This window comes from Juglans microcarpa x Juglans regia, chromosome 8D, assembly GCF_004785595.1.
Source record: "Juglans microcarpa x Juglans regia isolate MS1-56 chromosome 8D, Jm3101_v1.0, whole genome shotgun sequence".
Taxonomy (NCBI): domain Eukaryota; kingdom Viridiplantae; phylum Streptophyta; class Magnoliopsida; order Fagales; family Juglandaceae; genus Juglans; species Juglans microcarpa x Juglans regia.
In genome coordinates this window covers 9742452-9804716 of record NC_054608.1, presented here as the reverse complement: position 1 = coordinate 9804716, position 62265 = coordinate 9742452, and the positions used below count along the sequence as shown (strand labels likewise).

General features: G+C 33.6%; 6 protein-coding genes across 6 annotated transcripts; 1 reads left to right on the top strand and 5 right to left on the bottom strand.

The window, feature by feature from the left end:
* Window positions 1-5082: 5082 nt before the first annotated feature.
* On the bottom strand, window positions 5083-6280 carry LOC121243650 (myb-related protein 305-like). Its single transcript, XM_041141774.1, has one exon. It carries the CDS (start codon window positions 6218-6220, stop codon window positions 5228-5230), a length of 993 nt encoding a protein of 330 aa, XP_040997708.1. The 5' UTR covers window positions 6221-6280; the 3' UTR covers window positions 5083-5227.
* A 13562-nt stretch (window positions 6281-19842) lies between these two features.
* Window positions 19843-21333, bottom strand: LOC121243526 (protein MIZU-KUSSEI 1-like). Its single transcript, XM_041141654.1, has one exon. It carries the CDS (start codon window positions 20753-20755, stop codon window positions 20063-20065), a length of 693 nt encoding a protein of 230 aa, XP_040997588.1. The 5' UTR covers window positions 20756-21333; the 3' UTR covers window positions 19843-20062.
* A 10822-nt stretch (window positions 21334-32155) lies between these two features.
* Window positions 32156-44725, top strand: LOC121242823. Its single transcript, XM_041140778.1, has 19 exons — window positions 32156-32497; window positions 32641-32828; window positions 33124-33228; window positions 33321-33392; window positions 33617-33764; window positions 35919-36001; window positions 36806-36861; window positions 37609-37745; window positions 37858-37948; window positions 38045-38110; window positions 38288-38510; window positions 42606-42707; window positions 42882-42967; window positions 43053-43175; window positions 43727-43796; window positions 43883-43974; window positions 44076-44180; window positions 44259-44387; window positions 44470-44725. The coding sequence occupies exons 1-18, from the start codon at window positions 32187-32189 to the stop codon at window positions 44370-44372; spliced, it is 2172 nt and encodes a 723-aa protein (XP_040996712.1). The 5' UTR covers window positions 32156-32186; the 3' UTR covers window positions 44373-44387; window positions 44470-44725.
* A 2499-nt stretch (window positions 44726-47224) lies between these two features.
* Window positions 47225-48681, bottom strand: LOC121243633. The gene has a single exon (XM_041141754.1). It carries the CDS (start codon window positions 48518-48520, stop codon window positions 47465-47467), a length of 1056 nt encoding a protein of 351 aa, XP_040997688.1. The 5' UTR covers window positions 48521-48681; the 3' UTR covers window positions 47225-47464.
* Window positions 48682-59385: 10704 nt separating this feature from the next.
* LOC121242192 lies at window positions 59386-60560 on the bottom strand (the record flags this gene model as incomplete). The annotated part of the gene is made up of 3 exons (XM_041140086.1): window positions 59386-59855; window positions 60229-60345; window positions 60441-60560. Coding segments are annotated over 3 exons (435 nt in total), but the record flags the coding sequence as incomplete, so codon positions are not given.
* LOC121243022 lies at window positions 60555-61846 on the bottom strand. Its single transcript, XM_041141075.1, has 5 exons — window positions 61821-61846; window positions 61580-61738; window positions 61147-61496; window positions 60948-61047; window positions 60555-60772 (listed from the first exon to the last, which is right to left on the bottom strand). Exons 2-5 carry the CDS (start codon window positions 61682-61684, stop codon window positions 60614-60616), a joined length of 714 nt encoding a protein of 237 aa, XP_040997009.1. The 5' UTR covers window positions 61685-61738; window positions 61821-61846; the 3' UTR covers window positions 60555-60613.
* Window positions 61847-62265: the final 419 nt, after the last annotated feature.

Below are 62265 nucleotides of genomic sequence, written 5' to 3'. Positions count from 1 at the left end.
TCAAACTTTTAAAAAAATACAAAAAATAATACAATTTTTTCGAATTTCAAAACAAAGATAATATTAAAATTTTATATCATCTTTTAACTTTATAATATTTTTATTCAGTTTTTTTTCTCTCATTTCCTAACACCCAATAAAATATCGTAACTCAAACTATTTTTATTATTATTCACAAATTATTTTATTACTATTTCAAAAAAATGTATTAAAATTTTTTTTTTATTATTTCTAAAAAATTTAAATAATTTTTTAGCCTTACATATTAATTTTAAAATATTGATTTTATCCAGAAAAATCATATCCCTCTTCTAAATAGTTTTCAAAAAACTGCTTCCTATAATTTTAAAATAACTTTTGACACCTCAAAATCTTTCGAATCCCCAAAAACACTCTCCTATGTTCAAAAAAATATTTCAAAAATTTTTTAGTCTACAAAAACTAAAAATAATCCTATAATTAAGAACAAGTTTGAAAAACCTCACATCTCCCTTTGAAAAATCTAATTAAGAAATATATAGAGGTTTTTTTATAAAACTCATAATTTAGCCTGAATCAGCTTTAATTTAATAAACTCTTGATCTTTCTAACTCAAAACTTTGACCCAAAAAAAATTCTAAAATTAAGAAAAAAAAATGTAATTTCCTAACTAGACCCATATTCAACCAACGGGTGAATTTCTATTTCCTTCAACTACTACAAGAAAAATAAGTATTTGTGACAGATTATTTATGACAATAACGACTATTTGAGACAAAAATAAACTCATTTTAGTAGGAAATAATTATTTTTGCTGAAATAACTGATCACAAATAAACATTTTTCATTGATGATTTTGAATGAAAATATTAAGTTTTTGTTGAAGATAGCAAATCATAATTTGTAATTTATTATCTATGCATGTTAAAACCATAATTCGCTTTAAGCATTTCATAAGGTTGATGAACATGTCGATATTTTTTTCACATCTTTAATTATAATTTATGCGTTTCTTGTAATATCATAATATTATTATATTATGATATAAGTCTTGAGTTTGAATCTCGCAGAGAAGATTATGTTCAATATTATTACAAGGCCACTACCATTGGTAAGGCACCACTCCAACTATGGTTGAACTATGGTTGGGTCAAAATGATGAAATAAGCCTAACCCACTTGAAACAATGCACGAGAAAGAATGCTCTCACACATGGTTATACTCATCATGATCACCTCAAGACTCATATCTATCTTGAGTTCTAAAAACTTTTATGTTCGAATAAATAAAGGGTTTCCAAATTCTTACCTTCGACCACAATCTAACAATTGGGAACTAGAAAATTTAATTTGGGATTAAAAATATATTTACAAATTTGGAGGGGGGAATTTAATATTTATCTAATTAAAAAATGTAGTCATCACCCTTTTAAGTTTTAATCATCATCTTCGTAACATTAATTGTTTAACAAGTGAAATATAATAAAGAATTTTCCAATCATTTAATATCACATCATGAAATGACGAGAGAATAAAAGATTAAAGAATGATGAATAACATTACTCACGGATGTGTTTGGTTGGTGAAATCAACTCAACTCATCTCAATTCTATTATTAATGGGACCCATTACTTTTTGATTTTTTTATAAAAAAGTTAAATTCATATCAACCTACTTCATATATTTAAAGACATATCTCAACCTACTTACATTTAAACACATCTCAATGGGACTCACAAAATACTATTATTCACAAATCAACTCAAATCATCTGAGATCACCTTAGCATCCAAAAGCAGCCTTAAGCAGCCCTTATTGGAGTCGGCCCGACTTGTATGCATGGAATAATATGAATGAGTGGTTTTAGTTTAAATTTCTCTAGATTATTGACATTTTGTAATTCAATAAGTAGAATTCTTGTGTGGTGAGACACCATTATGTGAAATGCCATAATCACACCTTGAAAAAGGAATGTTGGACTCTCTTTTTTTCTACCCAAGTGGAATCCCATTTAATTCATGGTGTTTTTTTTTCCTTTTTTTTTTTTCCTTTTATTTGCTCTTTATTTATTTGTTTTTCGATACAAGGGATCATAATAAATTAGTTTAGTAGTTTTCATTGTCTATAACCGTAATTAATGTAGCATGAATTACCAATTAATGGTAGTGTATATATGGAATTACCAAAATATGTTTGGTAAATATATAATATCTCAACCTCGAACAAAGGAAAGATGTACATTTGTATTTTATAGTTAGGGGTGTAACCGGTCCGGTTCGGTCCGGTTTTGGATAAAATTTAGGACCAAACCGGTATGTATCGGTTTTGTATTTTTTAAAACCGATTACGCACCAGTTATCCTCCTAAACAGGTACTTCCGGTTTTACCAGTTTCCGGTCCGGTCCGGTCCGATTTTCTGATTTTTTTAAAATGTAAGTTTCACAATTTGTTATTAAAAATTTGTTTATAAAAAAAAATTGATTTAAAAACAATTGTTTTATACTTTTATTAATATATTAGACTATATAATAGTATTAATATTAGACTATTGGTATAGTTATAAGTTATATATTAGTATTAGTTATAAACTTTTAGTGATTTAATATTAACATTTTATGTAATAATTTATAAATTATAACAAGAAATTACTTCATATATGAATATATATAATTATATATATTATATATAAAAATTTCACATAAAAATTTATAATTATACATTATATATAAAACTTATATATATTAATATTTAATATATAAAAAATATTTTGTATAAAACTTATATATAAAAATATTATTTTTTATTTTTTTAATCAACCGGTCCGGTCCGGTCCAAAAAATCCTAGAACCGGAACCGGCCGGTTTTTAGATTTTAAAAACCGGTTCTGGACCGGACCGGTTCAAAACCGGTAAAACGGGTCCGGTCCGGACCGGTTTTCCGATTTTTCGGTTTGAATTTACACCCCTATTTATAGTGATAGACTAAAACAAGCTTAGATAACAAATCCGAGTGTGATAGAGATTAAATTTTTTGCAGCAAATTGTACAATAGCCGTGGATGGGATGATGGTGATATTGGTGAATAAGACCTCGCATTAATATGAATCGTGAATTTAAGGTTTTGATAATGATTTCATAAGGTCTTAATTCTAACATTGATTAGTATTTTTAGAATATAAGCCCATAAGTGATTTTAACTTTTCTTGAATTTTAACAAATAGTATCAAAGTCAAAACTCAGATAAAATTATGGGACTTGAGTCATACTTTTATATGATTGAATGACCAATTGATACGTCAAGAAATTAAAGGAGATTGTAATAGTACCCCCAAGTTATTTTTAAGAATGAGGCGAATGCGACCCCACATTATTTAGAAGGGAAAAACTCAAGCCTTTATAATGATTTTAAGGCGCTCCCATTGTAATTAGAGGGGCACAAATTAAGTTAACCGAGATGGCTAAAAGACAGTTAATATCAAAATCATATCACACTATATATAATGAGACTTCGTGAGGTAATTAGAAGGATTTTAATACCACCATATATAAGGACTCACAGGGTGCCATCCTAGGCCTGGGCCACGGGAGCCCAACAAGTCACTCATGGCCTAAACACTCCCTGACCCAATAGGATTCAGGTCAGTCGTTAAGGGGAACGATCATCCACTTATTCCAGAACCATTAGGATATTCACTTATTCAAAACAAGTGGATGGTTCAAAGGAACTGATATTCAGATTTCAAATAGTGGGTAAGGTAGTTAATTTAGGTGAACTCAAGCTGTCTATTTAAAGGATCCAAATACGATAATGAAACTTTCTAGAAAAGTGATTCATAGGTTATTCATATTATTACTAATTTAGGCATCGAAGACACCCTCTTCAACCCCCCAAGCCCTCTTACTCTTTGGTTGTAAGAGATCGAGAGTACGTAGTAGTAAAACACGTCCTCAACAGTAATCTTGACTAGTCTTTTTAAAATAAATGAGCCTTTTGTATTCATTCTCTTGTTACAAATTGAGTTTATCTTTTGGAATGATTCTACGTACATCATCATCATCTAAAGAGGAGTTTGGATCAAACGTTGTCTGAAGAGATCTTTTTAACCATATAAATGCTTATGCAATATGTAAATATAAGATGAACATTTGGTATTTTTAAGTTTAATGGGTTATATATTAGTCACATCTAATATATATATATATATATATATAATCCTAGACGTGTGTCACAAACAGGATCTGCATGCACATTTCTTGTAAGAATTCCAGTCATATGAGCCTAATTAATAGCAGGTGGTTTATCCAGATGCAAATTCATCAAGCTCTGTTTCAATACCAACATTTCAATCTCTATATAAATGACCCGAAACAGGCTGGGAGGTGTCATTTTGGTCATGATCAAATTCAAAGCTCAAAGCCAGTATAATTATCGCATCAAGACATAATAATAATAAGAGTGGCTCTTCAGCCACCGCTCCCAACTCCTGTTACCGCTAATCTTAGGATTGCTTTTTTTTTTTTCATATATATATATTTTAATATTTTTAAATATTTTAAAAAAAATAAAAAAATCATAATATTATTAAAAAATGTATATTTAATCATTAAGTAAAAAACAAATTAAAACAAATTGAGAGCGGGAGTTACCAGCAGGATATCTATCATTTTCCTAATAATAATAATTTTGTTAAATGCTGAGTTTTTTTTATCTCAACATAAGATTTAGATAGTGAGTTACGATTATATGAGTTGAGATGAAAATTAAAAATTAAATAAAATATTATTTTTTTAATATTATTTTTGTTTTAAAATTTGAAAAAAATTAAAAAATTAATTATATTTTATTTAAAAATTCAAAAAAATTATAATGATGAGATGAGTATAAATGTTTTGAGAATCCAAACAAGTCCTAGCTTAGTCATTAAGAGTGCGTTTGGATGTTGAAGTGAGTTGAGTTGAGTTGATAAAATATTATTAGAATATTATTTATTATTATTATTATTGTTTTGAAATTTGAAAAAGTTGAATTATTTATTATATTTTATATTGAAATTTGAAAAAATTGTAATGATAAGTTGAAATGAGTTGTATTTACAAACGAAGCCTAAAATGCTTTGTTTTTAGAGCTTTTTTCCTTCTGGAAAATTTTAAAATTATATTATCAACTTAAACAGCAAAAATAAATCCAACCAACCACCCACAAGCTAGTATAAGTCGACCCGATACCCGATCTGCTAAGACATCTGTGGTTCAGTGAAAACCCGAGTTTTCGGACATGGTAGAGCTCACGTAATCTCTTACTTCCCTCGCAATCACATCCCTCATAAAATCCCAAAACCCCGCCGGCATACTCTCCGTCCGTCGTTCCGTCGCCGAAAATTCACCTCTACCACTGCCAATCCCCGGCGGCGCTAGAGTCAACGCGGTCAACGGGTCGTCGTCCTCCTCCAATCCCATGCACTGCACGGATCCGGAGGCACACCCGTCGTGACCGCCGCCGCCGCCATTACTGTCCATGTCTTGCCCACCCCTGACCCGCCTCTTCAGCGTGGAGTTCCAGTGGTTCTTCACGGCATTATCGGTCCGACCCGGGAGTAAGCGGGCAATGGTGGCCCACCTGTTCCCGTACCGGGCATGCGCGGCCAAGATGGTCTCGTCCTCGGCCGCAGAGAATGGCCGGTGCTCCACGCTGGGGCTCAGCTGATTGCACCACCTGAGCCGGCACGACTTCCCCGACCGACCCTTAATGTAACGGCTAATGAGGGACCAGTTTCTGGGGCCATAACGCTCGACAAGGCGAGTCAAAACCCGGTCCTCTTCGGCGCTCCAAGGACCTTTGATCCTATCTGGTTTATTACAATCTCTGTGTCTCTTACTGGATAAAGAAGAATCTGAAGAGGAAGAGTCGGAGGAAGTGGAAGAATTAGAAGAACACCTATTAATTCTTTCCATGAAAGAAACTCGGAGAAAACAAAACACCACAACCAGAAACACAAACAGCAGGAGGAGGAGGAGAGATTTAGCTAATGAGAGTGAAGTTCTTAGAAGAAGCTGAGGGGCGTGGACAGAATGAAGAGAGCGAAGTGTTTGGGATTTTATATACAGGCACTGACGCGAAGACAGAGCGTTTGAGTGAGAGAGAGAGAGGTGCATGCACTTGATGGGCGCCAATGGAGGTCTTCTTAGAGGTGGGATACTTCTAGGAAACTGGCTTTTGTAAAGTGGGTAGGGGATTCTAACCATCTACGCATCCCCTCCTCCCTCATCATCATTTCAATTTTTCATTATTTTTATTACCTTTATTTTTAAGGATTATTCTTTCTTTCGGCGAGCAAGTTTTGTCGCGGTCTGATTCTGCCTTGTCTGGACTACTATCTCATTTGACGGTTTTACCCCTCCATTGATATTATCAGTACATGAACGCAAATCTTCGGTACGGATCCATTTGGTCTTTTACCAAGTTGAATGGCTACCATGCTTTTTTTCTCTTCTAACATGATAATCACATTTCTAAAATGAAAAATATTTTAGTGATTATACAAAAATAATTTTTTAAATTAATATAATTTAATGTGATTTTTCAGATTATAAAATTATTTTTATTATAAAATAAATCTAACAAATCAGATAAAATTACGTCAATTTATATAATTTTTTTGTTTTTGTGAATATAATAGTACACTACTGAGGGTTAAAAATGGAAAAGCGGGGAAACAGAAAGAAAAGTTTAATGAATAAAAACAATTATCGTACCGTCACATATGGGGAGTGCTTATCAGGAGCGTTTAAAACATGACAGGAAAGCCAGAGCTGTTAACACGAACACATAACCAACGTTATATATATATATATATATATATATATATATTATTATATTTTAATAATTATTATTATTATTTAAACAAAAAACGGCATGTGGGACCGCATGCTTTTTGACTACTTTGCCAACCTCATTAGCTGTAAGTCCTAATCCAGAGCCGCTCGCTCGCTCCAATCAACGGCCAAAATCAACCGTCGCAAAGACCACAACCAAAGGGAACACAGAGAGGCAGCCACTTCTTTTAAAATAACTAGTTTGAAGATGACTTCAACGTCTTCCACGTCGGATGGGCCCACTAACAGCCTGTAAGAATCTCACGTGATTTGAGTTTGAATCCCTTTGACTTTTTTGGTGTTTTCTAAAGAATGCTCACTCGGTACTCTCCCACACCCCTCCCCCCGGAGCGTGACACTGTTTCCATCAACTCTTCCCAACCAAGTTGTCAAAATCGTACAACTCTCATTTATTTTAATTAAAAAAAATAGAAAAATATATTTTTTAATAATAACTTTTAAAAATATATATATATGCAAGATTTTCATATTATAAAATTGTATTTAGTATTACTAACCTGAAAATTATATTAATAATTATTCAAATTTGAAAAAACAAATATTTCCAAAACTATAATATATATATGGATGAAATATTTAAAAAATGTAATATTGGTCAAATATTTATTATTTAAATAAATTAAAAACAAGTGATCTTGTATATATTAGGGCCGGATCTTAACATTATAACTTTTTTAAAACTTAAAGATATAGTATGCGAATTTGATTTTAGGTAAATAAAGAAATATGTGAGAAAATAGATAAGAGAGAATTGTAAGAATAATGGAGAGTATAAAAAGAAGTTCTAAACAATAGGGTTGCCTACTCCTTTTTTTACCTCAATATTATTTCTTTAATGAAATAAAATTCACATGCTGTTTTTTTCCTACAATTATAGCTCCATCCTACCATTTCCATACTAACTTGTGTTGGATTTCTGGAGTGTTGTTTATTCTTGTAGTAGGTCAATTTGATGATTCGATCCAATAAAAATTTGATATATTTTTTGGTGAATTTTCAATGAGACCCAAGACAAAGCAAACACGACCAAAATTTTTTTATCTTGTTTGTGACTCAAAAGTAACTAGAAAGAAAATTCCACGTGATAGGTTGCTCAAGCAGGCTCACTTGGCAAATTGATCAAGTGAACTTCAAACAGAGAGTTCGTTCAATACTTCGCTCGAGTGAATAACTCAGTGAAATTAAGATTTATGCTGTATAACTTTATATATATATTTATTGTGAACTATATGACAGTTCTGAATAGTATTTATTTTTGTTCTGAATAGTATTCTTCAAGATAATAAAATTATTTGCAACTCTGTAAATATAGGCACATTATCGAATTACGTAAATATGTTTGTCGTGTGATTGATTTCCTATTTTGCTTTTACTTTTCTTGCATAATTTTCACAACAACTTGAACTTGGTTTTAAAGGCATATAAATCTTCTTTAATTAAGTTATGTGGAATTTTTCAAAAAGCAATAATAATTTCTCAAACAAAATGTTAAAAAGAAATAACTTCATTAATGAGAATATCCTTCATTTAACAAAGAAGTTCGTTGTTAAGCAACATTCGATCTTTTATACTCTCATCTAGTAAGCATTTCAAACAGAATAATTAGCCACCTAAAAATTTATCTATAAGTCTTATTTTTTATATATCCAGCACACTGATGATGTGGAAAGTAGTGCTAAAAAATTATTGTTGTTTTATTTTTTTTTTAAATTATAATAAGTCTCGTTGTAAATTTTTAAATCAATATTAAAAATTTTGGACAAAAATTAATTAATAATTTAAATCAATATTAAATTGAAAATTTTGATTTTAAAAATGCTAAGAGACAAATTAAAGGATGGAGGAATTATTCCAACCAAAAAAAAAAAAAAAAAGGGAAGGATGTATTGGAGCGTGAGACTACGCGCTGTATACAAGAGAGGGGATTGAGTTTGGACAATCTGAACGGGGAGAGGTGTCATGATTGCATCGTAGCCAGCCACGTCGCATATGAATGGAAAATTGGAGGAGGAGGTAAGTTTAGGGAGAGGCAGTTGGGCAGTTGATATTACAGCTGGCACCAAATTGTAAGTCACCGACTTGCTCGCAAGGGTTTTCAAAACCCAGTGGACTTGGACTGGACTGCAAGGGAAAAAAAAGGACGAAGCCTTCCTCAGTTGTTCGGACACAAATAATTCTCCGCAAGCGGTTGCACTGTGGGACCTTGTAATTTATAATTGATATTGAAAGGTCTTTTTTTTTTTTTTTGTCAGTTGATTTGTTTTCCTTTTTCTTTTCTTTTAAAAACTTTTCTTCCTTTTTCAATTTTATCATTTCAATTTATTTTAATCAAAAATAATATTTCAAGTGAAAATCTCTAATGTCTCATTTAGATAGTGAGATAAAATTTGATAAAATAGTTTTAGTTGAATAAAATATTATTAGAATATTATTAGTATTTTGAGATTTAAAAAAAATTGAATTGTTTATTATATTTTATCTAAATTTGAAAAACATATAATGATGAGATGAGATGAAATCATTTCTATATCCAAACAGGACTTAAGTGATTGGCTTCTCAGTATGGTATCTCCAATAATTTGGATGTTAGATTTATACAACTATATACTTATAAAAACCGTCCAATTGAGATTATTAACTAAGATTATTAAGAGAGTTTTGCTAGTTAACATCCCACATATTACACACTATACTTATTTTTAAATTTTTATTTTATTTTATTTTATTCTTTCTAAATTAATTGAGTTATTCTATTTATCATTCATATACCACATATTTAGTTTAAAAAAAATAAAAAATTATGCGTAATGCGTAATGTAAGAATAATGAGTAAAATTTTTCTTATTATTATCCTCTAGATTATTAGATATCTTCCATGCTTAGATTCTTTAAATATCGTAATAAACATTAAGAAAATAAATATTTAAATGTTATGAAAAAGTACCCTTTATTGGAAATCTTTCAACTTTGCATCTTAAATTATCAAAATCAGTGTATAGGGACACGAAACTGGCACATCATACTTTCGTTCAATTCAAGCCAGTAAGCAATAGGAGGGCGACACTTGCCAAATTTTCGTAGTCCAAAAGCATAGCATATAGTTTTGATTGTCACGATCGATCGTTTAATGGTGTGAAGTGTAGTTATCTATAAATTTTATAATAAAATAAATAATCATCATCTAATTTTAATAACTTTTAACACCAAATATATTAATCCACACCATTAAAATGTAATGAGAATTAATCTCGTTTGTTTTTATAATTCCTCTCAACTTATTTTATTTTATCTAATCATTACAACTTTATCAAATTCTCGCATAAAATATAATAAGTAATTTAATTTTTTTAAATTTAAAAATAAAAATAATATTAAAAAAATATATTATAATAATATTTTATTTAACTCTTAATTTTAATCTAAATTCATCCCATCTCATCTCATTTATTCTGATCGGTCAAAACAAACGAAAGACTTTATAGCAGCCCTTCGAAATTTGCTTAAAACACAAGAAGTTCCCTTCCAACCCATTTGCCGGTCGGTTTGGTCCACAGACTGACAGAAGCCCTCGTGCCCAATTCCAATATCAATGACAAAACCAAAACCGCGTGGGAAAGGGTGGTTTGTCCTTGTCGTTCTGCTCACACTCGGTAGTATTGCTAAACGATTTTTTTTTTTAAATCTCGTACTTATTTAATTTTTTAAAGAGATTATATAATATTTATGTATTTTTTAATTATAAATATTATTTTTTATTTTTATTTTATTGATTCTATTGTTTGTTTTGTTCCTTCTTCGCCTTTCATTTGTAATCAACTGTTGCTTCTCTTTTACTCAATAGTCTAAAACAGCTTGATTATGAAAGAGATTGATCCAATCTATATGATCTTGTTTTGTAACAGAACAAAAACAAAATAATAAACTAGGGCATCTTGACCAAATTTATTTTATAATAAAAAGAAGTCTTAGAATCTAACTTATCATATCAAAACATGTTAATTTGTGAGGTTATTTTTAATACTGGATTTATTTTTTATGGCCTTATTTTTAGATTTCTTTTTATCTATTTATGTATTTCTCCTTCAAATATTAATATACTTATTTTGAATATTGAATAAATTCAATTATCTTCAAGAAAGATATTAAAATAATGAATAACAATACCATTAGTTATCCCAAAAATGTCTCCAAATTTCAAGCCCTATAGAAATTCTCTTTTAAGAGATTTCATTTTTTACCAACTTTTCAAATTGCATCTTAAACTATTAAAAACAAAAAACTAATTGATACCTCGAGCTATTTTTTTAATTTACAATTAACACCTGTCAAGAAAGAAATTCCATTTTGATGGTTGTTTTTTTTTTTTTTTTTTTTTTTTTATGTTGAGAGAAAATTTCGTATTTGAACAAAATATAACTTACATTCAATAATTACCAGAAATGTTTGATCTATTCAGAAATTTTATAAAAGTGAACTTATAAATTGATAGATTTGATATGAAACGTCAGATTATAAAATTGTATTTATTATAAAATCAATTTAATATTTTACATCACATCACATCACATCACATTAATTTAAAAATTTATTTTTATAGAATCTTTATATAAATCTAACACTTTCATAAAAGAAAATTCATTTTTTTTAAAAAAAAAAAAGACAAAAAAAAACAGAAAGAAAAGCAAGATGGTAAAAGCTTTATTGGTACACAAGAAAGAAAGAGACGCAAAAAGGAAAAGAAAAGCTACCCCACCTCCACCTTGTGTAGCCCATAGACCGGAATTAATCAAGGATTACAATTTACAGCATCACTAACACTGTTTTGTTGTTTTTGTCGAGGACCCGAGGCAAATTTATGCACATTGTTTTAACCCACCCTTCTTCATTTTATTAAAAAATTAATTTTCTTTTTATATAAATTTTTTATTTATTATTTTTTTTAAAATGATTACACGGCACACTCACAACTATTATTTCTCTTCTTTTTATTAAGAATAAGGCTTGGTTTAGTTACAAGATGTGTTTTATCTTATTTCATTTTATCATTATAATTTTTTCAAATTTCCATACAAAATATAATAAACAATTTAATTGTTTCAAATTTTAAAATAATAATAATAATATTAAAAAAATAATATTCTAATAATATTTTATTCAACTTTTAACTTTCATCTAAACTCATCTTATCTTAACTTACTATTTAAACGGTACCTAAATAGAATAGCTGTAGTCCGATTTCAATAGATTTTTACTGATTCAGATCATCGAACTCTAAAATTTAAAATAGAAAAAAAATAAACACATAATATGAGTCTTACAACATTTATAATTATCAAGAAAATTTCTATAACGTACTCAATAAATATTATAGAATTAATTTCATGTATGTACTTCTTTTTATTTTAGACCTTGAAGCCTAAAAAGATTTAGAGCGGGGTTATTATGCCACTTCACTATTATTATTGGACTGGACGTATCGTCCAGTATTATTATTTTTTTATATTTTTATAATATATTTAAATATTTTTAAAAAATAAAAAAATATATCAATATATTTAAAATTATTTTTTTAATTATTAAATAAAAAAATTATCTAACGATCAAACAAAACGGTAAGAATGAGGCATATAGTAATATTTCTCAAAGATCTACTGCATCCATTTGCTGTTACGGAGATGGGAAAAGAAGAATCAGAATTAATAACCTGATAGGAAAAGCTTGTCAGGATGCTACCCTCTTTTCCATGAATGTGTGTGCACCTGCATGAACCAGGGATAGCCTCACTTCTCCCTATCTGCCAAAGTCCAATTCCGCATGAAATGCGTGCAAATTGAAATTGCTCTGCAAAAGGACAAGGAGAGAGAGAGAGTCCGGAATGCTATTATGTCCAATAGTAGAAGTCTAGAAGAAGCCCAACCACAAGATGAATAGTTTTGGACTTCTCCTGGGATTAATATATAGAAGGATCTTGCTTGTTTGGATATGTGCCCAAGAGACTCTAGCCCCTTCTCAAAACAAAAGCGATTTAGGAAGAATTTTGTTATGTATAAATAAGTTTTACGTATCAATCTGTATATTAATATTGTTATTTTCATATTCTAAATTCAAATTAATATTATTTTCAATAAAATTTACTTTCTGACCAATCATATTGAATGAGTGCGCGTATTAGTGCGCATAATTTCTTACGATTAGATTTTTCCATTTAGGAATGTTTGGAAAATGAAATGAGGTGAAATTTTTATAAATGAGATTTATAAATAGTAATAAAATATTTTGAATTAAGTATTTTCGGAGTTTTGAAAAATGAGAGAAAAAATTGAATAAAAAATATTATAAAACTAAAATATTGTTAGAATATAATATTTTAATATTATTTTTGTTTTAAGATTTGAATTATTTATTATTTAAAAATTTAAAAAAGTTGTAATGATTAGATTTTGAATAAGATGATATGAAAAGAGATGAAACATGTTTTCAAACATCTCCAAATCATAAAGAGATCTCTCTAGCTTATTAATTTGGATAATTTTGCATGTAGGCCTGGTTTGGATACACAAAATCATCTTATCTTATCGTTATAACTTTTTCAAACTTCCACACAAAATATAATACAAAATTCAACTTTTTCAAATCTTAAAATAAAAATTATATTAAAAAATTATATTCTAACAATATTTTATTCAACTCTCAATAAAACATCTCATCTCATATGAAATAAATTGCATGCCCATCCGAACCAAGTTCATCTCAATAGTACTATCCTAAAAAATCCAAATTTTCCCTCATCCAACCTCATTAGAAATAAACTTATCAAATCTCAGAGCTCGTGCCAATCTACTAGCACCCTCAAGATTTTGAAAATGTCCTAAAATAGCAACAACTTTTAGCTTCAACTTCCCAATCAACTGCTTTAATCTACCTTTAGAGGTCCCAACCCCCTAATATTCCATACAAAAATCGAAATCATTGAGAGGGGTTTGAAAATCGGGCATGAACCTTAGAAAAACTTCTCACTTTAACAAACATCTTTTTCTTATACTTATTCTTACATTCATTGGCTTCAGACTCCGTAAGATATTCTTTATCCTGCGGGAAGACCTTAGGTTGTAAGTCTGGTTCCAGTTTCGAAAAAATAGTCTCTAGAATGAATGGCTCCGCAACTGGAGCATCAGCAAGTTCCTCTTACCCGAACTCCTTAATCTGCACCACAAATAGTTCCACCCCCTCACTGGCCATAACCACATGGACAACAATTGGGTCCACATTTTGTTTGTCATAACAAGCCATTGAAGTTTTCCCCAGTACAACATCCGTAAAAGTCACGGCACACATTGGGAAGGTTGGTTCCGATTCAGTTTCCATATCGACCTCTATTTATGAAAATAACTGAGTATCACCAACAGGATCAAATGGCATCACCGATGGCTCCATACCAAACACCGAATTGTCTTCTTTCTCATGGATTACCAAAATACCACCCACGGGATCAGACGGAGGATCATCTGCAGAGTCAGATGGGTGCGGCACAAATTCTGCCATAGGCTCCATAACAATCAACGTATTGTCTTCTTTCCCAGGGATTACCAGAATGCCACCCACGGTATCAGAAGGAGGATCATCTGTAGGGTTAGACGGGTGCGTCATAGCTTCTGCAACAGGTTCTGCAACCTCTTCAGTCAGTTTTTGCCCTTTCTTCCATACCAAATATTCCCATTCTTCTTAGTTTTTTTCTGCTCTACACGTCTGCGAGTTATGACCTTGCGTTCTAAACTTGCAACAATAGGCAAGGAGCGTTTCATAGACAATCACTTGCTTCCTATTAGAAGGCAAACCTAGTGCCCCAATCCAGAAGTGAGTCAGCGGTATCTTCACAGCATCAACTTCTACACACAATCTTGCATCGTCTGTTCTCGTAGCGCAACGAGTTGGATTATCACGACGTATGAACGTTCCAATAGGAGCCATAAGAATATTCAAAAAAGCTTCATGATAATAATTTAGAGGAAGACCCAGAAGAGAAATCCATACTGGTACCCTAGAGGGCTCTTCATCCTCATTAAATTTCAATGTCCAGCGAAAAGCATGTTAAAAAATTCCATTGATTTCAAAAACATCCCATGACAAAGCTTTAGTAAAATTGACTTCATTAGCCATATGCACAAAAACATTACGAGGATGCCGCATGGAAGAAACCACCGGCATGGCTGAGAGACCCCAGCAGCTGTGAATGAAGGTACGAACGACGTCCAATGAAGGACACTGCTTCAAGAATTTGAGAACAACTGAGTAACGGAATGGTTCTGCAGGACGTGCGATTTCTTCCTTAGAGAACTGAAAATAAACCATCTCACCATCAACCATCTTCGGAGGCCGGGCCGCCAGCAGCATCTCGAGAATGGGCTGCGGGACAATAGCCACCAGGCCGGCAAAGGAAGGCTGACCTGTGCCACTGTCAGTTGCTGCCATGCAGCCTGACGTGAAGGCCAACTCGTGCGGCCAAATAGAACACCCTAATCACCCGTAGAGAGAAAAAATGGTAAAAACGGAAAATTAGGGAACCAAATAACTAAAATTGTGCTAACATGTTTACAAGAAAAATTCTTAATGAGAACCCAAAAGCAAGAAATATTGAGCAATCTCCCTTTCTCCTACTAACACTGACATGTTTTTGTTTAACTATGCAGGAAATTGAAAACTACATGTCTCAGTCTAGCTATATCACCAACACTTTTCCTACCAAAAATTACATATATATTTTAACTCAAAACAAAAAATTTCTAGAATTCTATGACACAACCCATCTAGGGGTCAAGCAATATCTGCCCCATTACACTATACAGGAAGAGTGGCATGCCTACTTTGGCCTAACGTGGGAAGTTTTTGTAAAGAGAAGATCAACTTATGACCCATTGGCAGTACTTGCTCCTGGCCAAAGAATATTTCATAAGGCAATAAAAATTCATGACAGTGGCCTTACAATAGGCAAGACAATAAGTTTTATAAACCCCAATTATTTCTTCCAACAAAGTCAATCCCAAAAGACAAGATTCAAACGCAACACAAATAATCATCAAGCAGTAGGTTGAACTAATTTATCTTGTTTTTACCTTCGCAAATAGTTTTCTCTTGCATATAGAATAAATGGCTACATTGTTAAAAAAAAAAAAAAATCATTTAAAAAAATAATCACCCAACAAGAAAAAAGGGCAAAACAACTCTCACACGTGAAAAATATCAAGAAGATATCAACAAGGAAGAAACCAGTAAGCTTGCTTAATCATCATTGATGTATCAGTCACTTGCAAGCTTGCTTCAAATATATGGCTCATCACCAATGGTTTTTACAATAAAGTTCTCTTTATTTGGGTTATAAATTAAAGTTAGGGCATAAAGGCATATACATGATTATGCATTGTATCAATATTAAAACGGAAAATACAAAACTATTAAATATCTTACATTATATTACCATCGTACACAATGCAATTACAAACCATACATTATATTACTATCTTAAACAATGCTAGATCTCAAACCAGAATTTACAAAAAGAAAAAAAGAAAGCATGCATATTAGAGACATAATTCAAAATATAGACTTAGAAACATGAGAAAGCAAATTCAAAAGCCTTTTAAAGTTGAACCTATGTGAACAAATAAAAATTACAACAAGAAATAAAGAAAATTAGAAGCTGAACCTAAATAGGCTGGCATTTGCAATGATTGCTAACTTTAAGTTTCAAAAAACACAACATTGACAATAATAATAACATATGAGCTTTTTAATATAAGGACCCTACATTCACATTTTTTTTTTTTTTTTTATATAAGTATAGAGTACCCTACATTCACAATGATAATCTGATAATTTTCAACACTATTTTTCAAAACACTAACATGCACCAAATCACAATCATTTCAAGCAAACCTGATTGCAAAGTAGCATATAAAGTGATAAAACCTGTTACATAGCAAATTAATAGAACTAAAAATCATTCAAGCAAAGTCTAGCATCACCACAATATGCACAAGATCAAGCAAAGTCTAGCATCATTCAAGCAAACTATAATGTGGCGCACTATTTGTAGACAGAGGCATAGTATCTAGTAAGGGATCTGACATAATCCAAAATCAAACTTTGTTTTTTCACCCTTCATCCATTGACAACAAAATCACAACATAATAGATTAATCGAAAACACCAATAAATGGTAAACCAAAAATCACAACAAAAACACAAATCAAACTCTTCTTTCTCATATTCACCTTCATTTCCAACAATCACACTTGATCTAACATCAACCCAATCCTCTTCCTCATCTCATTTTAATAACGCTAATCCCTCAAACTATCCTCCAAGGTATTCTCCAGCAAGTCTCAACTTCAGTTCTTCTGAATCTAACCAATGTCTTGGCCAATGGATTCCTTAATGCTACATTATTTATAACCACATAAATTTCTTGCCATCTTGGGTAACACTATTCAAGTTTCTGTGGACTACATCAAGCTTTTTTTTTTAATCTTATACAACTATAGTTACAATAAGTCCTTAATGCATACAGAAAAATAAAACATTATTATAATTGCTAATGGAATGTAGAAATCAAAGAGGGAGTACTGTACCTGGGTGAAAATCAGAGAGGAGGGACAAGACTTTCTTGAAACTACCTATCATTTGAGGAGTTGGGTTGTTGGCATTGGGGGTCTCGGTTGGGTCTCATGGTGGAAGGTTCACAACAAGGGAGGGACGGCGCTGTTGGCTTAGGAGGCGTTGGGGTGAGTGTGGATTGTCAGCGTAGGGGAAAGTGAGAGAGGGACACGAAGGACCTGTGGGCGACCATGGTGTCATGCCGTGGAGGTGGCAATGGCGGAGCCCTAGTCTAGAGAGAGAGATAGAAAAAATAATGGAAGGGAGAGAGATCTAAGAGAGGGATAGTCAAATCGAGAGCGATGAGAGGTGGTGGTTGTGAGAGAGAGAGTTTTCAATTTTTTTTGGGGGGATACGACGTTTGGAGGGAGGGGAAAGAGAAGAGAGGAAATAAGAGGTATCTAAGTGATCTAATGGTGGAGATTAAAAATAACTGTGGCTCAGGAAATTTCAAAAAATTACTGGTCACTGCAAAAAGGTAGTTTATTTTCCCTAAGCTTGTGATTTTAGGTATTGATATGGCAAAATTATTGTCGCCGCAAAAAGTGACTTTTCCTCACAAATTTTCGATCGTTGAATGTGATTTCGTGGTAAAATGTTATTTTTTTTCCCATGGACGCTGTTTGTAACATCATGTAAGTATTTTTCACCAACTTATGTCTTGGAAAAAGAACTTGTGGGAAATGGGCAAATTTGTTGTAGTGTAAATGTATCTACATATACTACCATATAATTTATGATACATTATTAATTAATAGCATATATTATTTACATTTTATATGGTCAATGATAATAGATTAGATGAAAATCACATAATTAACTTATACAACTACTATATAAAATAATATATTATATATATAATATTTAAATATATATATATACTAATTCGGTCAATTTTGGTCTGATCCGGTCCAACAATCACAGGCCCCAGGACCGGACTGAACCCCTTCGGTCCCATAAATGATGGACCGAAACTGACCACAAGAATTTTCGTTCTGGTCCGGTTGATTTTTCCAGTCTGGACTGAAAATTCTTCAGCTTTAGTGCTCACCCCTAATCCAAACCCTAAGCCATTTTTTTCACCATCGCCAGCCACCTTCTTCGACTATTCGTTACTCTGAGTGGCGATCGCCACTTTGAAAGCAACCAAAAATTCAGTTTGATGTAGGGTTGCAGTTGACCATGCAGCCCACACTGGAACGAACTTGGTCAAAAAACCACCGGTCCCAACAAGATCTGACATGGTTTCATAGTATTGGGCACAAATCTAGCCAGATCCGCTACTTTGCAGACCACCCTAATGCATGGTGGTTTTGGCCACTCTAGGGTGGCCAACTGCAGCCCTTTGGCGAAGTTCGTGGGAGTCTATTTTATTCATTGATAAAAAGTAAAGTATTAACTAAGGTTTTGAATACCGTGCCATACCGGGTGATATTTATCGTTTCGGACCAATAACCAACACATGGGAGATAGGTTTTTTGTACCAAGTCAATACCGGCCATTTCGGTGTGTTTGAGTCAGTATTGACTGATTTTCCATGTACCAGCCAGTTTTCAGTGTACCGGCTAAAATTTTGTATTTTTAATGTATTTTCATAATTTTTACTCTAATTCTCATATCTGAATACTATTTTCTTAATTTTTTTTAATCCTTTTTTCTCGAGGACTGAAAATCAAATCCCTACTCCTCTTTTCGTGATGAAGATGGATGATTATTTTTTTTAATAGTTGGATTGAGAACTTTGAAGTATTATTGAGTTTTATAAATATGTATTTCAACTTTTTAAGACTTACATTAAATTAATGTTATTTTGAAATATAATTTATACGTATATAATTAATTTATCTATATATAGACTATTCCGTAACAATATCGATATCAAAATATTTTATTTTAATACTTTAACCGAAACAGTATTCAAAACTTTGGTATTACCCTCTAATTAGTTGTTAGAGGGGGGTAAATAAGCCTTTTAAGCCGCATCCTGTTTTAAGGTTTTTTTTTTTTTTTTTTTTTTTTTTTCTAAATTTTTTTTTTTTGATAAAGTTTTAAGGTTTATTCTATAATCAAAGGCATCACGTAAGTTAGGTCAATTTATAAACAACGTTTTGGACGAAACATTTCTCCTCAACACGCGCACATATATTGCCGGAAAAAAAATAATAAAACAGCGAGAATTCTTCACAACCACTACCCTCCACCTCTCAAGGGCCCATAATCAACTACTGGGACTTGGTCCAGAAAATCATATTCAATGAACAAATTTTCAATTGCAGAAGGGGGGTGCAGAAGATTTGCCAATGAATGTCAACCAAATCTAAATTATGAAGAAGATATTATGATATCCTTCTGGAAATCATCTCAACGAAAGAAGGCAGGCTCTTAATTCCATATACAGGCTAAAACCAGGGACTCGGTACGTACAGTACAGCCAAGAACAAAGCAAAATGCTTGAGAAAATCATCTTAATATGTGACTTTTAAAGTAATTCCTATATAGTTTACAACATAAACATGGAATCAAGAGCTTAAAACTAGTCTAGTTAATGAGCCCTCACAAAGAAAATACTCAATTCAGGCCCTGCTGCACCATCTGGATTTATCATGTACAAAGCTTCAGAGTCCTTAGATCCAACAACCCTCTCGAATCTTGCTCTCATGTAAGTCAATTCCCCATCTGCTGTTTCTTTCTCTGAAGGGTTTGGAAGAACCCCAGCACTCATCGAAACCCCTCGCAAATGCTGCATCACATACAGTTCATCTTCAGACATTTGCTTCCTCCTAATGGAGTAACCAGTTTTTCTCCCATTACAGTAAACAGCCCAAACAAACTCCTCCAACAGTTTCTTTTTGTGAGTTTTGGTTTCACTTTCTAGAGCAATTCTGACCATATCTGACGCCATTTCCTTTTGAAAAGCACTTGAATGCATCGGCAGCTCGATAACAAAGATTGGCATGCAATGAGGGTCCTCTTGTATGGCTAGACTCACTCTCCCTTTGCGATAGCCGAAAAGAGTCCCCGTTGTAGCATTGTCCTTGAGTAAAGGCTTTCTGGGTCTGCCCAAAAGCGCCACCATCTTGCACCCTGAGGTCAGCATAGGGAAGATCTTGAACATTTTCAAGAGCCCTCCGGTGGACTTTGTGCGTTTCTGATGATCTCCTGGTTTATGCCGGAGCAAAGATAGTATTGCCGGATTCTCCATTTGGAAGAACGGACTAGAGTGCACAGGAGACATTTTTTGGAGATCTGTGTCTTTTGTTTTAAGGTTTTGGTTCAAGAAAACGAACTATAATGCTTTGTCGGGTTGAGATGGGTGTCAGGAACTTCTAGCTAGGTTGGGTTGTCCTTGGAATCTTTGAAATGAGAGATCAGAAAAGCTTGAAGTGAGTGCCAAATTTAGCATGCAAAGAAAGGAAAAGAGTTGAACTTCAAACCTTGATAAGATCGGTCAGAGATCAGGTCGGACCACAGAGAAGTGGGGAAGGGATGGAAGAAAAAACTCAAGAAAAACAAGGAAATTAAAGCTAGGGACTGAGGCTATGCTGGTTTGACATGTGCTTCTCTGATCATTACACAGAGCATGCATCAACATCACTTGCTTTTTTCCAAAAACACATCCCAAAACCCTCGCTTAATTATTGAAGGTGCAGCAGCTCATGATCTCTCCTCCAAACGCAAATACATCTCCTCTAGCTCCTGTTGTTTATCCATGGATTTTTCTCTTCCTTGTGACCCTCTTTTCAGCATCTTTTTAGTTTCCTCCTTTCCAAAATGTCATATCATATATACAAATATTTTCTTATGGTTCAGACTAGTTAGAGGCATGCCAGGCAAATGTAATTAAGAAAGGAGGGTCCAGCATTTCATCTGGAAAACTCCTGGTTCTTATTTTTTTTATGATCATGCACAGCTTGTTTAATTAGCTCAGAGCTAGAGTCGACACAGATAATGTCCGGTTTAACCCATGTCTAGTAAACAGCTGGCGATGATGTTGAGTTTTTTTCTTGCACAACCTACAATTATTGATGGAGGAAGAAAAAAATACAAACAGAATTTAAGGGGTCTACATAAAAATTAACCCATGACATGACTTACAAAGAAAGTAGCAGTGTCGGCATGCACTGCCATGGTACCTGCATGAGCATTTAATAGATTCAACCATATTTATTGTATTAGATATATTATATATATTTCATTTATGGGTACTTTTGGACTAGTACTACCTTGCTGTTCAATGCATCTCTTGTTGCATAATGCAGGTAGCTAGCTCAAACTTTAAAAGCTTGTTTGTAAAATATATTTCATCTGATCATTTTATAATTTTTTATAATTTTTTTAAATATTACTTAAATATAACTTTCTTAAACTTTTAAACAAAACATAAAAAATAATACTATTTTTTTAAATTTTCAAAATAAAAATTATATTATAATAATATTTTAATTTTATAATATTTTTATTTAATTTTTTTCTTAAAATTCAATAAAACATCTTAACTCAAACAATTTCGTTATTATTCATAAAATTTTATCTCATCTTATTCTCCAAACACCTCCAAAGGTCCCGTTTAGATACTGAAACGGTTTCATCTCATCTCACAGTTCATCTCATCATTACAATTTTTTTAAATTTTAAAATCATATTTTAATAATATTTTATTTAATTTTTATTTTTTATTTAAAATGATGTTATCTTATCTCACTGTTAAAACTAGGCATAAATGATCCGTTTAATAGCGCGAATCAAGTACTTTAATTTCAACCAAGGGCCACGGCCTGCAAATTAATAGGCAGATAGATAGCAGTCAAAGTGTTGCTAGCTATATAGCTGGAGTGATCATAACCCTTAATGATATTACTAATCATTTAAGTTGGCATATTATGTTATTATGATGTTGAAGCTGATCAACAAAGCTAGGTTTTTGCAAAAGTGTTAGTCCTTTCATAGGGAATGATCACATGATCTTTCCCTCACAATGTACATGATTATTTGCACGTTGGGACAGATTAATTAGTATCCCTTGTTGCAATGAATATAACCTTCTTCATGTAAATATAGACAAAACATGTGAATCGTATGTATCCTGGACCACTGGTTTTGTTTCATGATTTTGACTGTTAGTCTATTTTAATTTTTTTTTAACATTTTAAAAAACAAAAATATATTACAAGTGACAACCTAGCATTTTCCATCTCGCTATAATTAGTATTAGAATTCCACGTTCTTCACATTCAACACATTGATATTATGGAATGTACGTAATATCATTTCTATATCTCTTCAAGTAAAATTTTTCTTCTTATGAGTTATTATTTACTATCCCATACCTTATGAAAAAATCCACATATCTTATGAAAAATACCCTCACATCTTATAAAAAAGTTATAGGTGTGAGGTGTGAGAGTGAATAGTGGCTGATGCATAATTAATCTCATCTCTTCAAATTATAAATAGAAAAAAAACTCTTCTTATCAACCACTATTCACCACTCCACACCCTATAAAAATATCACATACCCTATGAAAAATATACCTACACTCTATGAACAAACTATAAGTGTGAGAGTGAATAGTGACTGATGCATAGTACATCCTAAAAAAGAAATAAGGCCAAGCAGTATTGCCTTTACAGCTTGGCTTTTCCCTTTTACTGCCAAATTGAAGCATGCACCAAAGCTACAAGCACATAGGTTTTCATGACAAGATCAATATTTAAATTTATCAAATTCAATCGAGGATATATATTGAGCGATCACTTCTACGCTCACTCTTATATCTCTTCAAATATCTCAAACTTGATCTATGACTGTTCAAATTAAATAAAATAAGGAAAAAATACAATTATTTGCACCCTCAAACTTTTCCGAATTTAGCATTTTACATCCCAAACTACCAAAAAATTCATACATTGTAACCTCAAACTATAAAAATTTGACATTTGCACCATTCATTGAGATTCGACGGTCAAGATTGTGTTACATGATCTATTTTTCTTTTTAAAACATAATTCAATTGGGGTGTGAATTGTGTCCTGTCAACTTTTGGTAGTTTGAGGAAGTGCTATTTGTAAAAAATTCAAGATACAAATTGTAAAACTCCTAGCATGTAGTTGGAGGGTGTAATACATACATACATATTTTTTCCATAAATTAAGTAGAGAAATGACGTTTCCAGTTGTGTAGTGCACAACTATTACGCAATTTCTTTGAAAAAAATGAGTAAATATGAGACTCACATAAAAAAAATTAAATTTTCAATAGTAGACCCCACACTTTTACAAAAGGATTGCGCGACATTTGTATACTTTATGATTGTATCTAGCTTTACTCAATTAAGTATCACTATATATTCGAGACACATAACAAATCAAATATGTATAATGAGTCTTGAAAGTTGGGCACATTTCTATTTTTTATTGGACATAAATTTTCACCAAAAAAGAAAAAAAAAAGGCTATGCTTGAAGTTTCATTTCAAGTGAGACATCGATCAAGTTGAATGGTAATATAAATCAATAAGTGATCATCATAAACAAGTAGAGATTAGCTAGCAAAACATGATCATCAATGGAGGATAATGCAGTGTGTGCATGTATACTTTTTTAAGTTCGAAATTATTTTTTAAGCATCTTCAATGATTGACAAAGGTGATCTATAGTAAGTTGCATATAAGCTGCATTATTTGTCCTTGTCTTGGAATTATATATATATATATATATATATATATATATATTGTGGTTGTGAATCGCACTTCACTTTTTTAAGCAATCGCACATGTTAAGAAAGAAGAATTTACCCATGTATATATATATATCAGTGAGAAGTGCTAGATGCACAAAAGAATTTTATAAAAGCAAATTTACAAATTAAGATTTATTACAATAGAAAATTTTAGAAAATCATGATTCACTGTGATACAATTGGCAAGCAAGTTAGATATCTTTTTTAGCATCACGTTCTCTTTGCTTGTGTAGAACGTCCTTCTCCCTCTCTCTAAACTCGATTGATGGTATGAAATGGGAGAGGGGGGGGAGAAGAAGCTTTTATCCATTCCTTCTCCCTTTTGTACTTCAGTCTCCTCTACACCATTTGCCTCCATCGAATTTTGCCTCTATTTCATCTTCAACAATTACGCTACTATTTTTCCTCCATGTTTATTTTTCTCTTTTTGGTTTTTAGCTTGTTTTCAACATCTTGGTTCAAACTTTGGAGGATAGATCTACTATTTTTCATCCATGTTAGCTAAGCACAGGCTCTATCAATAGAGTCTCTTTCATGAATCATGATCTTCACCACACCCTGCGATTGCCAAAAACAACCTACCAACATATGTCCCTTACATGTTGCCCACCCACTCACAATGCCCCTATACCTCATTTGATCCTGTGTGTTATTGTAGGGCTCTTCCTCAATCTGTTGTCCTATTACTTACACCAACCATAGACACACACCTTATTGTAGCCTAGAGGCCCACTGAACTACTAACCTTCACCACATGTCTTGTAGGGCTTGAGATAGCACATGAGATCCACGCGCCACCCATTTCAATAGTTTTTCTTGACTTTCTAAGAAACAATTTTCTATTTTCTATTATGTTATAAGAAGATATTAACATTTTTCTTCCATTCTCGAGAATGGAAGGGTAGGACATGGAATGTCCTTGAAGTGGTCCACTATGTTATAGTTTTATCTACTATTACCTTAAGCCACAACATATATACCTTTGACTCTGATATTAGTATACATAGGTTATAAAAATATGTATTACTTTTTTTTATAAGAAAAATATGTATTATTTATATAGTGATCATATATACTTATTTGAAATTTTATAGTTTATATCTATATTCAATACTATACTAGTATGTGATAATTATTCTACAGTAATATACTTATAGTATTCGTTATTTAATGTTAACTGATGAATAGTCTAGTAAATGTACACATCATACTATCATTATCATACATAGACAAGTATATTATTATAGTTAATCATGTACAATGTGTATTGTAATACTAGCAATTTATTATCTAGTATAATGGTATGTAATTAGAAAAATGGTGTTAATTTTATATATAGAGCCATTGTTAATAGTTATAAACTACACATAATTAGTAATTGGATATACTCATATCTCAATACTAGACATTAGTAAATTAGTCATTGTTAATAATCACTATAAACAATTAAACTCAATGTTTACAAAATTGTAAAATTCATAAATAAATAGAAACTTAAGGTTAGAATAAAGATTAAAATTTAGGGTTTAAAAAAACATAAAAGAAATTTAAGGTTTAGAAAAAAAAAAGGTTTAGAAAATAAATGAAGCTCAAAACCGAATCAGACTAGTCGAAGACCAGATTTACAGTTAAAACGGCGTCATTTTGATTACTATATCCACTGCCCAACTCATTTCAAACAAAATGACATCGTTTGGATTTGAAAAAAGGGCATCGGCTTAATACCAATTTTGGTGCTCCATCCCATTTTGACCAAAATTGTGTCCCCCCCCCCCCCCCCTCTCTCCCCCAAAGAAAAATATCTAGACGACATCATTTAGATATGAGACCCTAACCTAAACCTAAGCCCTGCAACCTCAGACTACCGGTCTTTCGCCTCTCTCTCTTATCCCTTGATGCGTCTGCAGCTCCTTTCTTGTGTCTTGTCCAAGTAGTCCTCAACTTTCACTCGACGGCCTCCACTGCCCCTCATCCAGGCATCCCAACGTCATCTCTCCCCTCTCGGTAACATCTTTTTTGCCGAATGTTGGATTTGAATAAATTACCCTCTCTCTATTTTATCTTAGGTTAGCTTATAGACTTATTTTTAGTGATGGTCTTAGGTCTAGTGACTCTAGTTTTTTAGTAGAAGATTGTTTTAAACTTGGTTTTAATATTTATATATGCTTAAGCATGGATCTATATAGGAGGTGTTGCATTGCCTTAACTATTAGTTATTAGTAATGGATATCTAATTATGCATAATCCATGATGATCATATTATCTAATTAATTTGATAAGAAATATATACACAATTCTCTATTAAACAGCTTGAGTTTTATTAATACTTCTAACAAAGAAAAAATTGAGATTCTATGCAGCTAGGGTGTTAGTAATATTTATGACAAAGAAACAATGAGAATTCTCTGCATCTTAGCTAGGGTGTTAGTAATATTTATGACAAAGAAACAATGAGAATTCTCTGCATCTTTGATAGGCACACTCGCTACCTTTCGTTCTATCTCTGCCCTCCATAAGGTAGCAAAAACTCCAAGAATATGTTTGAGGTATAGGATCCATTCACAAGTGTAACACCCGGGTCTAGCAACAAACAGTTTTATAAAAATTTTGTTTTTTTTTTTTTAATTTACACGTATGAAGAGCCTAGTTATTTTTTTTCAAGTATTTTTCTCTATTTAGCCTACGGGCTTAAAATTTTTGTTTTGACCGATTATGATTTTTTTTAGGCTTGATAATTAAGTTTTTTCTAAAGGGCCAAGGTGAGTATTGAGCCGAGAATTTTCTGGGACAAGTTGGATTATTTTTTTAGAATTTGAGTCGTGACCCATTCAAGAAAAAGCCCAAACCCGTGATATTTTTTTGTTCAGACTCCACGTTCCGTTTCTTTTTCACTTCATGCACGCCTTTTTCTCTTATCTCTAGGGTTTTATTTTTGGTCTTTCAATTACCTATATATTCACATCCTTCGTACATGAAGAAAATCCAAAATAGTGTTGCTGTCTCCTTTCCCCATCTCCCTTGTGCGCTAAAGCCGCCACCCTCCACAACCTCCATGCAGTCGCTGTCGCTGCCTCTCAATACCTGCTAGCACAACCACACACGGAGTCATCTTTGCACTCCTGTTTGCCGTCCAACACCCTCACTGAAGCCTAAACGTGTGTGTCACCGCGGCCTCTACGTTACAACCCCCCACAGCGCCATCCCTGCACCACCACTGTGATAGCCACTGCTTAGCCATCGAAGTCGCCTTCCCAACGAACCTGGTCTGAACCTCCATAAGCTGTCGTGACCCATTCAGCCTTCAGCCGTTGCATTTTGACGTACGGACCGAGAGAAAGCCATGTCCAACGTGTGCACCGTAACACTCCCACTTAGCACTGCCCAAGCCCCTTCCATAAACCACAGCCACCCACTTACATGGCCACGCCACCACAAGCCGCCAGAGACCCATATCCCTCAGCCGTTCAACACAGAAACGCAGCCTCACCAACGCCGAAGGATCTCTATTTTTGCTTCCCAAAACAGAGCAGTCTTGACTCAACAAACCCACCGTCCTTAAAGCCACCCATAGCGCCAACTCTCTTCGCGACCTGCCCAGAAAACGCCAACCGTAGCCACTCGGGTCTGTCATTTGTTGACCTTCTCGATAAGCCCACGATCTCGTTTCCTCTCACGACACCCTCTGTCTGTCGCGTCTCACAGTGAGTTTCATCCCTCTCCCTCACGTTTTGCTCTCTCACTCCATATTTCTCTCTCGCTCATTAGTGGGTCTTTCTTTTGTCACTCTATCTCTTTGTACTCAACCGCCCAGCCACCGTCGTAGCCACCGTCCACCTCCCAGCTCGTCGCATAGCTCATTGCCGCACGGTGAGCATGCTTCTACTACGTGGTTTAATAAGGAAACTTATAATGTTTTAAGTTTTGTTGTGACGTGCCTGTTGCCTTCCCATGATAGCCCATGCAATTTAAGTTGTTTTACTAAAACACCCTATCTTAGATAAGTGTTATATTAGACTAGTTTTGTTGCACGCATGAGGACTTTAGTTTTTAGATTTATATTTATAAATAAACAAAGATTTTGAAGTATATTATTAAAGTATGAATTTTGTATGGGAATAGTAAGTACAAAATTTTATTTTATTTTTTTAAAAACCCCTTTAAACATATACCAATTAAGCCTTTTTTATTTATTTAAATGATATTTTTGCTTGATCCACTTTAATAGATTTTGATATAATTATGTTATTCAATTTTATATCGTATAGTAAATAAGTTAGAATTTAATGTTTTAGTTGGAGTTATTAAGTGCAAAATGAAGAATTTAGAAAGTGATAGTATTTTAGAGTTAAGAGAAAATTTAGGTTTCGAGATATTAAAATAGCTATTTCAAGTTTAGATATTGAAATACGTGAATTGTAAATTTATGGAAGCTACGTGATTATCTTATATGTGAGATTTTTCGTTCGACATTGTTGTGAAGAAATTCAGAAGTTAAGAAGTCTAGGTAAGTGGAATTCCTATGCTAAACTTTGCATAAAAATAAAATGAGCTGAGGTTGATTTTTGGAAAAGTATGCATGCTTGCTTTTAAAAAAAAATTGAACTACCTCAGTTATTTGTTCTGCATTACTCATGAAATTCTGTATAAGAATAAAGTATTTTCTGGCATGACTGGTGTAGACATGAGCTATTTTGACATTTTATTTCTAAACTGTACAAAAAAGAGCAGATATGAAACTTTCTGTATAAATTATACTTTTGTGATAAGATTCTATTCTATTCTGAAGATGTTCTGTACTTTGACATAATATGATGTGATTTTTGAAGACCTCTGGCATAACATTCTATTTCTGTTCTGTTTTATTCTGTTCTGACCTTACCACGGGTGTAAAACTGTAGCCTCTGTATGGGTTGGTACCAACTTTTCTGTTTTTGGTGCACTCATTTTGGAAATAAAGTGGTTTTCTGCGTAATCTTTCCTATGTGCACACTCAGGGCTCCGAGAATGAATAAGGGAAAAATTCACATTCTGTTTCTGCTCGGTTAGTTACTGGGGTTTGCACAACCTTACCACGGGGGTTAAACATGGTCTATATTCTGATATGATAAGATAAGATAAATATGTTCAGTTATGCTCTGCCAAAGGAAATTTTCAATAAGAATGTTTTCTGGAAGTTTCGCTCTTATATTTTTGATAATATGTTATGATTTTGCATTCTGAAAACAAGTATTCTGATTCTACATTCTGAAAAAAAATATTTTGTTCAGCATTATGAATTATGAAAAATGGTCATGTTTACACACTAGTATATGTTTTGTGCTTACTGAGTTGTTGATAACTCACCCTTTATCTCCAAATATTTTTCAGATATTTTTGATGACTCAGCTGGAGAGCAAGCATATGAAGTTTTAGCAAAGTGTGATGATTGTAGTGGAATAAGTGTCTGATGGTACAAGCGCTTATTTAAGAGTCGTAGTTAGCAAATTGATTTATTTTCGGTTATTTTGATTTGATGAGTTAATGATATTTTTGAGTTTTTGGAGGGTTTTTAATTTATGTTATTGAGAATTTCTTTGTTGTCCTATGAAAGAATATAGATATTTGGATTGAGTAAATGAATTAATATTTTATAAAGTTTTTTGGATTTTATAGTTGTGGTTTTTCAGTTGACCCTTTGCCTTTTTTGAGAAACTTCCACAAAGAGCGAAAATTAGCATTTTGGATGGACTGTAAATCAGAGCTAAAATGGTATTTATTAGAGGATGTTGAGATTCTCACAGATAGGCCTGCAACCCGACCCGACCCGGAATCCTCATCAAAAGGCGCCAACCCAAACCGACTCGACCCGAACAAAATAAAACTGGGTCGAACCCGTATGACTCGATCTTTAAAAACAAGTTGTTCTCCTTCTCCATGCTTACAGAAACAAAAGCTTATATTTTTCAAAAAAAAAAAAGAGAAACGAAAACTTATTCAGGTTGAGGCATAGAAGGAGAAGTCGTCTTGGCATCGAAGGAGATCTCATTGAGAAGGTGAGGCATCCCCAAGCCTCGACCTGCCCAACACCAGTAGCAACGGCGGTGGCAGCAGATCTGTAAACGGTGGCATCTAGCTCGAGCAACACTACGCTGAAGGCATAGAAGCAGATTTGTAAACAGCGGTGTCTAATGGCGTCTTCTAAACTCTTCTCTTCTCTTCTATGCATAACAAGCTCAAAAAAATTCATCTTTTTTTTATTCACTCTCGGCTCGAGGGCTCCAAGACAACTACTAAGGAATTTAATTTATGGTGGACAAGAAGAGGGAATAGGATATTGGGTGGAAGGAAAGAGGTGGCCTCCAAGACAAAAGAGCGAGAGAGAGAGTCAACGAAGTTAAAAGACTTTTAAAGACCAAAATCTGGAAACTAAGTAGGGTTATTCATGGAAAACTAGCGAGAGAGAACGCAGCTCTGCGATGACCTCTGCGACCGACGATGGCGAATGGCGACAGTGACTAGGGTTTTCGCAGTGGAGAGAAGATAGGGTTTTCGTCTTCAGTTCAGAGCGTTTATGTCTCAAGGGTAGTGTTTTCAGTTTCGACGAGTTGTTTTTTCAAAAACCCGGTAGCATAAGTTTGACCCGATGAACCCATCTTCACGAGTTGGGGAAGTCAGGTTTTTCGGACGGATCGGGCTTACGGCCCATTATGCACAGCCCTACTCACAGATACATTTGATATATTAATTTGGTGTAAGATTAAAACTTGCAAATACCCGATTATTGCTCAAATGGCAAGAGATACCTTAATTATTCCCATCACCACTTTAGTTTCTGAGTCAACATTAGTATAAGAGGTCGCGTGTTGGATCCGTTTCAAAGTAGTGCATTGGCTCCTAGAATGGTGGAGTCTCTTATGTGCACTCAAAATTGGTTGAAATCTACATCCATATGTCCGAGTCAAAATTGTTCGAATCAACTTGATGATGCGAACAACTACAAGTTAGACTATGGTAATATTATTGAAATCATTAGCACCTCTTATATATTTTTATTTCATCTTTTTTTATACTATGAAGTGTATTTTAACCTTTTCAATTGTATAATTAATGACCAATATGGTGAGTATACTAGGTGACGTGAATAAGGTGCATTAATCAAGTTTTTCACCTTTGTTGTTTTTATATATTGTTATGTTTTTTAGTAGCATCTTCTTGTTTTGTCATTAATTTTGTTCTCTTCTCACTTCTAACAACTATAACTTAGAAGGGAACAAGTGGAGAGAAGCAATTTGGAGGCATCAACTAGCAAGATGTGTACATATCTTTAGTCATATGTGATTATTTCTTTATTCATTCTTATATTTGGAAACAATATTTCTCATTATGGTTGTACTTATTAGAGTTGTGTTGTGTAGATATTTCGTTATAATTGAGTTGGGAACATGTTGCATTTGTGTTATTGTAGTTGGTTGGTTGCTAAGTAATTGGGAATAATATTGGAGTTGAATGACAATGTGTTTGGAGTTGTGTTGCTTTAGGCCTAAAGTGTTTGTTGGAAATTATGTGTTTTTATTGAATTTTTGCTTTGTTATGTATTGAATGCTTGAGCAATGCTACGTACAGTCATGAAGTGCGCAAATATCGTATAGTCGTTTTGAAAAAAAGTAGAGTCCACTATTAAAAGATTAATTTTTTTTTTCACATAAGTCTCGTATATATTAACTTTTTTCAAAATAATTATATAGCATTTGTATACTTACGATTGTAACTATCATTTCTCTGAATGCCTGATAGTGCAGCTTGGGGGTGGTATGTTTTGTTTTGTTTTGTTCATCTAATGTTTTTTTAACGTTTATGGTGCATACTAGATGGCGTTTGATCTAATAAAAATAGGTGTAACGTGTGATAAGCGGAATGATAAAAAATTATATATACAATCTTTTGAGTCAATGGCGGTCGGGCTCATCACTCGCTTCTACTTCTCTGCTGCCTCCTCTTCATCTTCTTACTCCGCTTTCCGCTTGAACCAAATCAGTCCAAGACTTATCGCGGCAGTCTCCACTAGAAGGCATCACTGCAGCTGTAAGAGAATGGCGGCTTCTTCACTCCCCCAGCAAGACAAAATCCCTGCTCCTTACGGCTCTTGGAAGTCCCCCATCACAGCAGACGTCGTTTCTGGCTCCTCCAAGCGACTCGGAGGCACTGCCGTTGACGCCCACGGCAGCCTCATCTGGCTTGAATCGCGCCCCACTGAATCAGGGTGCGTCATGTGAAATATAATGAACTATACATGCATGCGTGTGCGCGCGATTCTTTTATCTCTCAATTCATTCCTAAACCCTAGATTCATTTCTTAAACTGGAATTAAGTAATTGAGTTGGGGTATTCTTGTAATGTATTCAGACGAGGGGTTCTGGTGAAGGAGCCTGGGAAACCGCTGGATGAGCCTGTTGATATCACGCCTAAGGAGTTTGGGGTACGGACAGTTGCTCAAGAATATGGTGGTGGAGCTTTCAGGGTTTCTGGTGATACGGTCATATTTTCGAATTACAAGGACCAACGACTGTACAAGCAGTCATTAAATACTAAAGGTATATTTGATCACTTGCATATACTCTGTCGAAGCGTAAGTCTTCTTTCTATTTTCTTTCACCTGTTCGCTCCATGTGAGCACATACCTTAGCAGATATATATGTTATATGGGTTGGGTATGGAATAACGACACTTTTAATCCTTAGTTGACCCTGCAAAGACTAATTAATCTCCCTTATATTTTTGTGAGGGCACTAAAACCTGTCTTCTAAGTTCTGAGAGATCTAAGAAAACAGACTGCTAATTTAAATGTTCAATTGCAAGTCGCTGATGTTATTAACTGGTTCCAAGCAGATTCTACTCCTCTACCACTTACCCCAGATTATGGCGGACCATTAGTCAGTTATGCAGATGGAGTCTTTGATGCACGCTTTAATCGTTATATCACTGTACAGGAAGGTAAATTGGGAGTTGCTATTGTTCTAGTAGACCACCATTTTCTATAAACAGCACTAAGTATTTAATCTATATGCTGGTTAATTACTTGGCAGACCATCGTGAAAGTAGTTTGAATCCAACCACGACAATTGTGACAATAGGAATTGGCGACAAGGATATTCAGGGTAAGATGAAACTGCACCAGCAGGGGCACAACTAACCGGTTTAATTTTCATTTGTGTGTCTATGTATTGAAAATAATTAAGATGCTGCAGATTATGTCCTATGCTACCAAGTCTGCGAGAGGTTTAGATTGTTGATTTTTATTTTTTCATTCAATCTTTTATTATCTATTGTTTTCAATATTTGATGTTCATTACATTCTATGCATGGATCATATTATATTCAGAGCCAGAAGTATTAGTAGGCGGGAACGATTTCTATGCTTTTCCACGCTTGGATTCCAGGGGTGAAAAAATGGCATGGATTGAATGGTGTCACCCTAACATGCCGTGGGATAAATCAGAACTCTGGGTTGGTTATATTTCTGAAAATGGGTGAGCACAATTCCCTTCATAGGTTAATATCTCAGTAAATATCTTTGTGCTAGGTGTTAAATTTCTCTTCTTGATCACATGGACTTTATGTGTACACCTGCTGGTAGGGGCTTGCAGGAATTTCCACTTGTTTGTTGTCATGCAGAAAGTCACAAGATCTGTAGAGGCAAAAACAATGGCATCGAGAGCAGTTGATGAATATCGTTGGATGTTGTTTCAACTTCCCATGCTACATTGATTATGTATACGCATTCAAAACATTAAGTTTATAGAGAGAATAATTAGGCTCCATGGTTGGAGACATTTTTCCATGTGATGTAAAACATTGCATTTATATGTAGACAGGCACTTTCTTTCCCCAGCTGTATGCATAGAGCTTAATTCTCTGCAGTCCCACTCCCACATGCTCTGCAGTACTATTAGTTAGTTAGTTTTACTGAAAGCTCAATGTATAAGGCCCCGATTATATAGTGAGATGAGATGAGATGATTTTAGATGAAAGTTGAATAAAATATTGTTAGAAGTAGAGCAGAGACTAGCAGGGTGGAAGAGAATGTATTTGTCGAAAGGGGGCTGGATCACATTAATCAAAAGTACACTTTCTAACCTACCCACCTACTTTTTATCATTATTCCCTTTACCGGCAAGTGTGGCGGGTCGACTTGAGAAATTACAGAGAGATTTTCTGTGGGGGGGTTTAGGAGATGAGTTTAAATTCCACTTAGTTAAATGGGAGATGGTTTGTCGTCCTATATCTAATGGCAGTTTGGGTGTCAGAAATTTGAGGTTGTTTAATAGGGCATTACTTGGCAAATGGTTGCGGCGATATACCAAGGAACCAGAGGCCTTATGGAAGACTGTGATCGAGAGCAAATATGGTGTTTTAGGGGAGGGGTGGTGTACTAGAGAAGTTAGAGGAGTATCAGGTATGGGGCTATGGAAACATATTAGAAGAGGATGAGAGGTCTTCCACCGTCACACTAGATTGCAACTAGGGACAGGCTCCAAGATCAGATTTTGGAAGGATGTTTGGTGTAGTAGCAGTGTTCTACAAGATCTGTTTCCGTCCCTTTTCTTGATTGCAAGTACCAAAGATGCCACAGTGGCAGAGGTTATGGAAGTCTCAGGTAGGAACATTCATTGGAACATCAATTTTAATCGAGCGGCACAGGATTGGGAGATGGAGAGTTTTGTAGATTTTTATAGCCTCCTATATTCTGTTCGTCCAAACCTCCAGCAGGAAGATGGGTTGTGGTGGTGTCCTGCAAGGAAAGGGGTGTTTTCTGTTCGCTCTTTCTATAAGGTTCTCACACAAGTTCCAGAGATACAGTTTCCCTGGAGAAGACTTTGGCGTCATAAGGCTCTTCCCAAAGCCTCTTTCTTTGCGTGGGCAGCATCGTTGGGTAAGATTCTCACCATGGATAATCTAAGAAAGAGGAGGATAATTATTGCAGATTGGTGTTGTATGTGTAAAAGCGGGGGTCAATCGGTGAATCATTTACTTTTACACTGTGAGATAGTCAGGACTCTTTGGGACGAGGTGTTTAAAAGAATGGAGTTAGCGTGGGTTATGCCGGAAACAGTTCTGGATGTATTGGCCTGCTGGACTTCGATTCGTGGGGCGAGACAGATCAAAGCAGTTTGGAAGATGATCCCTATCTGTATTATGTGGTGTCTATGGCAGGAGTACAATGAGAGAACTTTTGAAGATAAAGAGAGATCTTTGGAGGAGCTAAAACTGTTGTTCTTTAGGACTCTTTGTACTTGGGCCATTGCCGTAGACTTTAATGGCATGGGCCTTCATGATTTCCTAGTTTCTAATGTGCCCACATAAGTAGGGCATTTTCTCTGTATTTTGAATTTGGTGATTTAATAAATTATTGTTTTACTTATCAAAAAAAAAAAATATTATTTTTTAATATTATTATTGTTTTGAGATTTGAAAAAATTGAATTGTTTATTATTTTTTTGTGTGAAAATTTGGAGAAAAGTTGTAATGATGAGATGAGATGGGATGAAATCGTTTTTGTATCTAACGAAGGCTTAGTTTTATCAACACTTATCTGTGTTGAAATTATTTTTGCATATAATATTAACATAAATCTTATTTATCATTAGATTGTCACCATTAACTTTCTGTGTGCTGTCATGTAGAGAGGTCTACAAGCGCATCTGTGTTGCTGGCTCGGATTCTACACTCGTTGAGTCTCCAACCGAACCTAAGTGGTCCTTTAATGGTACTCTGCCGATCACCTTGGTTGATGAACAAACTAAATTGCAAAATTTCATGTTAAAGTTATCTGTTTAGTAAATACTTATACAAAAAGTTATCTATTTAGTAAATCTCATTATATATGTACAAACAAAATTCCTCAAACCCTCTTTTATCATGGGGAAGATTGTGCTTGAATCTTTTTCTCTTTCCCAAATAAAATTCCATTTTTCTTGAGATAATCTTTACGGAATCAACAACAGTTTGAATGTCTCCCCTACCATTCATCTGAGGAATTTTATGGTCTTGGCCATTCATGATGTGGACACATGTTCCACATATGGGACCAAACTTCATGGATGTATTTGTGTACGGTTTCACTGGATTGATGTTGATGAGCTTGCACAACCATTTAATAAATTCTATGATATCAATATATAATTCCTTGTTCGAAGGCAAATTCCTGGCCTACTTTTTTGCAAGGGGATTTTTTTTGGTTGTTTTTCTTGTACACTTACCGTGTACATTGGTTGCCCCCCGTTTTGTGCAATCTTTTTACTAATTACTTATGAAAAACTACCGATAAAAAAATTACTAATGAAAAACTACTTTGTGCTATGAAATGCCTTCGAGTTCCTCTTCTATTCTCTTGGATTGTTTTTTTCTTTTTTCTTTTTTTTTTTTTTCCTGGAGTCTTGTTAGCTTATAGAACAAAATGGTTCGTATATATGATCAATGGTTGCTATGAAATGTTTATAAGTTAGCTCATGTTTAAATTTTTAGTGGCTTTGATTGCTTAAAACAATCTGTTGTGTTTGAATTTCTGCAGGGGAACTATTTTTTATTACTGATAGAGAAAGTGGCTTCTGGAATATCTACAAATGGGTAAATTACTTACATTGAATGGTATATATCATTAGGTTACTAAGTTCATAGTACATTCAGTTTGTGCAAAATAATTAGATGCATTGAATTTTACTGAGATGTGTTTGCTTTCTCTAATGCCATTGAACTCAGATCTATGAAATGCATCAGCAATCCCAATGACTTGCTCCCAAATGTGAGCACAATTTTGATCAACCATTCAGATGAAAGCTGAACGATCTCTTCCCAAATTTTTTTTTTTTTTTATAAGTGATCTCTTCCCAAATCTAGGATCAAAAGTCATACACTGCCACATAACTTTTTGAATGATAATTTGGACAGATTATTGAGAGCTAAAAATCTCTGATACTATGACAGGTAGTTTGAAAGCAAAGAAAATTATGTGGATATTCAAAAAATGGAGTTCAATAATCTGATATAATCCCATAGAATATATTTAAAGGGCTGTATACAGTACAAAAGCGAGATAAAGTACAACAAAGCACAAAAGGAAAAATGACACAAGTTAACAAGGACAACTGTACAACTGCACAGTAGAGAAGACTGCTATGCAATACAATGAACAACTCTATGGTGCAAACACAATTGTACTGTGATTAATTATTGTCATTTTACCTAAACCATTCTTTGTCTATAAACTCTCGAGCGTAGTTTTTTCTCATGCAGCATTTACATGGCTTGGCCTTGTTTTTTAGGCAGATGGCATTGTATGGTACTGATTATCTTATATTTTCCTCTTGAGGGCAGGTTGAGTCTGAGAATAAGGTAGTAGCAGTTTATTCTTTGGATGCCGAGTTTGCCAGACCATTATGGGTATTTGGCATGAATTCTTATGAATTCATTCAGAGCAATGAACAGAAAAATTTAATTGCTTGCAGCTATAGGTAACCCTGACATAGCTACTGGTTCACATGATTAATTTTATGGATTTATCTTGCTTTTGCTTGTAATTCATGATTTCTTTACTGTATTTTGATCAAAATATTGTGCATGTAGGCAGAATGGGACATCATATCTTGCAATTCTGGATGATGCTCAGAGTTCATTATCTCTGCTTGATATTCCTTTCACGGATATAGATAATATCGTACTTTCCAAATCCTGATCCTCAATATGTTGCTGAGATGAGAAAATTTGTTAAGAAGGTGATGGTTTTGTAAAATGTTCCTATTTGTGAATGCAGAGTTCAGGGAATCAATGCTTGTATGTGGAGGGAGCATCTGCATTTCATCCGCCATCAGTAGCTAAGGAATGCCTCTTACTTTTGCTTCCTGTACCCTCTATCGTGGTTTCTGCTATTTACTAGCTAGAAATACTCAAAAGGCTATTGTTTTTTCAATACCGACCGGCAAAGGCAATTCAGTGAATTTAAATGATTAGTTAATTCAGTGTCTAGTAATATTCACTTCTTTTTTTTGTCTTTCAGGTGACTCTAGATGAACATAAAACTAAAGCAGTTGAATTTGAGATTATTTGGTGTTCTTCATTTGATGTTTTAAAGTACAAGTCGTACTTTAGCGTGCCTGAGTTCATAGAATTCCCAACAGAAGTGCCTGGTCAAAATGCATATGCATACTTCTATCCACCATCCAATGCTGAGTTCCAAGGTAGTTCGGGAGAAAAGCCCCCATTGCTATTGAAAAGCCATGGTACGTTATGGTTAATCTTTTCTTTAAAAGAAAAAAAAAAAAACTAGGATTGGCTTTCAAAATCCATAGTATTTAATGTTTCCACTTAAAACTTGTATGTTAAAAATGGGACTTTCTTCTGTACCCAAAATCTTGCACTTACGTGCACACAAGGTTGAGTTCAAGTTATACATAGTGTAACTCTTTGCAATGTCGTTCTGTACAATACCTTTTCATCATATGCCATTTACTATTGAATTTGGAACTTGGGATGACAACTCGTGTTGAGTCATTCAGTTTCATGTTAGGTTAGTTGGGTTTAGATCATAAATGAGTAAACTCATATCCAACCCAGATAGCTAAACGATCCAATCGGGTTCGTGTCAAATTAGTCCATTTTATCACTCTCCATACTTGTGATATGGGTGGTGAGCAGGATCTCGCATTGCTTGGGAGGGAGAAGTTATTGCTCTTTATAATGATTCCTATGGCAGATTCGAGAAAAGTTTAAATGCTACTTTTATTGCATTAGTCCCTAAAAAGGCGGGTGCAAGAGAGGTACAAGATTTCAGGCCGATTAGTCTTGTGGGCAGCGTGTACAAGATACTCGCCAAAGTTCTTGCTAATAGGATGAGCACGGTTATGGAGAAGATTATCTCAAAGTCCCAAAATGCCTTTGTGAGAGGGAGGCAAATTTTGGACTCGGTTCTTATAGCTAATGAATGCTTGGATAGTAGGATCAAGTCGGGAGCTCCTGATATTTTATGCAAACTTGATATGGAGAAGGCCTATGATCATGTTAATTGGGATTTTCTGATATATTTGTTGAGTAGATGTGGGTTTGGGAAAAAATGGAGGAAGTGGATGAGGTATTGTGTGTCAATGGATCGCTTTTTGGTTCTGGTTAATGGCGATCCTATGGGTTTCTTTAATAGCTCGCGGGGTCTACGACAAGGTGACCCACTATCACCTCTTTTATTTGTCCTAGTAACGGAGGCTTTAAGTCGAATGGTGACGGCGGCAGTAGGAGGATGATTTTTTTCCAAGTTCTCGGTGGGAGATATCCACAGATCCACCATTATTTCTCACATTTTGTTTGCAGATGACACTTTGTTATTTTGTGAGGCAAATGCAGGACATATCCAATCTTTGAAGGCCATCCTACTTTATTTTGAAGCGGTATCTGGTTTAAAGATTAATCTTGCTAAGACGGAGATGGTTGCGGTTGGTGATGTTAGCAATATAAGAGGTTGGCGAATATTTTGGGATGTGGGGTTTCTTTATTGCCATTGAAGTACCTTGGACTCCCATTGGGGGCTTCGTTCAAGGCTAAGAGAATTTGGGAGGTGGTGCTGGAAAAATTTGAGCGTAGGTTGGCCGGGTGGAAAAGGTTGTATCTTTCTAAAGGGGGGAAAATCACACTCATTAAGAGTACCTTATCCAATCTCCCTACATATTACTTATCTTTATTTCCCCTACCTGCTAGTATTGCTTCTAGAATAGAGAAGCTCCAACGTGATTTTCTGTGGAGTGGGATAGGAGAGGAGTTCAAGTTTCACTTAGTAGGGTGGGATAATGTATGTTCTCCTCTGAGAGACGGTGGGTTGGGGGTTCGGAATGTGAGGGCATTAAATAAGGCATTGTTAGGTAAATGGTTGTGGCGTTACAACCATGAGAGGGGAGCTTTATGAAAAGGGGTGGTTGACATGAAGTATGGAAGTGAAATGGGGGGTTGGTGTTCTAAAGAGGGTAGGGGGACATATGGAGTGGGGCTATGGAAGTATATACGAAAAGGTTGGTACTCTTTTGCTAGTAATACTCGGCTGCGTTTGGGGGATGGTAGTAGGATTAGCTTCTGGCAAGATGTGTGGGTGGGAGACACGGCCTTGAAGGATGCTTATCCTATGATTTTCAGAATTGCATGGGAGAAAGAAGCCATGGTGGCTGATTTGCGGGTAATTAATCAAGGTTTACAAGAGTGGAACATCAGCCTTACTTGAGATGCACAAGATTGGGAAGTAACTGTGCTGGTGGAATTTCTGAACATGCTGTACAATATTTCTGCTGCTGCCACAATCGAAGACGTGATGGTATGGTGACATTCTAGAAAAGGGAAATTTTCGGTATGCTCTTTTTATGACTATTACTATGCATCAAAGGCACAATTTCTCTTGGAAGAATATATGGAGGACTAAAGCACCTACAAAGGCCGTATTTTTTGTATGGACGGCAGCTCTAGGGAAGATTACGACCATTGAGAATCTTAGAAGACGCGGCCTTATTATTATGGACTGGTGTTGTTTGTGCAGAAAGAGTGGTGAAACGGTGGACCACCTACTTTTACACTGTGAGTTTGCCGGAGATATTTTGACTTATTCTCTCAGTAGAATGGGTATAGCATGGGTGATGCCGGGTAGGGTGGTTGATTTGTTAGCAAGCTGGAGAGGGATCACAGGGACACCATAGATTGCAACCGTGTGGAAGATGGTTCCTATTTGTATTTTCTGGTGTATTTGGAATGAAAGAAACGAAAGACTCTGAGAATCATGAACGCTCCTTGGAAGAGTTTAAGAGTTTCTTCTGGAAGACTTTGTTTTTGTGGGCCATTGCTCTTGATTGGACTGGTCGCAGCTTCCATGATTTCCTTGTAACTGTTCTTAGTTCTTAAATAGGTGTAATCACATGTATACTTCTAGTGTACCTAGGCTATGCCTACCTTCTTATCAATGAATGAACTTATTACTTATAAAAAAAATAAATAAATAATGATTCCTACAAAAAAAAAATAATGATTCCTATGGCGTCCAATTGTACCATTAACTAGTTATTTTGGAGTATGACCCAGGTATGGCTGGGGTCTTCCTTGGGTTGTTACAAATATATTGGAGCCTATCCCAAACATAAACGTGAGATTTGAGCCGTGCCACCTATGGTGGAATGGTCCAACGTGGACATTGGGAATTGAAGGGAGGAATGTGATACCCCATATTGAGTGATTATAGGGTGTGAATGGGATCTTCCATTGCTTGTGTGTGAGAATTTCTTGCTTTTTATAATGGTTCCAATGAGCTCTAATTGTACCATTGACTAGTCCATTTGGAGTATAGTCCAGATGTGGCTTGAGCCATTTTTGGATCTTCTTACAATGCCCAGGCACAGTTTTTTAATCTACTTCAACTATATCATTAGCATCTGCTTCTTCACTACATCATTCCTCTTTTGCTTTGACATTCGTTTGTATACATCAGTACAATGGCATCGACATGAAAGGAATATAAAATCATAGAACAACAGGCATGGAAGGATTAGGTGTTGAAAAGAAACACAAGAATTGCGAACATTTGCCAAAAATATAACAAAAATAGAGCAGATAATTAACCAGGTCAATTCCTGTCAAACTGAACCCAATTAAGTATCATTCTGACTCTTTTATTTTATGTCGGATTTGTGTCGGATTCATGAGTCATATCAAAGATTGCTTTATTTCTTTGTGGTTCTGTTATTGTACTCAATGAAACTAGAGTTCATGACTTTCTTGTATCATTTTCTAGTGACTAACTTGTAACTAGGTGTTCTCTTTCGCATGCTTCCTATTTACTCTGGCAATGCTTATTTTTACTTTGATTCAATAAAATTTTACATTACCAATCAAAAAATTAAAAAAAAAAAGATTGCCAGCCTTGTCTGAAACACATGTTTTTCAGTTTTCTCAAATATAAGTAAATTCACACTTTTTTAGATGAGATTATTCTAAATTTTCTTATGTATTGATATTAGTGAAGTATGATGAATATGTAGAGATCAGGTAACCAATGGTGGGTTTAGCAAAATATTGACACAATTGAAAAAACTGCATCAGATATCATTTATTATCCCATCTGAAACTCATTAGTTTGGCAGATTTTTAAAATGTAAGAAAGTATACTTAATCATCTTCTTGTTTATGGAGCAAGATCAACATGTAGAGATCATGTAACTAATGGCAGGACTGGCAAAACATCGATTTAATGAGAAGTTATTGAATGGTGTTGGACTGTATAAGTGTTACGCCAAGTGCAACTTGATACTCATCCAACTTTGTAGATTATCTGTCATAAATGTCATGAAATATTGCAGGAGGCCCCACATCTGAAACACATGGGTCGTTAAATCTGAACATTCAGTACTGGACTAGTAGAGGTTGGGCATTTGTTGATGTCAACTATGGTGGAAGCACTGGTTTGTTCTTCCTAATCTATCATTATTAAATTTTGGATTCCATATCTACATGATTTCGCTATTAAACAATGGATTTTAGCTCTAGGTTTGGATTGATCCTGCTCAGTCTTCTACTTTTTGTTGCCTTACAAATATGCATACTTGTTGCTAAGGTGAATGGACTTTATTTTGAAGGTTATGGCAGAGAATATCGAGATCGGCTTTTGGGGCGGTGGGGAATTGTTGATGTTAATGACTGTTGTAGTTGTGCTAGATTTTTGGTAATTATGTTCTATAATTATTTTCCTCTCTAGAATGAGATTCATGTGTACCTATCAGCTTATGGTAATATGCATTTTTGTTTAGGTGGACTCTGGAAAGGTAGATGGGGAACGGCTATGTATAACTGGGGGCTCTGCTGGTGGATATACAACCTTAGCTGCTCTTGCCTTTAAAGAAACTTTTAAGGCTGGAGCTTCCTTGTATGGTGTAAGTGTTGTGTTGACAGACTGATATTGTTTTCCGGTAGTTTTACAAGACAGCCATTAGTAAGATTGTGCCACTGGTCAACATAACTCTGTATCAACTCTTTGGTTTCTTTGGTTTACCATGCGATGCACTTCTATAAGTTTTTGCTGAAGGATCCTGTCTGTATTGATTCTTATTTCTTACGAATTCCTGAAGCTGTTTCAGTTCAAGATTTTCTTATGAAGGTGTTACATTGTAATAAAATGTGTTTCGGTGGAAGAAACTTTGTTGCCTGTATGAATTTTTTTCTCTTACATTTTTAGTATGAAATAATAACCATTTTAAATATATGGTTTGTTTGATATTAGATCAGTGTTCGTTTTCTTGATATTATCATTGCTCAGTTCTCACTGAGTGATCGGTTTACTAATAAAAAATTGTTTGTTATTTGGTGTTGAATTAGGAAATAAAGCAATTGGTTCATGAAATGAAAGGCAATAACAAAAATATGAAGAAGTCTACCTGAAATAGGAAACTGACAGGTTTCAAATGTCTTCTTGCTCTGTGAACAGGTAGCTGACTTGAGCTTGTTGAGAGCAGAAACACACAAGTTTGAATCCCATTATATTGATAATCTTGTAGGTAAGTTAAAAGATTACATTTGACACCTTTTGTTCATTGATTTTATTTTCTTCATTTATGTTGAGGCGGTTCTTAACTGATTGCAGGAAGTGAAAAGGATTGCTTCGAGAGGTCTCCAATTAATTTTGTTGATAAATTTTCCTGCCCTATAATATTATTCCAAGGATTGGAGGACAAAGTACATTAATATTTTCCTTTGCATTTCTTTTATTTTGTTTTTTGTTGTTAAGAGTTGACAAACTTGGGATAGATGAGTTGAACATATGTTCTCATTTGCAGGTTGTAACTCCTGACCAAGCCCGTAAAATTTACCAGGCATTGAAAGAAAAGGGTCTACCAGTTGCTCTTGTAGAGTACGAAGGAGAACAACATGGTTTTCGCAAGGTATATAACGTAATATTATTTGTTACCCAACAAGAAACTGTGAGGGAAACAATAAGATTGATCTACTGTTGTACACAGGCTGAGAACATTAAGTTCACACTGGAACAACAAATGGTGTTCTTTGCACGATTGGTTGGACACTTCGATGTTGCAGACAAGATTAATCCAATTAAAATTGATAACTTCGACTGAGCTGTGAGTGAAAAGGTACAGCATTCCAGATATCTGGCATTTGCATCTCTATTTCATAAATTTACTGGCCAAGAGTGTAATATTTGCAATCTGACAGGAGCAATCAATTTGTTGGTTTCAATACATCTGCTTGAATTTTTTACTACACCAAACAATCTGAAGCTTTGGGTCTCGAAAGTGAGTACAGGCATGCGCAATCCCCATATCTTGTTATCCATTAGTTCCAAAAACCTGAAAAATGACTATGCATCACGTCCTGTATAATTTTATCTTTCAAATAAGCGTAGAGATTATTGTTCCTGGTCACTATATGACATATTTGATTGAGTTTCTAATGACGGATTTTTTTCTTTACTTCAATGTTCATTTCAAATATATGACATTATTATATGATTTGTTATTAGAAAAGACAGCTCAGACTTGCTAGAAGCGCAATTCTGTGGAACCCTAGCAGATCCAACAAGGTTTTTTCTACCGTTTCTTAGGTCATGTGGGATTGAATTTAGATGTTGATTTTTGCAAAATTTTAAGCAAGCTAAAAACCTTCAATACTTCTAAATTTTGTCTGATGTGGGAGTTTCCTTGGCGATTCTTTTCCCTACGCCCATGCCGGTCCATACAATTTGGCTTTTTTCCCCCTAGGACCTAAAATGGAGCTACTAGGGTCACAATTTGGTTCCAATATCATTACTCCATAGCCAAATGTCTTAGCATTTTTGGGTTGTTTTTAGTTTGAGCCTTGAACAAATACAGTTTTAGCAGCTATTGCTCTTCTATCCATTGTTTGGGTAGTGGCGCTTTTCACTATTTTTATGCATTTGGGTAGTGAGGTATTCTCAGATATTTTATGAATAGTAGTGAAAAAGTAATGATAGAATATTGAATAGTACTAAATAGTAGTAAAAAGTAGATAAAAAATAATAATAAAATAATGAATAATAGTGAGGTATTTGGAGAGGTATTCTCAGTAGTAAGGTGATATTAGATATTTTGTAAATAGTTGTAAAAAAGTAGTGATAAAATATTGAATAGTAGTGAATAGTAATAAAAAGAAAGTGAAAAGTAATAATAAAATAATGAATAGTAGTGGAGTATTATGAAAATACTCTACTGCCTAAACTATACACTATTATCTCCTATTATCTCATACTTTACATGCTATGCCGGGAGAAGTATGGTTAGAACAAGATCCTCTTATTCTCTTCATTTCATTTCAAATGGATAGCATTCATTTAGTGTAAAATATGAGATATTTTAGTGCTTTCACATTAAGTTTACAAAGATAAAAAAGTCTATCTATAAGCTTTTTTCTATACACCACTAAAATAGGTGTTTTAAATAACAATAAATGGTGTAAGAAGAATTGGTACGTTGACGCTCTAGACTTGCAAGTGGCAAAACTCTCGAGTAAAATGACCAAAATATCTCGTCTTTTAGATTAGATGGATCTTATTCTGTTTAAGAAGATCCTTATCAGAGTTAATTTTTTTTTAATGATTTCTGCAGCGAGGGAGGGTTGGTAGCCTTTCCAGTTGCATTTGAGGTGTGGAATTGGTATACCCTCATCCAACTTGGCTTAGCAGTTGCAGTCTTCCCACTTCTAGAAGTTGCCGAATCTTTTCATAGACAACCCTATTAATAAAATTCATAGGCTGAAATAGAAAATTTTTATATTTAGAGTTATTTTATTTTCAAGCATGTGGTATGTAGAGCGTACGATCCATTTTACTTAAATAATAAGATTTGATTTATAAAATTTAAATTTTAAAATTTTTCTTTCAAATTAAATTATGTCATGTAAATATTTTATTAAGTGTTATTCACATCGGTTTATAAATAGAATAAATATATTTTAGAGTAATTCTATTCATCATCTTCTCATCATTTCATGATGTAGTATTAGATGATTGAAAACTATTTATTATATTACACTTGTAAACCTATTATCTAATATCATATCATTAAATAATGAGAAAATAGATGAATAGATTTTTTGAATTTCTTATATCTAATGCATTATCTTTGACTCTTTATTTCTTATATAATCTGGTCGTTTTCTTTACTAAACATAAATTATAAACCAAGAAATTTACCCCAAAGATTGCTGCGTGCTTGTCTCATGTTATGACATCTTTTGACTTTCTAGATGGTTGGTGTTGGCTTGAGCACGTAAATGGTCAATAAGAGACAACATTACTGAATTATTTTTCCACCTTTTTCTATAACTATTTTTGGGGAAATATTCGTTTAACCCACAACTTATCACCTTTTTTATTTTTTTTATTTTATTATTATTTTATACCACAAATTCGAATTTTCACAATCCATTAAGATTGTACCTTCAATTTTGCATCAATCTTAACCGTTAAAGTCTTGGTTCTTAATCAAGAAAGTCAATCAGCAATTATGACAGAAAAAAATGGCTAACCACCACATTGTCTTCATTCCAACACATCTGACCGAGAATTTATGAGTTCCATCTCAACAAAATTATAGGATAATTGTTGGTGGGCAGGCTCGTTTGGATTTATCTCATAATTATAATTTTTTTAAATTTTTATATAAAATATAATAAATAATTTAATTTTTTTAAATTTTAAAATAATAATAATATTAAAAAATAATATTCTTATAATATTTTATTCAATTCATCTAAAATTATCTCATTTCATTTCACTATCAAATCCAACGAATAAATTGGTAAAAAATTGTAAGTAGAATTATTGAAGATCTAGACCCATTTATTTATTTACCATAATTATTTTACAGTAATTCAAAAAAAAAAAAAAAGAAAAAAACAAAGGCTTTAGCCACTCTCTGTACGCACATTAGTGTAAGAACAAGCTGGTGGGAAATGGTAAAACATGATCAAGATGGAGACAAGTTTTGATTGTGCTTGTTTCCATCAATTACTCTCTAAAAACTAATGAACATTGGTAAAATACAGTTTTTTTTTTTTTTTTCTCTGCATAGTATTTATGAACCACAAATTAAGTTGTTCATGAGAGTTTCTACATTTGTTGGAACAAGTAACTATTTTTTACAACAAAAAAGAGAAGAATTAGGAAAATCTTTGAAGAATCTATCTAGATTCATGAACGTGTGAATGACCCAAAGCCATTGGCGAGTGCATGGACTGCCGGATTGAATGCCAGTCTGCCCAGAATCCCCTGTTTGTATGGCAAGAAAGTTTTCTTCTTCAAGTCCTCCGACACCGCTTTGTTCACGGTGTAATGCAGTTCGTGGGCTGAAACTGGCCCTCTTCTCGATCTGCCCACTGAACCAGAAGTGTCCGGTGACCGGAAGCTCGAGTTCTTGAAATCTTCATGCCTCTTGTGCAAAGCCGGCGAGAACTTGAGGAAAGGATCTTTGTCTGTTGCTCTTCCTTCCGAAGCGCTCCGAAACAGCAGAAAGTCCTTCAGACTCCATTTCTTAGAAGAACTCTTTGAAGAAGAAGAAGACGAAGCAGCGGTTGATGAAAATGAAGCCTTCGAGTTCAGTGATGGCTGTTTGGTGTTTTGCTGCGTCTTTTCTTGTTCCTCCCATTGAGACTCGTAGACCCTGAAAGGAGAGAGCGACCTAGACGCCCTGCGCCCTGAATTTGAAGATGATATGTCTGTACTTCTTTCTCTTCCTCTTTCATGCTCTGTTTTCCTGCGAGTGTTCTCCAGTTGCATCGCAAACGGGTCGGAGTCTTTCTTCCGTCTACGCGAGAACACACCCAGAAATGTCTTCTTCCCCTGTGATCTGGGCGATTTCGGAGACAGCAAAACAGGACTGCTCGGAGTGGTGTACGCCTCCGCTTTTCTACCTATTTGCAGCCGAGAAGGAGGCTTGAAAGGCCGGATTTTGCCACCATCAAAGAGCTCATCAGCCGGCAAAGAGCTCCTCTCTAATTCTTCACAAAAATCAAACGCGAATTCCCCCGCCGCCTCCTCCCTCGTGCCACCAGCTCTGCTTTCATTCCGCATCGGAAACTCATCCTGGTAAAACTCGGAGACGCCACGCGACGGGCTGGTCGGAGCACTGAAGTAGAACTCGCCAAAACGTTTAGGGGTAGAAGGAGCGCTCATGTAAAGCGAAGAAGGACGTGAATTGCTGTTGTTGAAATCGAAATCCATGGTAGTCGGTGGAATCACGATCTCCATTATCGGGAACCTGGCGAATGCCTTTTTGTACTTCAGTAATTGTTGGGAGTTTGGTAGGAGAAGCTGGGACAGCTTGAAAAGTGTAACGAAGATGAAGATTAAAAGGGGAAGGAGGGAAGAAGGGGGACAGATGCAGAGATTGTTGACCGTTTCGAGTCATTCATATTCATATTTTTTTTTTTTTTTTTTGCCATCAATTAATGAAAAGACACAGTGTCACGACATTAGGAGCCGCCTTTTCATACTTTCTTTTCAATCACTTGCCGGTTTGATTCTTATTTTAATTTAATTTAGGCCTTATTATTATTATTATTATTATTATTGTTATTATTATAATAGGGTTCTTGGACGCACGCATGGGCATTAAATTTCGAGTACACGATTACATCTGTCAGAATTGTGACCAACTCCTAGCATGAATTCGAATTCAGAATATCCAAGTTTACGGCTTTTGTTGGCGGAAAAAAAAAAAAAAAAAGGTTTACGGCTTATCTTTTCTTCATCATTAGACTTGATCTTTGATCGAATAAGTGAATTTAAATTTAATATAAATGAGTTTGTATCAAAACGCATTGATTCAGAGAAGACACAACTAATGAACGGATTTGTTAACACCAAGAAAAGGCGTAAGCCGGAATGAAAGAAAGATTCATTTTCGACATGCACTGAGTTGGGCTGACCTCGATCAGTATGGTGTGGGAGCTCTCAGCAATGGTTTGATGTGGCTGTTCGGTATCCACACGTACGTCGGTGATGGTGAATAGTATTTAAATACAGAGAAAATAAAAAGATATATATATATAGATTTACATAGTTCGACACTAAATCTACTTCCATGAGGGTTTTGAGAAATGGAAATTTCAATATAATATGCTTGTTTACAGTCTTTTATACCTTCTCATTTCTCATTGTACAATGAGAGTTGAGAACTACTTATTGGAGAAAATGTTCTCTCTGGAGCTCTCTGTTTAGAGGTTGAAGAAGCCTGGCTAAAAATCTCCCTAAGCTTTCCAAAAAAAAAGAAGTCCTTGAAAACATAGGCCATCTGTCTCTTTTATCTAACCCTCTTCTTACATACCCCTTAGTAGTGGTAGGGATGCCTGTTTTGCATGTCTGATTGTCTCTTATTTTTTTATTTTCTCTTGACACCTCCCTACCTCTTGACACTCTCACCTCTTTATCCATTCTTGTCTCCTTTCCCCAACAGCGGACCTACCTTATGTCTAAGGGGGCCATTCCCCCCCCCCAAAAAAAAAGTTTTTAAAAAATTCAAAATATACCTTATATTTTATTTATAATTCTATAAATATAGCAAATGTTTCCCCTAAAAAATTTACAATCCTCATATGTTCTTTAAAATTTTTGAAAATTTCAGTACACCTAAAAATGTCTTTCTTCATTTTTTTTGCCTATAGTTCCAAAATTTTATATAATTTTTATATATTATTTATTTTCAAGGATGTGGCCTTACAAAAATTAAATTAAAATTAAGTTTAGGAAAAGTAATAAACATTTAATATGGATCTCCAAGTTTTTTTGTTATACAATAGTAGACTTCTTAATATGGAATCTAAAGTTAAAATATAAGAAAAGTCATTTAGGATTGATGATTTACATGAAAAATAGTTGAGAGGTTTTATCCTAATATAGACTTCATTGAGTAAAAAAAAAAAATATTTAAGGTCTCAATTATAGCATTATATGCTTAATGCGACATGAAAATATTTAGATTTTGCATGAAACTTGATAAACTAACTTACATACTAGAATGAAAGATGACATTCTAAAATATCACTTGATAGTTTTATGAAGAAAATAAATTTTAAATATTTCATTATAAAAATAATAATGAATTAATATTATTCCATAAAACATTATCGCCAGAAATTTGAAACATATATTAAGTTGTATTTTTTAGAATTTTATTTCTATGTCTATGTAACAAATTATTGAGATCTAATTTTATGTATAGTTATATTTTTATGATTTTTTAATTTTTATTTTATTTTATATAAATGTGTAATACAATAAAAAAGTTGGCCCCTCATAAAAGTTTCTGGTTCAGCCACTACCTTTCTCTCTCTCTTTCTTTGTTTTCTAGTGATGGTCTCTTGATGGTTTGAGCCTTGAGAACTATTTTGAGCCTGGTGTATTTTACTACCTTACAGGGTCAATTCGCGAAACTCACAACTAGCGTATAACATGAATATATTTTATTTTTAATTTTTTTTAAATATTAGTCTTATATATTATTATTATTATTATTATGTAATATTAATATTAGTATTTAACTACGTTATATATCAAATTATTAAACATTTTTTGTTAATACGTAATTTTATTTTATGAAAATATTAGTTTTCTTATATATTATTAGTTTAGATATTAATAATAAAATATGTTATCATGAATCAAGTTATAATTGTGAATTATTTATATAATTATCTTTGTGTTATATATAAAATTATATTAAGTGAGTTAAAAAATAAATATATGGGTCAACTTAATCCATTTATATGAAACAGATTAAACGAGTTAAGCAAGTTGTGTCACCCGTTAATTAATAAACGAATTGGGTTCAAGTTTGACCCATATAGTCTAATATTTATAATTTGACATAACATGAACACGATCTACAAATATGAATTGTTTCTTTTACAAATAGAATAATATTGACAATTGAAGGTAAAAGATTAATTTTAAGATGCGTAAGTTTCTATTACCTTAGAATATACGACTCTAGGGGTATATGGAATCGAAGCTAGGATATACTAGTTTACAACTCATCTTTAGTTGACTACTAGACTTTACCGTAACAGTTAATAACAATGTCGGTACTAGACTTGTATATAGGTATATAGGTTCCAACCACCAATTGAAAGACATGATCCTACCTGTCACAACTGCGAAGAACTAACTCCTAATACAAAATCAAATTTACGATATCAAAGTTTATATCCTAAGCTCATTTTTTTTTTTTAATTTCTAGGCTTCACCTTGACTGTACAACACTGTTGAGAATAGGAGGGATCAAAGTACAGTTTTAGGACTTGTGGATTAACTCCTAAGAGAAATACGTGATATACATAGAAATTTATAAAAAAAATTGTTACAAACTAACATGACTTGATATTATACGCTAAATTATAAAATAGATCTAATGTATCATTTATTTTTTGTAAGATATTTGTGTAGATCTAACACTTCTCAACTGCTAATACGGAATCAAATCTAGGATATCACGGCTTACAACTCATATTATATAAGATTGGTTTTTATTTCTAGGTTTCAATTTGATGGGTATAACAACGCTGATAATAGAATATGCAATTTTAGAATATTTCAGGATATCTGAGTTTACAGCTCATTTATTGTAAGTTTGTTATTTAATTACTAGGCTTCACCTAATTGACAGATACAAGGATGTTGATAATAGAAGGTAAGATTTTAATTAATTAATTAATTTTAAGAGTTGGGGGCTCCAACCACCTTTGAATATTTGTGGAAAGGGAAGAGACTGAACGTGGGAATTGTGGAAAAAAAAATACATGAATGAGGTATGAAAGTGATGGAAAATAATAATAAGGTCGATTGCCTAATTTCTTTCCCACTACACTTGATTTTAAGAGAGAGCTTTGTCTTTATCTTCCTTATGTTTCTTAATCATGTTTAATTTGTTGTTATAAAATGCTTTGAGGTTTTATTTTTTATTATTCTATGTGTTAGGATTTATTCTTTTTTTTAAAAAAAAGAAAATTGAAATTCTAATATGATTTTAAGCATATCTTTCTAATTTTTAGATTTTGAAATGATTTTATGATTTGCAATTTTTTTTTTTGTTTTTAAGACAATATTTTAGTTTCTAAAATATCTTTCTAATTGTTTTTTAAGGTAATAAGAATTTTAGTCAGTTTTGTTAATAAAAGCTTGATGGAGATCAAACAAAATTGATAAAAATGCCAAGCCTATAAAATTAAAAATTCAATGACTTAAAAGATATAAACGTGTAAAATTTAAAGACTATTGCATGTAGTGTTTAACCCATATTGTACGTGCCTCTCGTGCATTAGGTAAACGTGGATACGGAGGATATTACCATGTACAATATGCAAATGAAAAATTCTATTCATAAATCTCGCACACCACACACACTATCTTTTTTATTATATTTTTATTTTTTTCTCTTATTAAATGTATGGTATATTAATGATGAATAAAAGAATTCAATTGTTTTAAGAAGAATAAAATAAAAAAAAAATTAAAAATAAAAGAAATAAAAAAATTTGTGATATTTAGTGTGTGAGGTTTATAAATAGCAATGCTCCATGCAAATGGATGCAAGTAAAAGGAAAGAAAAATTCTACTTATTATCCCTACACTGCACACACTGCACATGATTTTTATTTATTTATTTTTTATTAAATGTGTGGTGTATAGAGGATAAATAAAAGAATTCTTTTAGTTTAGTAAAAAAAAAAACAAAAAAAAGAAGTGTGACCATGTATAATGTGAGGATAATAAGGAGAAATGCTCAAAAGAAAAGCATCAAGTTGCAACTTGCAAGACGTGGGAGACAAAAATAAAAATCTCAAGAATATTTTAATTCTATTATTAAAATAAATATAATCATTACGTGGCACCAATTCCATGTCAGATTTTGTTTTTCATGAAAAATGCTATTTATTATTATTTTAATCATTATTTTTAATTAAACTAGATATAGTATATATAACACATGATCTCTTTTTTCATTGTGATTAGTCTATTTAATTATTGTCAACTGTACAATGTCATTAGTTTAAGCTCTTAAACACGTTGATAAACGTGGACATAAAATATAGAATCCTCATTTTTTTTTTTTAATATTATGAATGATAATTAAAAGTATCCCATGTGACATGATTCGAACGAAATTTATGTCCAATCAGTCCTCTCAAACAGCTAGCGTTTGAAATAATCTATGAAAAAGTCTGAAAATAAAAAAGCATTAACTAGGGGAAAACCACACATTACGTACCCTCTCTAGCTATCTACCTACCACTCTTTTTATATTTTGCTTGTCAAATTACTAAATTACCACTATTAATATATGATTTTATTCATATATTAATTGTTAGATGAATGATAGAAAAATTAATTGTTGGATATTAAAAGAGGAGAAGAATATAATGGAAGTAATAATCTCAAAGGGTAAAATAACAATTTGGATAAAAAGCAATGGTAGATACAATTTTAGGATATATAAAGTTCGGGCACTCTCTCTTTGAAAAAATGAGATCTATCGTTAAAAAAAAGTAATTTTTTTTTATATGGATCTTATATTTGTCAATTTTTTTAAAAAAATATACGAAGACTTGTATATTTGAGAACTCTAGAAATTATTTTTCTTTTTTATAAAAATGTGAATCCCGCTAAAAAATAATTTTTTTTTAATATTTTCTTATGGTGAAATTCATTTTTGTAAAGAAAGATTAATTACACGGGACTTGTATAAATAATTCTAAGATAATTCCCAAAAATGTGTACGTAGTTAACTCTAGAAATTATTTTTCTTTTTTATAAAAATGTGAATCTCGCTAAAAAATAATTTTTTTTAATATTTTCTTATGGTGAAATTCATTTTTGTAAAGAAAGATTAATTACACGGGACTTGTATAAATAATTCTAAGATAATTCCCAAAAATGTGTACGTAGTTAATGCCTCCCACGTATGGGTCGACGAAATTGGAACTGATCATCGTGGAAATTAGAGCCATGCATGTGCTTAAAATAAGAATTGACCTAATATTAATTCAATATTACTTCTAGATTCTTTGACTTTAATTCTTTTTAAGCTGCATGCATTCAGACAATTATTTAGGCTGAGTTTGGTCATGCATCCACCCACATTATCAAACAACAACAACAACAACTTTGCGTGTCTTAATTTATTTGATTTTGGGAGAGAGAATTATACTTTTCACCAACAAATTACTGCAAATTCTTGTTTTATATATCAAATTAGAAAAATACTTTACTCACAAAGAGATTATACAAAAATAAATCCGTGACTTGATGTGATATATTAAATTATAAAATTACTTTTATTATAAAATAAATATAATGTATCCTATGAAGTTATGCCAGTTTGTGAATCTATCTTCACATCAAACTATTAATACTTTTTAATTTGTACTCTAAATTATCTATATTTCTTTTATTTATCTTGACAATCAATCTTAATGATCTATGTAATGCTCTATTGGAAGGTCCAAATCACATGGTTTATATTCTAAAAGGATTAGTCCATAATACAATTGGAGTACGATTGGAACCTTATAAAAAGTAAGAACTTCTCATTCCTAAACAATGTGAGATCTCATACACCACCTACTCTTATCCTTCTCATATATGATATCACAATCTACTCCTCTTAAATTCTCGACGTCCTCATCGGGCTAGTCCGTCGTAGGTGACATGACTCAAGTCCTACATTTCTGGTTGATATAAGCCCTGATACCATTTGTAATGTTCTAATAGAAGGCCAAAACCACATGGTATATACTCCAAAAGAACTAGTCAATGATAGAATTGGAGTCCCATTGAAATTTTACAAAAAGCAAGAACTTCTTATTCTTAAGCAATCTGGGATCCCATACACCATCTACCCTTACCCTTATCATATATGGTATTACAATCTACTCTCCTTAAATTCCGGACGTCCTCGTCGGGTCAGTCTATCGTAGGTGACATGACTCAAGTTCCACATTTCTGGTTGATATTAACTCTGATACCATTTGTAATGCTCCAATAGAAAACCAAAACCACATGGCCTATAATCTAAAAAGACTGGTCAATAATACAATTGGAATCTATTGAAACTTTATAAAAAGCAAGAACTTATACTTCCTAAGCAATATGGGATCTCATACACCATCTACCCTTATCCTTACCATATATGGTATTACAATCTACTCTCCTTAAATTTTCGACGTCCTCGTTAGGCCAGTCTGTCATAGGTGACATGATTCAAGTCCCACATTTATGATTGAGATAAACTCTGATACTATTTGTAATGCTCTAATAGAAGGTCAAAACTACATGACTTATACTCCAAAAAGACTAGTCAATGATACAATTGGAGTCCCATTAGAATCTTATAAAGAGAAAGAACTTCTCCTTTCCAAATAATGTGGGATCTCATATACCATCTACAATTGTCCTTATTATATAGGGTATCACAATCTATCTATATTGTTGGGTTTTTATTTCCTTGAGATGATACTTCTACATTTTATTTTGCACTAAATTATATTGGACTTCCTTCTCATGGATTGCAAGCAATCTTTTCCCTTTTAGTTACATTTTCGTGATCATCGGTTAAGGCCCATTTAAAGAGAATAAATTTGGACCCTTCTACAAAATAAGAGTCAATAAATAGAGTAATGCGAGCTACTCATCATTTTTTACACATTATTTTCTTATCATCTTATAATATGGTGTTAAATAATAAAAAATTATTTGTAATGTTTAACTCATTTACCTATCATTTAATGTGATGTTGAAATAATGATGGTTTAAAAAATGATAAAACAAAAACTTTCTTGTAAATGAAACCGAAAAAAAAAAATGTAAGATTCAATTTTGATAATAATATGTAATCAAAAATATGAATAGATGCCTAGAATTTTAAGATTTTGAAATTATATATTGATTTGTGAAAATGAAGCATGGAACTGGATAAGCAAACCCCTTGCGGGTTCTTTTTTTTTTAAGATCATAAGACAGATTTATGGATTTATACTTAAAAAGAGTAATTACATATCACACTCCTATCACATTTTCATCATATTTCATAAACACGACACTTTCCATCATTCTTGGATCATCTTTTTATCTAATAAAAAAGAAATTCAAAAGTTGTTGGGTGATGACATTTCATCATAGTGAGATTTATGTGAGATGATAGTGTAGTATATATTTAAAAATTTTCATACTTAAATAATAGATTCTTCTGTTTGGTTGCCTATAATGCTATCCTCGATCTGAAAGAATAATACTATAAACCACGCTCTCATCCTACTTTTATTTCGCTTTCATCCTACTATATAAGATGTGGCACATTTATCAGCTTGTCATATAAAGTGATAAATGTGTCACATCTTATATAGTGAGAAGGTAGCGTGGTGTATAAAATTTTTTGATCTGAAAACATATAGAAGCAGAATTCCAATTTAAAACCCTAAACGGTTGGCCGGATTCGGATGTTCAAGTCTGAGTGATGGGAACGATGCATTTTATCCCATCTAGAAACAACAAAACGACACCCAGGTTATGTCTATGTGTATAACTCAAGCACTTATCGTTGTTGACAGATTGCTGTGGCATGGTGAGATATCTGCACATCAACCACAAGGTCTAATAGATGTGTAAACGTTTTCTTACACCAGATAGAGATTGACTCTCGAGTGCAAAGGCAGTAAGGAGTTTGACAGCAAAATCCATCGGTCGAATAGAGCATGTTTGGATCGTACTTGGGAATATTTTAGAATTTTGTAAATAGCAGTAAAATTCTCTGAGTGAAGATGTTTGATTGGATTTTGGGAAAATATATTTGATTGGATTTTGGGAAATGAGAGAGAAAAAAGTTGAATATAAATATTATGAAATTAAAAAATTATTTAAGTATTATTTGAATATAAATATCAAAAAAGTTGTATTGATTTTTGTGTTTTATTTTGAAATTTATAGAAGTTATATTGATTTTTATATTTGAATAATGATTAGGTAATGATTAGACGAGAAAGTTGAAAATTTAAAATTGAAAAATATTTTGTGTGTAAGTGAAGTTTGAGAATAAGATTAGGGTATGTTTGAAACTTAAAATCATTTCAACTCATTATTACAACTTTTTCAAATTCTAACACAAAATATAATAAACAATTCAACTTTTTCAAATTCTAAAATAATAATAATATTAAAAAATAATATTCCAACAATATTCATCTCAACTCAACTCAACTCAACTCAGTTCAACATTTAAACGTAGCCTAAGAGAAGTTTTGAAAATTCTCATAGTGTCCAAACATGTCCTTAAGAGTATGAATAATTTTATTACTTTGATGTTGAGTTTATTAAAGGTACTAATAATTGTATTACACATGATCTTGGCATAAACTCACTCTTGGCGAAGTATTTAATTACCATTTATACGTTTAATTAAGAAGAATAAAGAAATGTTTGGTCTACACAAAAATATTACAAAATCAAACTTACAAACTGATATGTCGAACAAAAACATAGGGTCATCACCACCGTCATTAAAACCTAAAAATCTAAGGTCGACGCCAATACACACTACCTACTTATAGCAATTTTTTGTGGCGGTTATTAGAACTCGTCACTAAAAAAACTTCATTACTGCTAGTGGTTCAAGAGTACCTATAAAGCTGCATTTAAGCAGTGAAGAATGTGAAACATCACTCTAGGAGTTTAGCTCCCATTAATTCATGTACCTTGAAGATAGCCCATTTCACCGAGGCACAAAGTTAAGGACCACTTCTACAAGCAAGCTCTCTAAGCAAGGACAAGTTTAGATTCCAAGCTACCAAAAGCTTTCCCTTCTATTCCATTCCCTGTGTATGCTTGTCTATTTTTAATCTCTCAATCAGGGACTTTCGTCTTGGATTGTACTCGTTAGGCACATTTCAGTTTAAGTTTAGCGATATTATAATTATTATTTAAAATAACAGACCTGAGAATTTCGGTATGAATATGAGAGTTGCATTCATCGTTCTTTTATAAGTTTTTGATGTGACATCAAATGATTGAAAAACTAACGGAAAAAAATGACACGAAACTATACCAAGCATTGATTCTATTAACTTTTTATTGGAGATAAAATAGCTCATGATACAAGGACCACAGGCCAGAATTCAGAATATGAACCATGACTTGGGCATTTCGGCATCAATGACATTCTTTGATTGTTGGAGTTGATAACTTCACATAGAAGCCTTATCCTTTTCCCCTCTTAGTTATTATTAGTAGGGAATGCTCAAGTTCCATCAACATGCAAGATGGAGTAATGGTCTGTCATTGTTTTGAGCTTACGCTCTTTAATGGAACTTTCATTACTAGCTTTTGTTTGAATTCTGGATATAGTTGGACATTCATTCCTCAATTGCTTAGAAACTAATCAGAATCAATACTAAGGGAGCTCAATGGTAGTCTCACCTAACTTGGCCATACTCAACTTGTTGTAGTATGTGGCTCATATAGAGTGGAACATGTATACAGAGAAAGCAGACTGATGCCGGAAGTAATGCGAAGTAGAGTGAGGGGAGCGTAGTATAAATATGGTCTGTACGACTAGGATTAGTATAAATACATATGATCTAACCCTACTTTGGGCAGTTAGTGAAAATTCAGCCTCTGCTCCTGTGGATGTAGACATATTGTCAAACCACGTTAAATTTGTGTGTTTTTCTTATTTTCTCCACTTATTTTCTTCATCACGTAGCACAATACAACTTGGAGCAGCATAACTTCTGAACTATGTGGAGATGCAACATTGTCTCCTTGTTCACAAGCGCCTTTTTTGCGTAGAAGAATTCATCGTTTAAGAAGAAATTCTTCTACTTATAAGTGGTGCGTAAACGTACTATTTACAGTGAAACTCATTACTGTAGTTGAAAAAGCTTTCACATTGGTGGTGTATCAGTATGCGGGCTTGCAAATGAAATTTTTATAGTTGAAGAATCCATTTAAGTAGAGTTGTTTTTGGTAAGTAATGGCAAGGTTTGACAGAGTTGTTTGTTGTGGTGTTCATTTATGGGAACTTGTTCCATATAACAAGATTTCACACAAACATGAAATGCAAAAGCTTTGGACCCAATCAATTTCCTTTTTATTTGAAACTCTTTTCAAAGCATAGTACATGCTGAACCTCAAGGTGAAGACACCATTCATCTCATGAATACTTACAAGGTATCATATACAAACTACCTTTCTTATGCATTCTATAGCTGTGTATACAAGAAAATTGCAAAGTTTATTGCGAGTATAAAAGGTACCTAAAACTAAACTCGTATGGAATAATTTGGACAAACTGTGAAAGAGGTTCCTTTTTGCCTCTCTCAATACACCCAATTGCTTCTTAGGCAAGTTCACTTGGTAACTGAAGACAGATCCAATCAAGCAACGATTCCAAATCCTTTGCAAAGTCGAGCAAATACCAATCCAAAAGCTTTGGGATTGCAAACTTGGTAGTTGAAATTCCAACTGCAGCCTGTAAGTACTCCCTTTTAGCCACTTCCAGTTCTTTCTCAACCTGAGATGCTGTGTACACCCTCACCTTTCATATGGAAGAGTTAATAAATCAGCAATGGCATAACTGCATGGAATCCCTAAGACACTAGCAACTGTGAGCACTTAAAAGAGTCTTGATTTAGACCTGAATGAGTTCCAGGAACAAACTATAATTCTCACAGAAAGTATCAAGATAAATCCCAGGAGCAATCATATATTAAGACATATGTGCAGCACATTAAGCTGTCAAGAAAAACTGTGCCAATGAATATAATCTAGTGTATTTGGGAATATCTTTTTAATTATAATGTTTCGATGAACGCGGGACTACACTGAAGAGCTTCACTTAATTTGCTCATCATGGATGTGGGACAATGGCTGATAATTGAAGCAAAGTTTACTAGTCTGGGTTAACTTACAGCAGGGGAGGACCAGCTTCCACAGCATAGGGCAAATGTCACCAAGGGTTCAGAAAACTCCAAACCAAATATGCTTCTCCTAGTCTTCTCATCGTTTTTTGCACCCTTTACAAATGTCTGGTGCAACTAAAAGTAAGAAATTTGAAACAATGATTTTTATCTTAAAGGTGAAACATTCTTGTGGTTGACCACATGAGATGGGCACTACTTACATATTTTGAGCGGTAAGGCAATCTCAAGATGAAATGTTCTATAGTTATTGCATTTAGCAAGTGTCCCCCAACATTTATTGTTGCCCGAGTAACAAGTAATGGAAGTGCATAAATGACTGCCTATATCCATTTCATGTTAAAAGCTACAAGTTGGTTTGCAGCAAAGTCATATTTTAAATAGAGGCCTTCAAGCATTTGATATAAGTATCGCAAATGAAATTACAATATATCCTTATCCTACCAAGAAAGAGGAGTTCCTGGATATTACATACCTTCTGCATCAAAGCAAAAACCATCTCATGGCTCTCTGGTATTCCGTGTTCTAGGAATGCCTGTAGAATAAGAGATAGTGAATGGCTCTTTCTTTGCACTTGGCAAGGGAACAGGAGATGAGAGTGCAAAACACGACCTATCACTAATTTTAGCAAAATAGAGAGCAAAATAATGTAACTAACGTCCATTTCATTTGCAAATGAACAGCGAAGATATTGAAACTTGTGTACATACATTCATCATGCAGGAATTGTAAATGTTTATCCAGAATGCTAGCTTCCCCTGATGGATGAGGCTTTCTAAGTTGACAGAGGCAAGTTTCCCCAGGAGGAGTCTGAGAATTCAGAAAAACAATTTGCTGTGACTTTCTAGTGTATTTATAAATACCATCATGAATAAAGCAAGAAACTATCCTAATCTTTCTCAAACTTACTTTAATCTACGAAGTAGAAACACAGAATTTTCTGTTCGGTTTGGGTTGATTGAGCCAGCTTCAATGTGACATAATTTCTTATATGGACCAATATCTCTCATTCCATATACTGAACAAACACCATAAGGATACCAATAATTTGTTTCTTCACTGCTTTCTCGAGTTGAAGAGGTCGATATGGAGGGTAAATTTTCTGCACCACTTTGATTCTTCTTCAAACTCATTCTTAGGAGAATGCTAGATAAGCATTCCACTATATTTTCAGAAATTCTCTTTGGGCCATCATCTCCTGGCCCTTCATCAGGGGTTCTTGTGTCTAGACTTGCTTGGTCTTTCAATCTGCATTCTACCTGGAAATTTGAAAACTCATACTCATTTTAGAATAAGAATGACTGTACATAATGCAAAATAAATAATTGATATTAGTAGGTACCTGTAAATTCTGATGATCTAAACGCTTCTCTGCGGATCTTTGGCTTATGAGAGGTCTCTTAACTGGAGTTTTTATTTGGTTGGGGTTTATGGATCGAGGATCCATTTACATTCTTTACTGAATTTGTACATGATTGATCCTCTTGTCCCCGACCATCATCTGTGAATCAAATATGAAAACAATGTTTCAAAGCCTATTTCCATACACGATATACATTCCTAATTGAGCTGCAAAGTTTTACCAGAAAGAGAAGGTTTATGCCTCCTTTAACCGGGTATGGGGCATATGAATCAGCTGAATTTTCTGCGCCCCTTCTGGAGGATGATGATATATAGACAGCTTCATGATACAGATCCTGTCTAAAATGCACAACTTGCTGTTCGAGCCGAACCACTTCCTCTTCCAGAACAGCCACCTCGGCAAGAAGCTCCAATGTCTATGAAATCTAAATCCAACAATAAGGAATATAACTTCCATTTGGAAAGTATAAAATTGTTAAGACAAACATTTTTATGATAAAAATGCCTCCTTGTTTTTGGTAAGTAATGGCCAAGTTCAACAGAGTTGTTTGTTGTGGTAGCTCAAGATTCAATCAATTTCCTTTTTATTTGAAACTCTTTTCAAAGCATAGTACATGCTTATTAAGGCATCTCAGCTCACTGCACCAGAGCAGTCCGTTGCACATA

What these genes read in the sequence shown, in the direction of transcription:
- LOC121243633 (XM_041141754.1), bottom strand. Translation starts at nt 48,520, where the DNA reads ATGGAGATCGTGATTCCACCGACTACCATGGATTTCGATTTCAACAAC.
- LOC121243022 (XM_041141075.1), bottom strand. Translation starts at nt 61,684, where the DNA reads ATGGATCCTCGATCCATAAACCCCAACCAAATAAAAACTCCAGTTAAG. An exon ending in TAGATCATCAGAATTTACAG is followed by an intron (nt 61,497 to 61,579) that starts GTACCTACTAAT and finishes TCAAATTTCCAG; the next exon opens with GTAGAATGCAGATTGAAAGA. An exon ending in ACAATTCCTGCATGATGAAT is followed by an intron (nt 60,773 to 60,947) that starts GTATGTACACAA and finishes CTTATTCTACAG; the next exon opens with GCATTCCTAGAACACGGAAT.
- LOC121243650 (XM_041141774.1), bottom strand. Translation starts at nt 6,220, where the DNA reads ATGGTTAGAATCCCCTACCCACTTTACAAAAGCCAGTTTCCTAGAAGT.
- LOC121242823 (XM_041140778.1), top strand. Translation starts at nt 32,187, where the DNA reads ATGGCGGTCGGGCTCATCACTCGCTTCTACTTCTCTGCTGCCTCCTCT. An exon ending in GGTTATATTTCTGAAAATGG is followed by an intron (nt 33,765 to 35,918) that starts GTGAGCACAATT and finishes GCTGTCATGTAG; the next exon opens with AGAGGTCTACAAGCGCATCT. An exon ending in TCACGGATATAGATAATATC is followed by an intron (nt 37,949 to 38,044) that starts GTACTTTCCAAA and finishes TTGTGAATGCAG; the next exon opens with AGTTCAGGGAATCAATGCTT.
- LOC121243526 (XM_041141654.1), bottom strand. Translation starts at nt 20,755, where the DNA reads ATGTCTCCTGTGCACTCTAGTCCGTTCTTCCAAATGGAGAATCCGGCA.